This window comes from Solanum dulcamara, chromosome 2 (assembly GCF_947179165.1).
Source record: "Solanum dulcamara chromosome 2, daSolDulc1.2, whole genome shotgun sequence".
NCBI classification, from domain to species: Eukaryota; Viridiplantae; Streptophyta; class Magnoliopsida; order Solanales; family Solanaceae; genus Solanum; species Solanum dulcamara.
In genome coordinates, this window is record NC_077238.1 from 13,594,991 (window position 1) to 13,667,024 (window position 72,034).

Genomic DNA, 72,034 nt, shown 5'->3' on the forward strand with positions numbered 1-72,034 from the left:
CCCTACTTCTTCATTGAGTTACTGAGCCAACACAAAACAAGTGAAAGAAGTGATTGTAAACAAACATTTTTACAGTATTTTTGTCAGAAATTGCTAATCATAAACGTGACATCTCTTTTAGTAATTGTAGTGTAATGCAATGTACAAGTGTAAGGCTGCTTATTGACTGCGATGTCCAACCACACCCATTGAACAGCCAACACAAAGAGAAAATTACTACCAATTGGGGGGGTGTTTTGTACGAATTTCTCATGTTTGGTTGAAAATGATAAGAGACTTGCCTTTTCTCCGTGGGGATGATTCAGTAGAAGAAAACCACTGATTGAATTTCAGAAATTCCATTGTAAATGAATAAAAAAGAAAATTACCTTCATTGGCTTGATTATTGCACTTGTTGCATATCTCAGACGTATCTTCTTCTTCTAATTGTGGGAGTAGCACTTGAATATAGTCAAATTTTTGGCTCCTCCCTAAACGTTGGTCCCTAATAAGCCTTTTTCCTGCTGTGTTTGTAAATTCATAAATATAACTTTGTCAACTAATGTGATTTATCTCCTAGAAAATATAAATGAAATGGAAAAAGTTTCAAACATCTATTTTGAATTTTGAAAAATGAAAAATTTCTTATAAATTCAGTTAATATGAATTAATATAATGATTGTTTAAATAAAAGGATGCTTTCCATCGTTTAATTGATAAAATCTTTTCTAATACTAATAATTAATAAAAAGTTATTTGGTAAAACCACAATTTTAATTGATAAAATCATAATTTTGCACCGTTATTATTATATTATTTAGAATTATCGATTAGGTGTAATTAGAATCTCTTCAATCATTGATAATTTGAATTTTCTTCAAGTAGTCATATGCATATATACCTCATTCACTTGTCTCCTGTATGGGGCAAAATTCGGGAGCGATATTTGGACGTATCAAAAGGTGACACATGTCAGTTAAAATTTAATCAGATTCAATTCAATATAAGAGTAAAAATTTAACCAGGATGATAAATATTGGAATCGGGATAAACTCCATCAATAACCGTTTTCAAAGAATCGGATTCAAATGTTCAATAAAAATTATTATGAAGGGCGTGAATCATATCAGAGGTTACAACAATTATTCTCTAGGATAATCAAACAAAATGGATTTTTGATAATGTAAGGTTTTTTTTCCTCATATGTTCACCTTTTCAGGAGTTAAGTTGCATTTACATTTAAGTAACTGAGTGAAAACAGAAAATAGAGACTGATAAAATAAAATTACAAAAAGAGGAAGAAGAAAAAAATGTTATAAATTCATTGAACTAAGTGGATTGTCTATTTAGTTTATTTATGAACTATTACATTATATTCATGTATGTATATTCTCTAGGTGATATGAACCTTTTTGGGATAACAATGTATCTACTAATTTGGCATTCACATGGTGATCTTTGGAGTGATTTCTCGAACCTATAAATAGAGAAATCATTCATCATTGTAAGAGACACTTGAATAGAAGAAAAGTTCTCTCCTTCATCTACATTTCTTGCCTTCTTCTCTTTATCCTAACATTGTTCTGAGCTTAATTTTACAACACGTTATCAGCACGAGATTCTAGCCAATTGAGATTGAGCTTTAGTTTTTTCTTTAACTCATGTTCTGGTTGATCTCGTTATGAGATTCGAGATAAAAAAATGATAATTACTGAAATCAAGAATATTCTATGCATAAAATCAGGTATGTATTTTTCAAGAATCTTTTTGTGATTTAGAAATAAGTTTCAATCGATACTCGACAATATAATAGTGTTCGATCACTAACGCTAACCAGGAACCAAAGACATATACTCCTACTGGTTGAATATTCTCTGCTCCACAAAATTTCTTAAATGGAAGAATGTATAAAATTTTGGTAGCATAAGTTTTAAGTATTATTTTCATTACGCTAATTTTGAGGGTAAGTTTTATATTTATCTTATTACAATTACTTATATTGTCGAAGGCATTAGTTCACAAAATTGATTATATTTTATGAATTTTGTTTAAATATTTTTAAACACTTAAAGGGTGAGTCATGTTGTACTTTGGTCTATTATACCATTGGTTGAGGGTAAGACGGTGGATTCAAGTCCCATCACACCAAAATGGTAAGACATGAAATTAAAATTCGGATGCACCATAATAAAAATTATTTGAGGGTAAGATGGTAGATTCAAGTTCTATCGCACCAAGAGGGTAAGACATCAATTTAAATTTTGATGCACCATGATGATAAGATGTTGGGTATGAATTCAATAGAATTATGGCCTAACACGCCTTATATGGATAAGATATTGAGTTTGAGTATCAATGCACCATAATGATGATAAAATGATGACTAAGGCAAAAATAATATATTTATGATGAAAAGTCATGAAATTCATCTCATGGAATGTAATGACCCTCAAAGTCATTTTTGGAATTTTTGTAAAATAATCATTTCACCCCTGCCTCTAGTTGTCCCGAGTCGTTTATGATTGGTATTAGGTGTTGATTTTTAGAAAATCTTATGAAAAGTTAACTCTTTGGAAATTTTGAGTTTTCATAAGTTTTAAGTATTAAAATGTGGTACTTAGGTCAATCAGAGCTATAGAACTCAGAACGGAATTTCGTCAATTCTAGCAGCTCCAAAATATCGAAATTGGCTTAGCAGACTTTACGGAATCAGTTTTGGACTTGTAACAAAGTTTTGAGGCCTTGAGTTGAGAATTTGAGGAATTTTAAGTCAAAGTTTGACTTTGGTCAATTTTTGGAGTTTTGATACTCGGAATGGAATTACGACGACTCCGTTGAATTCAAGAGATGGTTTTTGGTCTAGAAGAAGTGTTGGTTGAATTTTTAGAGGTCCCGAGTCCGTTTTAGTATTTTTGAAGGCCTAAGTTGATTTAGTTGTGACTTTTTGAGTTTTGGATCAACGAGATATCGAATTCAAATTATGATGGTTCCATCAGCTCCAAAATGACCAAATTAGGCTATAAGCATGGTCGACTCAAGTATCGAGGCAATCGATATGAGTTTGGGGTCATTTGTCTCTTTTAACTTTGAAAGTTAGCTTATGGTTGACTTTGATCAACATTCTTGAAAAATGCACTTGGATGAAAATTCTGACAACGCGGTTAGTTTTGGATTATCAATTTTGGTCTAGAACGATCCTTCGTTTGCTTTCCGAGGCTTCTGGTCTAATCTCGAGACTCGTTGTGGAACGTGGCTTAAAATGACTCATGGGTGTGGAACCCACTTTTTATTAAAATAATCTCGTATGAGAATTCTGAATCCGCCAATGAGTCCAGAACGTCGAATTTAGTAGGATAACATATCTGGTTTATTTTTATCGGATTTTAAATGAATTTCGAGTACCCCGTCGGAGATTTTGGAAAAGTCCAAAATCTGTTTCAGCAATGCTGCAGCAGCAACCCTTTTTTAGGTTTTGTCTCAACTTTAAAACCCTCTATCTTGAGTTATATAGCTCCAAATTGGGTGATTCAAAAGGAAAACTTGTGAAATTTTTCATGGAGAACACATTGGGAAGCTTGAAAACTAATTTGGATCATTCAATTTAGGTAATAATCGTGATCTTATTTGTAGCAGTTTCCATTTTCGGAATAATTTTTTGAAGAACTTTGAGAAGTTATTTCTTGACCTATATAAATCCAATTTTGGTGATTCAAGGGTCTACATTTAAGAGAATTTCGTGAGAAATCTCGTGGTGATCTCAGAAACGCAAAGGGAAGCTTCTTTTGAGGTAAAAAAAATGTATTTTTAGTTACTGATTTAATCTTTTACGGAATGAAATTTTATTGAATTTTAGAAGAGTATATCTTGGTCAATATAACTCTATTTTGAGTGATTCTTGAGGAGAGATTGTGGTTTTTTTTTGCAAGGATCGTCATAGTGTCATTTTTGGTTGAAAGGGTCATTTCTTCAGAATTAACTGATTTTGATGCTGCCATTTTTGGTCTTTTAGTTTGAAAATGTGAGAATTGATTGTTTGATTGTCTTGCATTATTTTTCCACCCCAAATTATATTATAAATCTGATTTGTGAGCTCGGGGTGACGTTTGAAACCTATTTTGGGGGGTCAAAGCCAGAATTCTATATGCGGATCCCACAATTCCCTTTTTAGACCCCAGAATTAGTCCATCTCCAAAAATTATAAAATTAGTATCTAAATAACCGCATCGACGTCGTGGTTCTATTTTTGACAGCATGGCGGTATTCCAAGGCAGTTCGAAAGGGAAAATCTCTAACATAGTGATTTGGAGCTCGCGTGTTTAGCCTACAGGTATGTTATGGTTTAGCTTTATTTAGATTGAGATGGAATGTGTGAAAGCATATTAAAATAGTTGAAATTTCGGTTGGGTAGTTTAATTGTATATCTCAGGTGTTAGAAATCATGTTTTAGGCTTGTTATCGATTTTTTTCCAGATATTTAGAAGCATGTGTATCTTATCGTTATTTAATAGTATTATAAGGAGAGTTGAATGAGCATGTTGTTGATTTTGTGGAGTATGTTGGCCTTAGTATAAGATGTAAACTTGCTTTAGATGCCTTGACGTCGCTCTAGTGGACTTAGATCCCTGTAGAATGGTGTAGCGGGCTAGTGCCTAGTAATTTGACCTTAGTTAGACGTTACCCTTGCTCTTAAAAATATCCTCATGCATAAATCGGTATAATCATGACTATCGTGATGCATCGGCAATACTAAATTTCGTGATCGTTGACTTTGGCTCCGGTTCCAGTTTTGACAGCATATCGGTTGACTCATTTGAGAAAATATTTTTGGTATTGTTGTATTCTAGTTGGGAAGTAGAATGTTTGTCATCATAGGATAAATTATCCGTGAGCATCCGAGTACCAAGTCCCGGCCTCCATTCTGAATTATCGGGGAGCATCTGGGTACTCAGCTCCAGCCTCTACCGGCTTGCTAGTATGATGAGACTTGGGTACCCAGTCTCAGCCTCGATCATACCGATGTATTACGACGAGTATTCGGGTATCCAGTCCCGACCTCGACCGCACTTATGTATTATGGCAAGCATTCGGGTACCCAGTCCCGGCCTCGACCCCTAAGTCACTCCTAGATCGATCGACTCTTGGAGATTCTAGGTTTGGAAATGGTAAAGTACTTCGGTTCCTGACATCGCAGACTCTTTGTTCCTAGCCTTGGTAGTTATAGCTATTCTATGTACTCGGCGGGCTTATGGGGGTTTGTCCAGGTTTTTATTTAATTTATGCACGAGTTTTTCGGCTGGGCTTATGGGCCCCCAATTGGGTAGAGTTATCTATAGTTCTCATAGGTAGTACTCTTTTCCCTTTTGATGCTTATGTTGACTCCTAATTAGACTATTCCTCTTTTTCATATTGTTTTTACCTTTTCTGCTTATTCAGCCTATGATGCCTACTGGGTACCTGTTGTCTTGATACCTATACTACACTCTACTTCTACTTTCGTGATGCAGGACCGAGCACCAACTAGTGCCATGGATAGATCGAGCCTGTTGCAGTCAACTTCGGAGACTAGGGTGAGCACTTGGCATTTTTGGATCATTCCTGTCTCCTTCAATATGGATGACCCGTCATTTGCCTTTTGAGACTAGCCAGTTATTATATATATTTTTGATCCACTTTCGGGACTTGTACTCGTCTTTTATTTTGTAGCTCTGTACTTGTGACTTTCAGGTTTTGAGAGGGATCTTTAGTTATTTATATTATGTTTTGGTTTACTTCCGCTTATTCTTTTTGCCTATCTTTATAATTCGCCACTCCTGTTTAGTTTCTGCCCTCAAATCCATTACTTGAAGTTCTGGGTTGATGGGTTGGCTTACCTACTAGTGGGTTATAGTAGCTGTCATCATGACCTAAGGAATTAGGTCGTGACATGGAATTTGCTCCATTCCCTGAAGTGAATGTGGTAGCAGTACATGATATGTTTGAAATCCTCCCAATTGATTTGCTTCATTCTATCATATGAATATGGTAGAAGTGAATGATAAGTCTGAAAGAAGACAAGTGATTGAATGTATGAATAAGAGTTTGGAGGAACAAAATTTTAATAGTCATCATTGTGATAATTATAAAAGAAAGAACACTATGCGTTCTCCAAATAGTCTTTCAAAATGTGAAGGTAATTTTTATCATCATAATGGTATGAAAAGTGATTGGACCCTTGGTTGTTGTGCGTCCTAATAATTTGATAAATTTATAAATCATCCATCAAAAGAAAGAAAGAAAAAGTAGTGGTACACTTTACCTTTCAAAATGATGTTGAGTTGTGTCATGCAAAAATAATAAATTTTAAAGACATGACAATGAGATTATAATGCAAATTTATGAAGCATATACACATGATTAGCCCATTCCCTGAAGAGAATGTGACTTGTGATAAGCATCATGAATGCCCGATCATTCTAAAAATGAATGAGTCAAGATGTGATAAAAATATTATGGGTTGGATATATGCCACAACTCACCTCTACGGAAGGTTTGAGATAAAGAAATAAAATTTATTTTGACATAAATGATCATTGGTTGTGTACTTATGATACGACAAAAGTAAAGCTAGAAACATGTCTTGTCTGCAATAATTTTGACCATGATGATAATAATATAACTTTTTTCTTTAAAGAAGATGCTCATCATACAGATAGTGTCATGAAATAGTACACAAAATTAATTGTGAGTTTCAAAAGAGCTATTGTACTATATGAGGAATATATTGGGGTTGTAGTAAGTCTCAAAAGAAACTTTTTAAGTTTCGGAGGAATTGAAAATGAAAAATTATTTTAATTGACTATAAATTAAGGAAAGATTTAATATCTTCAAATTTCTACAATCGAAGCGGGTTATAAATATTTATGTAAGGTTAATCTCCTTTTCTTCTTATTTGTTGTATACAAACATGGGCATGATGGTCAACCATTGCAAAAATAAACTATAATTTTACTGGAATAATGATCAGTTAGCATGACCGGTTGACCATTTCGGTTTAAATGTTACAAAAACATAATTGATAATTCACATGGCTACATGATGAAGAAATAAAAGATTCTTCAAAAATTCTCTTGTGTTACTTGTTCTCATGATAAAATGATCATTGTATCATTGTACCAGCTAAGGTTGGATTGTATTTCCTGAGATTTTGAAACTTACAAAAAAGTGAATATGGGCCCGTTCATCTGTCATGTGGACCATTAGCAACATCTATGGGATGGTCACATATGTTTTGTTGTCAACTTATAAATTATTTTTTTGTAAGGTTATTTGCTCCAATTGTTAAATTAAGAGCATGATTTTAAACTATGAAACATATGTTGATAAAGCTGGTTATTTTAGCAGAAAATGTATGCCTCCAATTATAGTTAAATCATGGGTATGAAAAAAAACCTCCCAAATAAAATTTGGTATAAGATGATTTTATTTAACATGTAGCAACACATGTACGCATCAAGCCAACAAGGTTTTCCATCATAATTAGTTTAGGGTTAGGAACCAAATAATTTCCATCTAAACCTTGAATGTGGGATAACTGATTTAATTGCTCCACCACGTGCAATGATAGATTTCCAAATGAGGTTAGAGTGAATGTTAGATTTTTTAACAATAGGAGGAGAGATGAATGACAACTGAAAATTTTGAGTGGAATGAATTATCTAGATCCTCATTAAAAAATATGAACTTAAAGTTCAAGAGATAATTCATTTGCATAATGTTGCAAATTGATTTCTAGATGAATTTGCTGACCCTATATTATAATTCAGCTGCAAATGCTCCAATGAGAAGTCCTTGAGGGACAGAGTCTATGGTACGGCTAAAGCGTGATAGACCAATCGATTCCAAATATAAAACTCCTTAAGAAAGGAGGGGAACAAATGATCAAGATGATTAGGATAATGAGACAAGTGCTTTAAAAGAGCACGACAACATAACACTTCATAAAATCTTAGCAAAGATTCAGGTATCTTAAATGAAGGAAAATGAAGAGATCTCGATAAATTATGTCATATTGGAACTGAGTCAAATGACTGTCGACAGTATTTTTGATATCAAATAGCACCTCCTATTTCTATCTATTGATGAGATAATTATCTATTTCTCGGTCGGTTAGTCTAACCATAGAGATCCCCTCCTACTTATCCACAAGATACGTCTAGTTCTCCATCCGCTTGCCTATCTCAGTATGAAATTGGAATAGTCTCCAATTTCAAAGAAAAAGCTGCCTCACCAAAAGTTAACTAACATTTTTTCCAACTGATCAAGAAGAAAGAGTTTTGAAGAAAGCTACGAGAAAGTCAAATCCTTTCTAGCATACCCGTTCGAAGAGTTAAAGGTTTAATGATATAGATGTTGACAAGGATCTTGAATTCAAATCTGTCATATAGTCTAAACAGATAAATGATTGGCCAAATAAAAAGCATTATTCAAGTATATTTTATTTCACTTAGAAAAGTGATGTTTTTGAACTTATCGTTCATAGATCAAGTTATAATGTCAGTGAGGTACAAATGAATCATTACGTGAAAGTATAATCGTAAGATATAAAGTATTATTTGTGCCATGGTGGATGCAATGGGACTTCTTTTAGTCTACTTGAATATGTGTAATGAATGATTGTCATGTCTGACTAGACGATGAAGGTTGTATGAAAATACTTGAAGCATTCAAGGTATTTGAAACATATAAAAGTTGGAAAGAAACTTGATTAAAGCTTCAAAAATACTTATATGGATTGAAATAATTAGGGGAGAAAAAGTAACCCTATGTGTCCTTGCATTTTTATAAGAAGGTCGAATCTAAATTTGTTAAGATAGTTGTGTATGTTGATGATTTGAACATCATTGACACTTTTAAAGAGATTTCAAAAGCTATTGAGTGTTTGAAAAGGGAATTTGAAATGCAAGATTTTGGCAAGACAAAATTTTGTCTTGGTCTATAGATTTGACAAATGGAATATTTGTCCATCAATCAACATACACTGAAAAATTTTGAAGCAATTTTACGTGGATAAATCACATTTATTAATTACCCCAATAATTGTGAGATCACTTGACATAAATAAAGATTTATTTCAAAATAAGGATGAAGAGTTTTTTGGTGATGAAACTCCATATATTAGTCAATTGTGTCACGACCCAAGCCTAGGGCCTAGATGTGATATGGCGAATGAGGCACCCGAAGGTACTTCTCCCAAGCCTCTTAGCATTCATTAAGCATTTCATTGATAATGATAAATAAATCAAGCGGAAAACAAAAGGGATGTAGGGACTAAGGAGCTTCACATTTAATAAGAGTCAAAGACAATATAACATCTTTTTCTATATCCAACCATACCTTCTACATTAAAGACTTGGTGGGGGCTAAGACATGTCCCTAGCTCATCTTCAAAATAAGTGTCAAGAAATACCTTAATAAAAGTCTTAATGTTCTACATAATGTAAGCTTAAAATAAAAAGGATGTTGTTCCCGAGCCATGAGAACTCACCACAAGCAATCTTCAAACCAATACGAACTAGCCACGTGGAGAAGGTCGATGAGTAACGTCGATTCCTACATGGTGATAACATATAGGCAAAAGTATGCGTTAGTACTTTAAATGTACTAAGTATGTGAGTAGGCTACGAAATAAAGAACATAAGAGAAACATGAATAAGCAATGTGTATAATGAATGCATGCATTAAACATCATCATAAGAAACTTTAAAACATTTATTTTGTGGGAAAATGACCTTAATCGACATTTAAGATCATGGGAGCTATTACATGGAATCCAACATAACCCCCTACGTTGGCACGGGGAGTCTACTTTCTGGGTAGAACTCCGTTAATTTTAACATTCTTTAACTTTAACTTTATTGGGTAATTGTGGATCCACTAGCCTAAATAGCCTACAAGGACTCTTATGTTGGCGCATAGTTAATGCAATATGAGACTTTACTTAAGGACCTCTTAAGTCGAGTCCCCATCTACATGCTATATTCGGTGCTAGGTCAATCCCACGGAATAACATTTAAATATCATAATAACATAAGCATTGTATAACTTTTGACATCAAATCATCATTGATGGAATAGCTCATTAAAACATTTCATTTGATGCAAATATGTGAGAATTGTCCTTTCACATTGAATCCTTTCTTTGGCTAAAAGCCCTTTCATCATCATTCAATTATTTCACAAGACTCCCTTAAACATAGGCATTTGTTTCATAAACTTTCAATTCAACTTTATTCAACATAGGAAGACTAGGTGGGTTCAATTCATAAAGACCTTCAAATACATTTAAAGAATACTTGTATGCATGAGAGTGATATAAATGCATCAAATCAAATATATTAAAATAACCCACCATATACACTTTAAAGCTACCTTTCAAGCCTTCGTGAGACTTCACAAAGCTCTTGTGACGGTGATCAATTTCTTAGTGCTGTTGAATCCCGTGGTACAAGGCCAATTAGGTTTATAGATTTGAGCTAGACCTGTTAAATGTTTTGATTACAAGAAATGCTTCTTTGCTCGCTTGCAGCACCTCGACTCGAGTTTCTGCTGTATAGGATCACTAACAAAAAAATTTATTTCATGAATGAGAGTCAATATATCAATTTAAACACAAAAAACTTCAAATATACCATAATATATGCATTTTGAATCATCATGTAAAATCCCATAAGAATTCACCATTTAAAATTTGAAACATCAAGTTGAGAAAATATTTGAGCTCCATGGGTGGAAGAACCCATGGATGAAAATCCACATACCTTAGATTGAAGCTTTTAAGAAAGTTTGATTTTTGGTCTTCTATGAGGAGCCTTGAATCCTTGAGTTTGAGAAAAAAATTAGAGGGGATAATTTGAGAGAGAGGAGGATGAAGTTTAGGATTTTGGGGAGGTAAAATACTGAAAAGAAATGACCTAAAATGCGTCCAAGTTCGTATATATAGATATTAAGTAATTTTTCCAAAATGTCCTTTTAAAATTTCGAAAACAGGATAAGTCCGCGACGTGGACATGTCGCGCACCTTTCTGGTCGACAAAAAAATAAAATCTAGAAAAATTGTCCAAGTTCGCTGCAGGTCCGTGACACAGACTTGTCGTAGACCACTGGTCAACCAAGCATAACTTTTGACTCCGAACTCAGAAAAATACAATCTTAGTGGCATTGGAAAGAAGACTCAAAGACCTTTAATTTGATAGGTTATGGACTACTAATTCATTATACTCTAGGATATATGGTTGTTTGAAGTTGGCCCTTATACGAACTCATTCGGAAACTTAGCCGATAAAAATTCTTTGAAATCGGCTTCGTGTTAGAGATCCCTTATGTCCCTAAAATACATATAATACTCTTAAAATACTTAAGAATTAATCCTAACTCATATATAAAACTAAAAGTCATCGAGTTTGATCCTATACGCCTAAAAAGAATGATTCGAGTCTTGGCATAGAAATTTTTGAGATGTTACAAATTGGGGAACTGATGAACTTTGCTATACATGATCAAATATTTTACAGTAAGTTTATTGGAAAGATTAAGCTTTTCCCTAATAAAAAGATGTTGTAATGGCGTCAAAGACATATCTTCGGAGAATCATTGACATGAATTTATTTTATTCTAATGAATTCAAGACAGAAATGATTGGTTAAGCAGATGTAGGATATTCATCCGATCTGTATGAAGCTCAGTCTTAAATGAGCTATTTGTTTACATGTGGAGACACAATAATATCTTAACGTTCAATGAAACAAACACTACTAGCCACTTCTTCAAATCATGCAGAACTAATAGTCATCTATGAAGTAAGTCGGGAGTGCATTTGGTTGAGATCATTGACCCACCATATTCAAAAAATATGTGTCTTTCCTTTGAAAAAGAATATACCGGCTACAATGTACTAAAATAATGTTGCATGTATAGTTCAATTGGCTTAATTATTATTATATTGTTGGAGTTTCTGCTTTTGGGATCTTTTTTATTCTTCTTCTTTAGCTGCATATAGGAATATAAGAATAGTGAAATCAATGTTTTGATAAGGAAGAAAGGCGATTTATAGCATATGCATCGGCCGCTTCCTCTGACACTTCTGTTACTAACTCTGCTGCTACCGTAGTTTCAATCTGAAACGGAGTCTTCGTTTTCATATTTTCACATATTGGAACCTACTGTTGCTTTTAACGGAAGGAATTACTTTTATTCTTTTAGCAAAAGAGCTCCAACATCAAGAAGGCTTGAGATTTATTTTTGTTTCTCTTATACATTTTATCTGGCTGTTCACGATCAACATAACAAAGCTTCTTCATCTTCATCTTCATCTTCTGAATGCATACCAAGTGTTTGATTAATTATTTGTCTGAAGAGAAAATACGGTTTTTGGTATAGGATTTGAACCCAAAACTCAAGATCATTATAGATCTAGATCTAAATATCAAATTCCGGCAAAGCCTTTTTTTCCAAGTGTACAGATCTATATTCTCGGTGATGAACAACCACTGCAACTCAACTCCATACGCCGACGTGAATAGTATTCCGATGTGAGCAGTATTTTTTAGTGGCAACTAGGTTCATTTCTACCAGAGTTGGTACCTTCGATTTTTATATTTTTATATATCTATCCTTTGTTCATATACTTGTAGTTACATTTTGCCGACTTTAGACTCCCGACTAATTTATTAGTTCATACGCATTTTTGTGGCTTTGGATAGTGATGGTAGACTAGGGTCATGCTCTCGCTCATGGAAGGGGATGAGGGTAAGGAGGGGTAAGTGAATTAAAGGAGAATCTAGACTGAGAATAGGTTCTTGGAACATTGGGACGTTAACGGGTAAATCCATAAAACTGATTAAGATTCTAAAAAAGAGAAAGATTAATATAGCTTGTGTCTAGGAGACAAAATGGGTAGGCTCTAAATCTAAGGAGGTAGACGGGTATAAGCTTTGGTTTTCAGATAAATCGAAGTATAAGAATGGGGTAGGCATTTTAATAGACAGTGATTTAAGGGATCAGGTGGTGAAGGTTAGGATAGTCAATGATAGGATGATGTCGATTAAAATGGTTGTTAAAGGGATCACGTTGAACGTTATTAGTGCTTATACACCACAAGCGGGCTTACGCGAGGAGGATAAGAGGCGCTTTTGGGAGGATTTGGATGAGTTAGTGGGAGGCATATGACCTACTGAGAAGCTTTTCGTGGGAGGAGATTTCAATGGGCACATCAGATCTATTTCGAGAGGGTATGATGATGTACATGGGGGCTTTGACTTCGGGGACAGAAATGGAGAAGGAATCTCACTTTTTGATTTCGCAAGAGCTTTCGGGTTGGTGATAGCCAACTTGAGTTTCCCAAAGAAGGAGGACCACTTGGTAACCTTCTGTAGTTCAGTAGCTAAAAATCAGATAGATTATTTTACTCCTTAGGAAGGATGATAAAGGTTTGTGCAAAGACTGTAAGGTCATCCCGATCGACAACCTTACAACCCAATATAAGCTCTTAGTAATGGATTTAGGGATCAAGATGACGAGGACAATGAGTGTCGGGGAAGAACGACCTAGGATCAGATGGGGGAGTTTGACAACGGTTAATGCCCTAGAGATGGGAGAGAAATTAAAGGATATGGAGGCTTGGGATAGTAGTGGGGATGCGAATGATATGTGGGCTAGGACAACTAGTTGTATTAGGGCTATAGCAAGGGAAGTGTTAGGAGTCTCGACAGGTAGTCGTAGTCGGCATCAAGGGGACTGGTGATGTAATAGAGAAGTGCAAGGAAAAATAGAAGCAAAGAAAGTGGTGTATGCTAAGTTGATGGAGAGAAAGGATGAGATGGAGAAGTGGACGAATGGGGAACTGTATAAAATAGCGAGGAAGGAGGCAAAGTCGGCAGTTGTAATGGCAAAAACGACAACTTTTGAACGCTTTTATGCTGAACTAGAAGAGAAAGCCAGGGACAGAAAATTATTTAGGCTATCCAGGGCCCGAGAGAGAAGGGCACACGATGTGGATCAAGTGAAGTGCATTAAAGACGAGCACGGAAAAGTATTGGTAGAGGAGACCCTAATCAAATAAAGATGTCAGTCATAATTTCATAAACTTTTGAATGACAAAGGGGACAGAGAAATTGTGTTGGGAGATTTGGAACATATAGGAAGGAGTCACAATATTGAGGGTTGTAGGAGTATTACGGTCGATGAGGTTAAAGGTACTGCTCGTAGGATGCGCTGGGGAAGAGCGACCGGACCTGATGAGATCCCTAGAGAATTTTGGAAGAGTGCGGGCTCGGTAGGTTTAAAATGGCTGACTAGGTTATTTAATGTCATCTTTACGACGGCAACGATGCCCATAGAATGGAGGTTGAGCATCATGATCCCTCTATATAAAAACAAAGGGAATAGCCAGAGTTGCGACAACTATAGAGGTATCAAGCTTCTAAGCCATACTATGAAAGTATGGGAAATAGTGGTGGAGATGAGGGTGAGGAGAGGCGTGTCTATTTTAGAGAACCAGTTTGAATTTATGCTGGGATGCTCAACTACGGAAGCCATCCATCTTATGAGGAGACTAATGGAGAAATATAGGGAGAGGAAGAGAGACTTGCATATGATATTCATCGACTTAGAAAAGGCTTACGATAAAATTTCACAAGAGATACTATGGAGCTGTTTGGAGGCTAAAGGTGTACCTGTAGCGTACATAAGGGTGATCAAGGACATGTACGAGGGTGCCAAAACCAGGGTAAGGACAGTAGGAGGAGACTCAAAACACTTCCCAGTTGTGATGGGGTTGCATCAAGGATCAGCACTTAGTTTATTTCTATTTGCCTTGGTGATGGATGTATTGACGCGATAAATTCAAGGTGATGCCATGGTGTATGCTTTTTGAGGACAACATAGTCATCATCGATGAGACTCATAGCGGAGTTAACGCTAAGCTGGAAGATTGAAGACGCACCTTGGAGTCTAAAGGGTGTAAGCTGAGTAGGACCAAGACAGATTAACTAGAGTGCCAATTTAGTGAGATACCTCAGGAGGTTGGCGTGGAAGTTAGGCTCATGGACCAAGTCATCCAAAATAAAAGTAGTTTTAAGTACCTTAGTTCTATTATGTAATGCAGCGGGGAGATCGACGAGGATGTCACACATCATATTGGGGCAGGATGGATGAAATAAAGGCTCGCCTCCGGTGTGTTATGTGACAAGAAGGTGCCATCACAACTTAAGGGCAAGTTCTACAAAGTGATGGTTAGACTAGCTATGTTAAATGGGGTGAAGTGTTGGCCAGTTAAGGTCTCCCACGTACAAAATATGAGAGTTGTCGAGATGAGAATGTTGAGATGGATGTGTAGGCATACCAAGAATGATAGGATTAGAAATGAGGCTATTCGAGACAAGGTAGGAGTGGTCTCGGTGGAATATAAGATGTGGAAAACGCCACTGAGATAATTTGGGCATGTGAAGAGGAGAGTCCCAGATGCACCAGTGCGCAGATGTTAGAGGTTGGCCATGGATGGTTTCAGAAGAGGTAGGGGTAGGCCAAAGAAATATTGGAGAGAGGTGATCAGACAGGGCATGCCATATTTACGACTTACCAAGGACATGACCTTAGATAGAAGGGTGTGGAGAACACACATTAGGGTAGAAGGCTAGTACATAGTGACATTATTCCCCCTTATTCGTAGGCGTATTAACGCACTATGATTTCTTGTACTCTGATTTATGTTATTTATGGTATTTATGTATTTATGTTATTATCTAATAATATCTACTATTTTTTGTGCTTTGATTATACTATTGTTTGGACCGCTTTCGTTATCTACTTATCTACTTTTAATATTCTTGTCTAACCTTTTTCTATGCTTCTATTGAGCCGAGAGTCTTTCGGAAACAACCGTCCTACATTGGTAGGAGTCAGGTTTGCATACACTTTACTCTCCCCAGACCCCACGATGTGGCATTTCACTAGATTGTTGTTGTTGTTGTTGTTATTGTATGTATAGTTCAATTGAAGGGACGATATATAAAAGGAGACCGGATAAAATATATTTCACCCAAAAAAAAATTCCACTCATGATCTTCAACAAAATGGTAAGATAGAAGTTCAACAGATCAGTTCAAATGATAATCTTGCTGATTTATTCATAAGGTATGTCAACATCAACATTTAAGAAGTTGAGATAAAAGATTGAAATGTGTCATCTCCGAGATATCAAGTGAAGCTTTCATCAGGGGGAGTGAAATACGTGTTGTACTCTTTTCATTAACCATGGTTTTGCCCCAGTTGGATTTTTCTGGTAAGGTTTTTAATAAGGAAACACTTAAAGCGTATTATGAATTGTGTGTACTCTCCTTTTTTCACTTGGCTTTTTTCCACTGAATTTTTCCTAATAAAGTTTTAACGAGATATATTATCTATGGACATCCAAGGGAGAATGTTATAAATTCATTGAACTAAGTGGATTGTCCATTTAGTTTAATAGTTTTTTTAGGAATCACATAGTGTAGAGGGCTACTTACCATTTTTTCCTACCCTCTTTTAATTTATAGAAATCCCTTAAAAACATGATAATTCTGATATATTAATTCAGTAATCTGAATACATTAATTAGGGTTTTATGTATCAGCAAGTAACATTTAAAGCATGATACATTGAAAATAGAGATAATTTATGAATTAAAATTAATGTATTCGGACTACTGAATTAATGTATCCAGATGAAAAGAAGAGATTTTTGAAACTTTTTGAAATGAATGGGAGTAATGAAAAATATGATAAATAAAAGAATGTAATTAGGTAATTACATGTATGCGTATTCCCTAGGTGATATGAACCTATTTGAGATAACAATGTATCTACTAATTTGGCATTCACATGGTGACCTTTGGAGTGATTTCCCAACCTATAAATAGAGAGACCATTCACCATTGTAAGAGACAATGTAATAGAAGAAAAATTCTCTCCTTCATCCAAATTTCTTGCCTTCTTCTCTTTATAATTATATTGTTTTGAACTTAATTTTACAACAAGAAAAATATAATAGCAGTCTTTATTTATTGATAGGCAACAAACATAGTGGACAATTTGACATTACGTCCCGTCAGACCATCTCCAACACAACATTAAATTTTACATCAAATCCTGTTTTGATGTAAATTTGGTATTTCGAAACTCCAATCCAACACCAAATTTTGTACTATTTTAGTGTGTGAATAGTGTCACACCAAATTTGGTTTGACACTATTCATCACACCAAATTATTTTTTAAATATTTTAATATTATTTTATTATACAAAATGTTTAATTTAACATTATATAAATTGTATATTTTTAATTAAATCTCTTGTATACTTAATTATTTTTTATGTAATAGTCTTAATAATATTAATTTTTGATCTAAAAATTAGCTTTTTATAAATTAATTTTCTTATATATGACTTTTTTGAAAGGCATAATACATAAAATGTCATTTAACTTGTCCTTATTTTTTTGGATGTGCACAATTAGACACTTAAACTTGTATAAAATCGAACAAGTAGACACACGTGTCCTACGTAGTACAATATACGTAGGATGTTGTAACAACCCCTAAAATGTTGTATGTCGAGATTTCAATTCTCGACGAAAATAATACAGCCTCTGTATTTTGGGCATAACTTTTCATAGGTTGGTCCAAATTAGGTGATTCAAATTTCTGGGTAATCACAACATCCTTACCTACAACTTTCATGAAGAACATAACTTCAAATTCGGAGTATACGTAGGTCAAATAAATTAATCTTTGCAAGATATAGTGCTGTGACGGAATTGAGTGTTGATAGAAGAAAATTCATATCTCACTGTAGGTTGCTCCAAATTGGTTGATTTTTGAACGATATGAAACTACACTTCCATATCTACAATTCTTATGAAGACACCAAATCCTAATAAAGAATTTATCTTATTCAAACGCAGCTTCGAAAACAAGTATTCTGTTAAAAAGAACTCATCTTACCTACCATGGAAACATCTAGATGCATTTGACATCATGCATGACATAAATTGTCCTCCATTTAACATCATCCATGACATCAATATATTCCATTAAATTTTCAGATTTTTCTTTATAATTATTTTATTTATTGTTAGGTCCCTCTTTCCCACCTATAAATACCCACCTTATTTCCTCATTTTATTCATCAAGCTTTCTTAAGCATTTCTTCTCTCTATTGTTACATTCCGTATTTTTGCATTTTGGATTATTCGTAAGCTAACGATTATAAATTCAAGGACTTTTAATTTTGAATTTTAAAATGACATGATTCGTTGTAGATGCCAAGTTATATGAATAATTTATGTGTAGTAAAATACATCTCAAGAAGGACCCTTAAGCCAAATCAAAATAGAAGCCATCAAATATGTTTTTCTTAAAGTCACGTTTCGGGTAAGCTGACTTCGGGAGGTCATAACCTCTTTATAATTTGAGAATTTGGGAAAACTCTCAACATGAAAGTTGTAGATAATTGAAATATCTTTCCAACCATAGGTCGTGGGACGAAATGTGATATCGGAGTAATAAGATATAGACGTTTTAAGTCTGACAGGCCAAACTAAATAGTGAATTCGGCCCAACCCAATTCTAATTCGGGTCAGGCCCAATACCTACGAAATTAGATCTGATTTTTTGTAACTATTCCTTCAAACTTTAGACCAACATAATTCTGGAAATTTCCAGAGAGAGAGAGAAAGGGAATTCTTGAGAGAAATCCCAAATCCGACCAAAATTCAAGTCCCGAAATCCGAAGCTCATGAAGAGAAAATTGTTGTACGTCGCGTTGGCTTCAATTTGAGCTAGAAATCAGCCAATAAGGAGAAGATTTTATGTGGTGCTGCAAATTTAAGGTAATATTAAAGTCTCCTTTTCATTGTTAACAAGTTTAGTTAGAGTTTTAACGGATTAGAACGGAGAAAATAGTGTTATAAACTAGTTTGGTGATTTGTTGAGAGTTATGGGTTAAAGGGTTGTTTTAGGTAAATTAAATAGATGGAATTATCTTAGTGATGATGTATAATAATGGTTGATATTGTTTTGATGTTGTTGATGAGTTGTTGTTCTTGAATTTGGAGGAAAAAGGTGTATGAAGATTGTGAATGTTCAAACCCGTTTTTGGAATTGAGTAGCTGGTAGTAATTCTGGAATATCTCATTGTGTAGACCTTCAATTTTAGATATTAAACATGTTTTGGAAATCTAATACACGTACCTACAACTCTTATGTTTATGTCTTAGTCTATATCTGCTGTTATTATGTCAAAAATTGAGCATGAATCATAAGACAAATTCTGTCCAGATTCTGGATTGAAAATTCCTTCATGTATAGCTGTTCGTATTTTGATGATATCTCTTTGTAGAAAATGAATTTTGAGTTGATTTCTTTTGCATTGGAAACTTAAGACAGAGATATAAATGTTTCATGAAGGTTATAAAGTCCAGTTTTGCCGTTTTCATTTTCAAAATTTAGATACAACGTGAGGTACTTGACTTTCCGAATTTACTGCTTTGGTAACATGAATAATAAATCTTATTTTGTGTCAATATTTTGGATTGTTAATGTTGGTTGATGATTATATGGCTGGTTTGAAAGTGGGAAAAGTGAGCGGTATAGGGGTGGTGCTGTCCAATTTTTTTTAGAAATAACCTACTAACGATAGACTACGTTTTATTCTTGTCCATAGCTTAATCATAGTGCTTAACGTTTTAATATAGGTTGAGACAATATTGGACAACATATACGTATAAACGCTAAAGGTATGTAAAGTTAACATCTTCTTCTTTTGGCATGATCCATATGAAACGAACGAATGACGTATGCTTAAATTCCAAAGAAATTCGTATTCGTAGATATACTCGGATGGCTACCGTTCTTGATTTTCAAAATTTATATTGTTATGTCTTGACTCATGTGTATGATTCCAGCCATCCTAGTTGGTATAACTCATGTTGTGGTATAATCCATAATTGATGTGATTCATAATGACTATTGTCTTGGTTTTCAAATGATGGACTATTTTGCTTATTCTATTAAGTCTCCGATAATGATCAAATTTCGCAAGGTTGCTAATGATACCTTATTCGTGCATATTGTTATGGTATTATTCACCGAGTCCTACGATAGGCCGGGTATGTTATCATGTATGGATTCCACTACATTATTCACCGAGTCCCTTACTAGAGGGCCGGGTACGTGATATGATAATATGATATTATGATGATATGACGATATGATTATGGCACCGAGTCCCATAATGGGCCGGGTACGGTATCAGTGTACACTACTCTATTCACCGAGTCCCTTGCTAGAGGGCCGGGTATGGTATATATATACATATGACGATATATTGATATAATTGTGACACCGAGTCCCATAACGGGCTAGGTACGATATATGATGATATGCATGTCTTCATTTTATAAGACACAGGTACAGTGATTTATTGATTATGATACTTGACTCCTGAATCTTTATTTCAGATGTGATCTCCTTTACGGTATTTTATGCTTTATATACTCAGTACATAGTTCGTACTGACCCCCTTTTGTTCGGGGGGCTGCATTTCATGCCTGCAGGTACAAATACTCATTTTGGAGAGCCGCCAACTTAGGATTCTACTCAACGAGTTTGAAGTGCTCCATTGTCTCGGAGCCCAAACTTTGGGTACTAATCCTTATAATGTATATATTTGTGTATTTAGGGGTACGACGGGGCCCTGTCCCGTCATATGCTATTGTTAATTCTCTTAGAGGTCTGTAGACATATGAGTGGGTTGTATATAGATGTTGTCCGGTGTACTAGTATGACTTATGTTTTTGGACGTTTACATTCAGAATGGAAGCCTTGTCGGCTTACATATTATGTTATCTTATTTTTGACAATTAAGACTCCCCAAGAAATAGGTGATTTTAGTATATATATAAGTAACAGTTTGAGACAACGTGCTACCCATATAAATCCTTTATCATGCTTAATTGCCGATTGACTATAGATAATATGTGTGTATACGAGGGTCCAATTTGGACACTAGTCACGGGGCTAGGTCGTGACATCTATATACTTCTTCTCAAATATAGTTTTAGTTTTAGTAGTATAAAAATACTACTCCGGTGATTCTTATACTCCGGGTAGTACACAAAACGCTCCGGCGAGAAGAAAAGGCTAGGGGTCCAAGAGTGTTCAAATTCAGAGTAAACCTTCGGATTTAAGGTATGTAAGGCTTTCATAGCATTGGATTGAGTTCGTCCATGCGCCCAATATTTAAATTTATTATAATTGAGTTATTATTGAGTTTTATCCAAATCTTGAATTCTAGATGAATTAATTCTTCTTCTATTAAGTTTGATATATTTATGCATTAATATTATTATTATCGTTATCTCTCATATTATTGGAATTATTGTTCATGGCTACTTTCCCATGAATTCTAATTGATTTGATGTTCATGAATATTTTTACATATGTTTTGAGTAAAGATGTTGACTTTTTATTATTTTCATTGATAAAAAGAAAGTTATATGAATTAATACTATATATGTATTTTATTGAGTTTTAAAAGAGCAAAAGAGTTGAGTTTGAATGAATTTGAGCAAATGATATTTTGAGCAAGATGTTTTGATGAGATGTAAATGATGTTTTTGAAGTATAATGATTTATGAACATGAAATGAAATGAGTTTGATGATTTAAATTAAAGTCCAATGAGACTAAATGATGAGTTTAATATGAGCACATATTTTGGGAGTAGTATTGAGCACCGAGTTGGGTAAGAGTTTAATTGACTCAAACCCCAGAACTACGTAGCCAGCGTAGGATGGAGGCTATGCCTCTTAAGTCCCAAAAAGAGGACTTTGATGAGTGGATCCAAGATGGTGATGTCCTTTACCCTGGCAAGGTATTGGATGGATGTGGCAACGACATCGCTTCATTGTATCATCGCTAGCTCATAAGTGATGGTTGTCGGTTAGAGAAACTCACCACTGAGTAAGCATTGCTTATTACTATTATTTTTATTATTATATTTTAAACTTGCATTACATATTCATGTTGAGATGATGTTGAGTTATGAGCTGAGTTTTCTTGAGAGGAGTTTTTTTTGATATCTAACCTTACCTTCCTGCCATTTTACATACTCGTACATTCCACGTACTGACGTCATTCGACCTGCATCGTTTTATGATGCAGATACAGGTGTTAGAGATCCTCAACAGGCGCATCGTTGAAGATCATTTCTTTTCAGCTATTTGGTGAGTCCTTCTTGTATTCGAAGGAACTCCTTATCCTTTTATTATTGTTGAGTGTGATGTTTCTTTTGAGGTAGCCATGGATATGTCATTGGCACCATCTAAGAGTATTAGAGGCTTCATAGCCAGAGTTTGATGATGTAATCGGAGTAGTTCTCCTTAGAAACTACTTCTTATAAGAATTATCTATTTTTTCTTTGATTATGACAAGCCCACATTAGTATTCTTAAGTCTTCCGCTGATGAATAAATAAGAAATGAGACCAAGTGGTTCTCTCAGAAGCCAGAAATGGTTTCTGAGTGCCGGCCACGCCTAGGGTACCCTCTCGGGGCGTGACAGATACCACGTAGGATACAAAATTACCATGTAGGATGAATGTGTCTATTTGTTCAAGTTTTGGATAGTTAAAGTGTCTACTTGTGCACTAGTAAAGTTATATGTCATAGCTGCAAGCTGAAACCAAGTTAAGCATCATATTTATGTATTATGTTTTTTTGAAAATAAAATTTATGTTAATTCTACTATAAATTATATTAAACAACTATAAAGAAAAGAATATGAATGGTATATGGTGAATGTTTTAGAAAGAATTTATTTTATGAAATAAGAAAATATAAATGAAATAAAACTAACAAAAATATAATAATATTCAAAAGAGAGAAGAATATAAAGAGAATATTTCTTTTTAGTATAAAATTTAGTGTAGTGGATTGGAATTGATTTACACTAAAATAGTGGTGACACCATTTTAGTGTAAAATTGAGTGTTATGGGTTGGAGATGTCCTCAATAAGTAATATGTAGTCTCATCATTTCAATATGTTTCGTTTGATTTTGATTTGATATCGAATTTAAAAATATACATATTTGAATCTTATGATACTAAAATAAAAAATATATAAATTATATTAGTATGTCTTTTAATCTTTAGATTTGAAATATATTGTATGAAAAATTAAAATTAAAAAAAAATAAGAAAAAGACAAAAATATTATTTTTAAAATGAACTAAAGGAATGAGATAAACAAATTAAAATAGAAAGAAGTCACTCTTAATTTCACACATAAGTCTATTTTCCTCGGAGCTTAATAATATAGTTTTCTCAAATTTGTTGAATGACCATAGGTTATTAATTGCAGTTAGGGGTGATAATTGAGCTGATTTGATTGAATTTGAACGTTAAAGTATATAATTATGAAAATACTTCACTTTTTGTTTTGGGAGTTGTACAAAAAAAAAAACACGTTTGACTATAGTATTCTGAATTTAATTTCAAGTTGGATTCCAAATTTTCAAGAATTTGAAAAAAACAAAAATATGTTTTTATTTTTTTGCTCCAAATTATTTATAAAAAGTCAAAAAACAACTCTAATTTATATTCATAGACATAAAACAACTTCTAATTTTCAAATATCATTTTTCACTTTTAAAATAATTTTTTTTCTTCAAAATTTTAAAATAAAACACGACCAAACGCCCAACAGCAGTTGAACAAAAATAGATCATAACTGATCACCCCATCCAAATATCAGTTTATCACCCCCTAACTATAACCAACCCATTTTCCTACATATTAAAAGGAAAATACAAATAAAAAGTTAAACAGAAAAAACAAATTCAAAATTTCAAATGACAGTATTGCATATGTTTTTTTTTGGCAATTTATAATGTCAAATTGTTGTAAGAATGAATCACTGATCATTTGATAAAAAGAAGTTGATACTTTTATTAGGAATGTATTTAGGTGTAGTTTTTATTCATAATGTATAATTTTTTATTTTATTTTTACTTGGCTAAAAAAATAATACATTGTTAATACTTAGTTAAATTGTACCTAAATTTTGAAACTTATCATTAATTATGTTGTTAATTATTTGATGAGTAGGTTGTTTTTTTTGAAGTCCATATTTTACATGCCATAGAAAAAAAAAACATGTTGTCATGTTGAAAATTTTTATAATAAATTTAATTGAGTAATTTATAAGAGAAATATCCTAAATTTTGATTTTATTAACACAAAACAAAATTTAATAACTTTCATAAATAGATCACCCTCTCATACCCTACATCTACCATGATACCAATGCCGTATTAAACACATCAGCTAGCTAAGGAAGTACTTGAGTCTCACATATGGAAATGACAATTTGGCTTTCAAGTTCCATTTATGTTTTCCTTTTCAACTCCGAGTTCAATCAAATTTTGCCATATAAATTACTAAAACAAAAAGAGTATGACATATATACATATAGCTCGATCCTTCATCAACATGGATTGTGGTGCATTGGTGAATCTACTTCACTCTTAACTAGAGGTTTCGGGTTCGAGCCTGGATATGGAAAAAATCTTGTTGTAAGCGCGACCCCCAAATAGGCCTGCAGACTGCAATGCTCAATTTGAATTTAGTCGGAGCTCCACGGAATCCGAACACCGGAGGAAAAGCCAAAAAAAATAGCTCGATCCTTCTATTTTATTGAATACTTTGTAACAAACAAAGTCAAATAACAACAGTTTAGACTACCAACAATGTCAAAAGGCTTCTTATAATATACTTTAAAATTTTAATCAATTATTTTATCTGAATTATAGTTCTAGATAAACAAGAATTCAACTACCAAAATGCATCCAAAATTTAAATTTTTTTTGGCGGTTATAGTCGAAATTAATTTGGAGAGATAAAAGTACATATATTTTTTTTAACTATTGTTAACTTTAAAAGCTGTCCATATCTGTGTCTGAGAGTTTCTGGCCTTAAGTTTGGCCTATTCTGAGTATGTTTGTATTTTTCTGGTTAATATAAAAAGAGTGACTCGACATAATAATGGAGGGACATGGTGATAATGATATTGAAAAGGATATGATGGAAAGGAAAAAAAGAACTTTTAGTCACTTTTAAGTTTTAAGTTAAAACTCACCAAGAAGAATTTTTGGGGGTCAGTTACTAACATATTCCTAGATATCACGGTTTCCAGAATTCCAGGGTTTTTTAGTCATTGGGTTGCTTTTTTCTTTCTCGAGAAAAATTCTATCTTTTCTTTTTATAAGCTCAGAATGTTGCCAACGTTAGCATAATTGAGTAAAAGAAAGAAACTTGGAATCTGGGTGTTTGAGGTTTTTCCAGTTCTTGAAAAAGCTAGTTGTGTAAAGACTGAAACTTTGTCATCTAGGTGTTTGAGCTTTTTTCAGTTCTTGAAATAGCTAGTTGTGTAAAGACTGAAACTTTATCATCTCGGTGTTTGAGCTTTTTTCAGTTCCTGAAATAGCTAGTTGTGTAAAGACTGAAACTTTGTCATCTGGGTGTTTGATATTTTTCCAGTTCTTGAAAGAGCTAGTTGTGTAAAGAGTGAAGCTTTGTCATCTGGGTGTTTTGAGATTTTCAATCTTGAAATGAGCAAGTTTATCAGGTTCTTGTGGAGGGGTTGAAAATGGACAAAAGGGCATTCTTTTTTATTGGTAAATGATGGGGTTTTGTTAAAAAAATTACTTTGTTGAGAAGGTGAGATTGTAGAAATCTGTACTGGAAAGAATGTTGCATCTGTTTTGGAATGTGGGGCTGCTACTGTTTTGTACATTGATGGAGAGTTCTTCTGCTACACTTTCTCCTGCTGGTGTAAACTATGAAGGTCAGCTTCTTTCTTGAAATTTCTCACTTGTCCTGAAATTTCCCTTTTATCAAATTATGCCAAGAGTAGAAGAACTAGTTAATTCCTCTGCATCAGGGGTAGAGCCACATGGGTGCAAGGGGTTTCATCCGAATCCCCTTCGATGAAATATTTAACTGTATATCTAAGGTTAATATAATATTTAACTGTTTTTATCTATATATAATAGATGTTGAATCCCTTGAATTCTTTGTGTGTTTATTTCTTTCTATTTTGAACCCCTTTATGAAAATTCTGGCTCTCAAACTATGATTTAGTCCTTTGCAATGTGTATGCGTATGTGTTCTATCTTTTTCTATACGATTTCCTCTTCTTATATTGAATCTTTGATGTAATGACAACCTGAAAAGTAAAAACAGTGGAAGTAATCTAATAGAGTGTGTTTTTCCATATAATAATGTGCAGTTGTTGCTTTGACGGAAATTAAGAAGGCCTTACACGACCCCTATAATGTTCTGGACAATTGGGATGTGAATTCTGTAGACCCTTGCAGTTGGAGACTGGTCACTTGTTCCTTGGATGGCTATGTGTCTGCTCTGTAAGTTGTTTAGCTGAAGAGTACTTTACTAGAAACTTATTTTGGATCATGAAAAGGCCTGCTTTAATCCAGTAATTTTATTGTTGAATATTTTCTCCTGCATCAGAGCACTACCTAGTCAAAGTCTATCTGGCACCTTATCGCCTGGAATTGGCAATCTTACTAACTTGCAATATGTGTAAGTTTTGACTGTATACATCTCTTGGTTGCTGCTACTTGGTTCCATTATAACCTAAGTTTACTTCTTATACAATTTTCTTGGTGTTATTAAGACATTTTCTCGCAAACTGTGCTTGTCCTGTTCATGTAGATTGTTGCAGAACAATGCCATTTCTGGTCATATCCCTGATGTGATTGGGAAGTTACAAAAGCTTCAGACGATTGATCTTTCCAACAATAAATTTGAAGGCGAAATACCCACTTCCTTTGAAGACCTGAAGAATTTGAATTATCTGTGAGTTCATGAATTTTTCACTTATTATTATTCACTTTCAAGAGACCTCTTATGACAGACTAAATTTGACTCCAACCATATATTTCACTCTCTCAAAGATTGAATACATCATGTGACCTATTGACTCAAAATCTTCTGTTTCTTCCTCATCCTTGTGTTGACTTAGCTGATCATTGCTTACAGGGATGTCTCTTATAATAATCTAAGTGGTAACCTTCCTAAAATATCAGCGCGAGCTTTCAAGTAAGTCGCCTTTTTCTATTGCTGTAATACTCAGTTATTTCATTTTCAAGTAGTTATTCTAAATATTATTGAAGTTAAACTATTGCTGTACCTGTAGATCTCGATACGTAGTTGACAAAAATCCATTAGTTTAGATACAATGACGAATGCTTTTGGGTAAACTGTTACTTGAAAAGTATTTCACTAGTATCTTGCACTCTAGTGAGATTGACTTCCTCTTCATGGATTTCAGAGTGCTCGGGAATCCTTTAATTTGTGGTCAAGGTTCTGAGAATAATTGTTCAGCAGTCTATCCAGAACCACTGTCCTTCCCACCTGATAGTCTGGCAGGTACGTATAACATTTTCGTGCTCAAGTCCCTCCCCTTTCAACTGAAAATTGGAAACTGTTAAAACATATTATACATACTTTCTGCTATTTGTGTCGTTGAAAATTTGTTGCATCTATTAATTTTGATATCACAGATCAATCAGGTGCTGCACGCAAGAGCCGCCGCGTGATTATTGCATTTGTTGCAAGTTTTAGTGCTGCTTTCTTGGTCCTAGTAGCCGTGGCTTTGCTTCTTTGGTGGCGCTACAGACATAATCAGCAGATCTTCTTTGATGTCAATGGTTAGTTGATTTACTTTTTCCCCTCTTCTCTATGATAACTCCAGCTTTTATTAGTTCTGCATTTCTGATTCTATTCCTGCCAATGATTTTATCTTTATTCTCCATGGATATATAAGTTGAGCCAAGTGAGCTTTTCATTATTTCCTGAGTGATTGGTGTCAAGTATCATGTGAATATTTTTTAAGTTAGGATGTTACAGAGTCACCTACTTGTGGTTTGAATCTTTATCTCTAAATAGATTTTTGTGATTGTTGATTTTAATTTCATTTGTTTAGTTTTAGAGAGGACATGAGTGGTCAAGTAATAGGTATTGGGGATCAATTTTGTGTTTGCCCATATTCAATAAGCCCTTGCCTATTGAATGCGAAGAACCTTCGAGCCCTGTCAATTAGAAAATTTTGGCCCTTTGGCATAATCATTTTCCTATTAAGGACTCAGAAAAGTTGTTTGAATTTTGTTGTTATTGGGGGAAGTCCTGATCCACTACGGACTACCTTTAACTGTTAGTTCCAAACATTGACAGAACGATTTATTAATCACAAATCTGAATAATTACACTGGCATTTTCTTGTGAAGGTTGAAGTAAATATTTCTGTAAAAATGAAGATGGCGTTATGTTCACTCTCTCGGGCCACCACGCCTGGTGAATTACCTTGCCACTTTAATTGCAATGAAAGTTTATCTTGATAATCTTGTACTTTGGTTGTCTAATTCATATATGTGGATCAGTTTTGGGACCTTTCCTTTACTCTTTCCAATCATTTGCCATCATTTGTTACTGTTTAAACCGCTATTATTTTCTCGTCTCACTTGTCACAAGATTTTCTCCATCTATCTCTAGCTATTCCTCATAGCTGTATCTGAGTAATGACTTCTCAAATGACAGAGCCTTGTTATCCAGAGGTATGCTTGGGTCACCTAAAAAGGTACACCTTTAAGGAACTGCGGACTGCCACTGACCATTTCAGCTCAAAACGTATTTTGGGAAAGGGAGGATTTGGGATTGTGTATAAGGCCTGCTTAAACAGTGGTACTGTTGTGGCTGTCAAAAGATTGAACGACTACAATGCTGTTGGTGGTGAAAATCAATTTCAGACAGAAGTAGAGCTGATTAGTTTGGCTGTCCATCGGAATCTTCTCCATCTTTTGGGGTTTTGTTCAACTGAAAGTGAAAGGCTTCTTGTTTACCCCTATATGCCAAATGGAAGTGTAGCATCACGATTAAAAGGTCAGCTCCTGCCTCCATGTGGTGTTGTTATTACGTAGTAATCATTAATAAGCTACTAATGTAACTTAATTAGTCCAACATTACCATTTATAAAAGTCAAATATTCTCTCAAAGGTGTTTGTTTGTTACCACTCCCTCCCTCCATTCATTTTATTGGACAAATAATTGATAGGATATGGAGAACATCATATCAATTTTTAGACTATGGATAGTTAAATGAATTTGAATTCTTGAAGTTGTACATTGGTGAATTGAGGCCATAAGATTCTGGTTAAGTACAAGCTTAGATGTTACGACCCACCCTTACCTCAGTTCCATCCTAGAGACCACCTTCACATACCCTGTACTTCTGTAGTTATATGATAAGCCATCATCAGTTTGCTGCAGGCTGAAACTATTGTTGTACGTTTCTGCATGTTTGAAAGCCAAGCAAAAACACATTTGCTTTTTTGTAGCTTTATCAGATACTTTTTATTAATAGTTCCCAACTCACTGAATTTTGTATCAGTTGAAGACTGATACATATATTGGCTTGATTGAAAATGCATTGTGGTTTCTAAATATGCAGATAGCATAAATGGTAAACCAGTTTTAGACTGGTCAAGGCGGAAAAAGATAGCTCAAGGTACTGCGCGAGGACTAGTTTACTTGCATGAGCAGTGCGATCCCAAAATTATCCATCGTGATGTCAAAGCAGCAAACATTCTGTTGGATGAGGAATTTGAGGCAGTAGTTGGTGATTTTGGGTTGGCAAAGCTCTTGGATCACCGAGATTCTCATGTGACAACTGCTGTTAGGGGCACCATTGGCCACATTGCTCCAGAATATTTGTCTACTGGCCAATCATCTGAAAAAACTGACGTTTTTGGTTTTGGAATCTTGCTACTCGAGCTGATTACAGGCCAGAAAGTTATGGACTTCGGTCGAGGGGCCAACAAGAAAGGTGTTGTTATGCTTGATTGGGTGCGTATCTCCTCTTTCTCTTTCTCTGGATGTACTGAGTAATTATTCAAACATGTACTGTGGGTTGTGAGAGGTATAAGATATACACAGGCAGATGGAGCTATCGAACAATGGGTTCAATTGAACCTATTATTTTCTACATGGAACATAGATATATACATATGTGAAAAAACCACTAAAAGTAAGCCAATATTAAATTCTGAACCATAATTTCAAAAGTACAATGAGCATTGTGCTTAGAACATTAAAGGTTGAACCTCTCAAGTTTGAATTTTGGATCTGCCTGGAAAGATTAGTTAGACTGTTGTACTAGCTGTTTTGAAACCTCAAATATATCTAGCTAACATCTAGTTTACAAGACTCTTTTCCAATAGCATACTTCAACAAACTCTCTCGTTTAATTACTGCTAATGATATGCAGGTGAGAAAGCTACATCTAGAGGAGAAATTGAACCTTATGGTAGATATAGATTTGAAAAATAACTTTGACCGGATTGAGCTAGAAGAGATGGTTAAAGTTGCCCTTCTATGTACTCATTTCAACCCTTCTCATCGCCCAAAAATGTCTGAGGCATTAAGGATGTTAGAGGGTGATGGATTGGCTGAAAAATGGGAAGCATCACAAAAGCTTGAGACTCCAAGAAACCGAGCTTTTGAACATACACCACAAAGATATTCCAACTACGTTGAAGACTCTTCACTAGTTGAACCAATGGAACTTTCTGGACCTAGATGACATCCATTTTTCGTTCTCGAATCTTATCATCCTTGAGTTGCTAAAGTTGAAGTGAGAAATATTTCATTGCTGTTGAATGTATGTATTTATCTGTATAAGAAAAGGGAAAATATCATGTGTAAGCTGAGTTCATATTTCCTCTCTTGTTCTTTCAATTTTGAAATCATATACCATGTAATTATGATTACATTAGTTCTTTTTGGATGAAAGACTTCTATTTTCATGTACAGTGGAGATTTGATTGAAGATTTCTTAGTTCATAGTATGTTATTCATTGATCTTTTATACTTCCAAGCCATTCTGAAAAATTCAAAGATGAGTGATAAACACGCTCAAGAGTTGAGGGAGTGTGTATTTTTTTACCCCAATCAACTCATTTTTTCCCCATAATTTCATGCACTTTTTGGATTGATGTGAAACTTTCAAGTAAAGTTAGTTGCATTGTAACATGTGCCACAATGTGTGTAAATATTTTTTTTTTATTTTTTTCTTATTTTCTTTATTTTATATTTAAATTAAGTTAATACACGTAAAAAAAATTTAAAACTTTTTTGACTTGTATTTAAACTTCTTTTTTTTTATACTCGCCGTTTATGTTGATGACATAAATCTCATTGGAACCCTTGAAGAGGTTCAAAAGGCGATTGAGTATCTAAAGAAAGAATTTGAGATGAAAGACCTTGGAAAGACAAAACTTTGTCTAGGTCTGCAAATTGAATATTTAGCAGAAGGAGTTTTTGTCCACCAATCTGCCTACACTGAGAAAATATTAAAAAGATTTTAAATGGACAAACACATTCATTAAGTACTCCAATGGTTGTTCGATCACTTGAAGTGGAAAAAGATCAATTTCGACCTCCAGAAAAGGGTGAAGAAATTTTTGGTCCTGAAGTACCATATCTCAGTGCTATTGGTGCACTTATGTACCTTGCTAACGCAACCAGGCCTGATATAACATTCTCTGTTAATTTGTTGGCAATGTATAGTTCATCCCTAACGCGAAGGCATTGGAACGGTATCAAACATATTTTGCGATACATCAAGGGTACTATTGATATGAGTTTATTTTATACTAACAAAGGTTGTTCATACCTTAGTGGTTATGCAGATGCAGGTTATTTATCAGACCCACATAAAGATCGATCTAAGACAGGCTATCTGTTTACACACGGAAGAACTGCTATATCATGGCGATCTACAAAGCAGTCCATTGTTGCTACTTCTTCAAAATCATGCTGAAATTATAGCAATTCATGAAGCAAGTAGAGAATGTGTGTGGTTGAGATCGATGATACAATTCATCAAAGAAAGATGTGGTCTAGAAAATGATGTTAAAGTACCCACAATTATATTCGAAGACAATGCCGCGTGCATAGCTCAATTGAAGGGTGACTTCATAAAAAAAACAGAACGAAACATATTTCACCAAAATTATTCTTCACACATGATCTACAGAAGAATAGTAATATTGATGTACAACAAATTCGTTCAAGTGATAATCTTGCAGATTTATTCACAAAGACATTATCAATATCAACTTTTGAGAAATTAAGATATAAGGTTGGAATGCATCGTCTCCAAAATATCAAATGAAGCTTTCATTAGGGGGAGTAAAATACGCACTGCACTCTTTTTTCCTTAACCAAGATTTTGTCCCACTGAATTTTCTTGGTAAGGTTTTTAATGAGGCATAACCAGATATGTGTACTCTTTTTCTTTCATTAGGCTTTTTTCCACTGGATTTTTCTTAGGAAGATTTTAATGAGGCACAACATCTATAGATATTCAGAATAACTATGTATATTTATTCTTTAACTAGAATATTCTTGACATCCAAGGGGGAGTGTTAGATATTGGATGTTTTCAAAGTGAAAAATGTTAGGTATTAGATGTTTTCCTAAGTGGGCCCCACTTATAAGTGGGCAACTTACCCACATGGTATTTAATCACCTTTTATGCCTATATATATGGGCACTTGAAAGAGCATAATTTGACACACACGAAGATAAACTCATTTGTACTCCCTCTATATTCTCTTAATCACTTTCCTTTATTAATTCCCAAGTCATTTAATTTATAACACATTTGATTTAAAATGCTATTTTTTATGAAGAATTCAAAGTTTAGCATGCCTTAAAATGATCTTCTCAGGCTTTGCCCATTTTAATTTCAAAATATCCTTTTGAGAGTCCAAGTCTTTAAATTTAAATTTTATTTTATTTTATTCAATTGTATGCAATTTTATAATACAAGTCTTCGACAAAAACACATTCGCTTTCGGTTTTCGATGATTTTTCAATGCTTAATTAATTAACCTAAGTTTGATTGGTTAATTATTTTTCAATGGATCTTAAAGGATGTCTAACCCCTTTTCTTTAGGATAACTAGAACCCTTACCTAAATTCATATAAGTCAAGTAGATTATTATTTGGAGTTAACTTTAGCATTAAATTAGTTAATTATTTAGGTATCCTAATTTACTTTTAAAATAATTAGGTAGCGACTCTTTAAGTTAATTAATTAAAAATCACCAATATGTTTTATACCATTTGACCTAGAGTTAAAATGGGGTATAACGTTCATTTCGTTTAAATTAGAGGTTTGTGCATGTGAAAACTAGTCTTTTGGGGTATTATAGTTGACTAAGACTTCTGCTATTATATATTTATCTATCTATTTAAATTATTTCCGCATTATTTTCTATAAAAGTTGGGTTTTAGGCTGACTTGTTCGATGAGAATGAATAAGTTTCATCACACCGGATTCAGATCATAACAGATACATTGTACATAAGCAGAGTTGTGAATTGGCATCAAATGGTTGAAAAGGCAATACATAAAAAATGTCATTTTAACTTAGTCTCAACTGATATCTATGCTCTCCAATATTTGGTGTGTTGAGAAAAATGCGGACTAACACAAAAATATATGGTCAAAATAACGAAAATCAAATGGAAAAACAATGATACCAAGAATTTTACGTGGAAACTCTTAATAAATAAGGGAAAAACCACGAGTCAAGTGGAGCAACTGATATAACTATAGTAAGGAATTTTAACATTGTGTAGTCACAAGCACAATACTCAAAATGACTACTACACACTCAAAAGAAATAACACTCATTTGATTTTTCACCTTGCTAAATTATCACTCACATTATATTTTCTTCACATACTACTTTTTTGTATAGTTTATGGTATACCTCACTTTGCTCTTCTATATTTTATTCTCTATCTTAGTGTGTTCTTGCAAATGAGCAAGATGCTCCATTTATAGAGAAATTTTTGTCCCTATCTTTCTCAAGTCTATTACACTTTGACTATTGTACGATATACTCCTTCTGATGCAAGCCAAGTTGTTGAAAAAATTGCTTGAGCCATATCATCTCCTTGCAGCTTAAGTCTCCACAATATACTCAGCTTCAGTTGTAGGCAGTGCAACACACTTCTGCAACTTTCACTACCTTGATATAACTCCCCCTAAAAAAATACACAAATATCCAGTAGTGAATTTTCTGTTATCAAGGTCACCTGTCATATCATCATTTATATAGCCCTTCAATATTGGATTTGATCTTCCAAAACACAAGCATTCATCTGAGCTTTCTCTCAGATACCTGAGTATCCACTTCACAGTCTTTCGATGCTCTTTTTGGATTATCAAGAAACCTGCTGACAACACTAACTTCGTGAGCAATATCAGATCTAGTGCATACCACTACATACATTAAACTTCCGACGAAGGAGGACTATGGAACCTTGGCCATGCCTCTTTTTCCTCCCTAGTTGTAGGATACATCTTCTTGCTCAACTTCATATGAGAAACAAGAGGTATGCTAACAGTCTTAGCATTCTTCATATTGAAGTACTCCAGTACATGTTCAATGTACTTCTTTTGTGACAAATCTTTCTTTCATCTTTGAGACGAGTAATTCTCATGCCCAAAATTTGTTTAGCATGACCCAAGTCTTTCATAGCAAAAGACTTACACAACTCCTTCTTCAGCTCGTCAATCTTGAAAGTATTCTATCCCACAATCAACATATCATTCATATATAGCAAGAGGATGGTAAAATCATTGTCAAGAAATTTTTGTACTACACAATGATCTGAAGAAGTCTTCTTGTAGCTTTGCTCCTCCATAACAAATTCAACTTCTAGTAACACTGTCTAGGATCTTGCTTTAGGCTATAAAAACTATTTGAGTTTGCACACAAAATTTTCTTTACTTCTTACTTTGAAGTCCTTAGGTTGTTCCATATAAATCTCTTTTTCTAGGCCTCCATGAAAAAAGTCATCTTCATATCCATCTATTCAATCTCTAAACTAAGACTAGTAGCCAAACCAAGAACTGTACAAATGGAAGACACTTTCACGATAGGAGAAAATATTTTTTCAACGTCTATACCCTTCCTTGACCAAATTCCTTAACAACCAATCTAGCTTTGCACTTGGGCTTCAAGTTGTGTTCTTCAACTTTAACTTTGAACACCCACTTGTTCTTCAAATTTCTCATGTCCTTGGGTTATTTCACCAACTCATAAGTGTAGTTCCCATGTAGAGAATTCATCTCATCTTGCATGGTTTCAATCAATTTATCCTTGTATTCATCTTCCATGACCTTCTCATAACATTCAAGTTCACCCCCGTCAGTGAGTAGAACATATTCATTAGGTGAATAACAAGAGAAAGGAATACACTGTCTTGTGAAGAGTATTTGTTTTGTCCACAACTTCATGAGCAGGAGCATCATTAATAATAACATTGTTGTTATCATCAACATCAACATGTTGATCTGGGACATGATTTTGGAAGTCACTATATCATCAATCTCACTAACATTATGCACACTTGTATGAGGAACTTGATCAATATGAACTACGCCATCTAAATTTAAAGATTCTAGCTTATCCGCTTTGTCAATATCTTCAATGATTCGATTCTCCATGAAGACAATATCGCGGCTTCTCACAAGCTTTTTCTCAATTGTATCATATAGCCTGTAACCAAATTCATCAAGGCCATATCTAATAAAGATGTACTGCATTGTCTTGGTATCTAACTTCGATCTCTTATCTTTTGGCACATATGCAAAAGCTTTGTAACCAAATACTCTCAACTGGTTATAGAAAACATCCTTTTCATACCAAACTCTATTTCAAACATCACTTTGAAAAGAAACAACAGAAGATAGATTAATTACATGTGCAACGGTCAATAAGGCCTTACCCAAAAATGAGTTCGGCAACTTTGCTTCAAAAAGCAAACATCTGACTCTTTCCATCAAGGTACTGTTCATACTCTCTGCCAATCTATTAAGCAGAGGAGTTCTAGGAGGAGTCTTCTTGTGTCTAATACTGTGATGTTTGCACTATTCATCAAATGGTCCACAATATTCACCACCATTATTAGTACGAATACATGTCAGTTTATTTCTAATTTCTCTTTCAATAGAAGCCTAAAATTGCTTAAAGACACCTAAAACTTGGTCTTTAGTCTTCAAATTATATACCCAAAGTTTTGTCGAACAGTTATCAATAAAGGTGACAAAGTAGAGTGCACCACCTAATGTCCTTGTCTTTGTTGGATCGCATAAATCAGAGTTTACCAACTCAAGAAACCCTGTCTTTCTTGAAAGAGGGTTAGATTAAAAGAAAACTGTATTTTGTTTTCCATCAAAGTAGTGCTCACACTTTTCTAATTTAGCACTTAGGAAATCTGACAATAATTTCTTCTTGGCTAGAACATTAAGTATTTTCTCACTGATTTGGCTATGCCTCTTGTTCCATAACATGGAAGAGTTACCACTTTCATCTGCAGTCACCATATTAGCACAAGTAGAAGTTGTAGTCTAATATAGACCATGACGTTTCTTATCACGAGCCAACACTAAAGAACCTTAATGTGTTTCCATTTTTCACCACCATTGGTACTAACATAACCTTCGTCATCCAGAACACTAACAGAAATCAAGTGTAAACGAACATTAGCTGTATGTTTCACATTATTCAAAACTAATTTAGTTCCAACACTAGTTTCCAAGCAAATTGTACCAATACCAACCACTCTAGATACAGACTCATTACTCATACTCGAAGTTTCAAAATCAGCAGGAGTATAGGAAAGGAAAAGATCATTCCTTGATGTCACATGAGAGGCGACACCAGTTTCCACAATCCATGTTGACTCATCATAAGAAATAGTTATCATATCTGCATCAAGGAAAATAAAAACATCTTCTATGGTGACGGTGTCTAGGCAATTTTCATTGTCATCTTCTTTATTTTCCTCTCTACCTTTATTCTTCCTCTTCAATTTCTGACAAAACTTCTTTGTGTTCCCTTTCATGCCATAATGATAGCATTCAATATCCTTAATTCTGTCTCTGGATTTGCTAGTGTTATATTCTCTATTTTGAGAACTATAATTTTTGTTTCTCCCCTAGTGCCAGTTACTAGGACATCTGATGAAGAAGAACCTTGAGATTTTCTTCTCATCTCTTTGTTCAAGATACTACTCTTAGCGAAATCAATAAAGATCACACCATCCGGAGCAGAATTTGATAATGAAGTTTAAAATATTCCCAAAAGTCTGGTAGAGAATCAAGTAGAAGCAAACCCTTGAATTTCTTCATCAAATTTAATGCCCATAGCAAATAACTGATTCAAGATTTCTTGAAAATTATTCAGATGATCTGTCATCGGAGAACCATCATGATACTTTAAACTTATCATTTTTTTTTATTAATAACGTTTTGTTGTTCACAGTCTTACGAGCATACAAACTTTCAAGATGTTCTCATAGGGTGCGAGCACGTGTCTCACCAAAAATATCCCCAAAATATAATTCAACACACTATCGTCAACTCATTGCCTAATAAATCTACAAATGGCTCTGTGCAATAGATTCTACTCTTCATCTATTTTATTATCAGGATTTAAAGTGGTAAAGACTGGTTGATAAAAATTCTTGACATAAAATAAATCTTCCATTTTTTCCTTCCAAATGACATAATTAACATCATTCAAAGTAACTATTCTATATGTGTTGGCTTCCATCGTTTTACCCAAAAATATATAGCTATTGCAAACCAAAGTAAATCTTTTATGATGTGGAAGTTCATACTATGATGCAACCACAGAGCATACTCAGATAAAATATTTCTTTGGTACAAGTTTATTGAGAAAAATGTGGACTAACACAAAAATATATATGGTCAAAATAATGGAAATAAAATATAAAAACAATAACACAAAATTTTTTATGTGGGAACCCTTCATAAATAAGAAAAAAATGACGGGCTAAGAGGAGCAACTGATATCACTATATAAAAAAAAAATTACACTGAGCACTCACGATGTCACGACCCAAAAATCAAGATCATGATGACATATATCCCAACACCCAACTTAATGTGTAAGCATAAAAGTAAAACTTATACAAGACTCTCAAAGGAAAAGTCATGCCACAAAATAAATAAAAGCTGGACACATGAAATATCCAATAACCAGGTATCATAAGTATAAGAGCATCTAATATAAGGTCTGAATCTGGAGTACAACATAAGCCTATGAATATAAATAAAGACTACAAAATGAAAAATAGAATTAGTGGCAATTCGAATTCTGGGATCTCACAACTAATCTGGAAATATGAAGTCCGCTAGAAATCAACTATTGCACTGGATACCCTGGCTAGAATTTGCATAAAAAAGGGACACAAAAGTAGGGGTGAGTACAATCTACATGTACTCAGTAGGTTGGACCGACTGAGTATAGGGAATTAATCAAACCTACGCAATAAACTAATACTTCACCACTTGCACGCAGAAAAGTCCCACTCCAGCATCGATGTTTTCATTTATATAGAACGACGCGAGTAAAGTAAACACATAAGGACAATTCAATATCACATAATATCAAATAAGACAAATGATTCAGGATACAATGCGATGCAATGCAATGAGATGATGCCATGATGTAGTGGTTTGGTGGAATCAAGACTGCTGCACAGCCTGTCGTATACACCTGCTAAGTTGTGCTACCAAGCAGGACCCATGGGGTCTCGCTACCCATATACCTCATCACAATCACAATGTATCGACTACCTCACCACCCAACTTGTGGCCAGGGACCCATGATACTAGTGTCTCGTCCGCTTACGACCTAACTTATGGTCAAGGGTACAAAAAGGTGTCACATTTTTTTTCTCAAAAAGAATTTTCACAGTTTTGAACTTCCCATTGATCAATGATGTAATGAATTAGGATGAATCTATTCACAACATATAAGTCATGGAGGTAATATTCAACTCATCATGTAATACAAGATTCAAAGTTCTCAAAATTAACCTAAACATGATATTCACTCTCAATAGACAGTAATGAGAAGGAAATACCTCAAATTAAGTATTCACCTATTTTCAAAAATATTTTAGTACTTAGGTATGCTTAAAAATCCCCAATTCAACCCCTCAGGCTGGCATTACAAGTCAAATAGTCTCCTTACACCTCTCTCACAAGAAAATCATGAATCACAGATTTTCAAAGTAGATAAGATAGCAAATACGGCCCCCACACGGGCTACACGACATAAATAAGCCCCCATATGGACATCGCCATATAAATAAGCCCCCACAAAGGAATCTCAAAGTAAATTAACAGTCCTAATTTATACCACAACCCCATCCCAAAGTCAATAGCATAAGAATGACTAATCCCCAATACTAGTCTCAAATAAGGATAACAAACCTACCTCGAAGGCCGATAATTCGCACGAACGCTCTAACCAAAGTTCAAATCACAAATACCTACTCTAAAACGATTACCCACTATCAAGAATGACAAAAAATCATCAAAAAGAGTTGAATGATACCATATTGCAAGGTTTTAATTTCGAGGTCAAAATAGTCTAAAAACTGCTAAAAATTGAGAGGGCAAATCTGAAATTTTATTTTACAAACATGTTTTACACATCAAGAGGAGTCCGTGGTGGAAAAACCCATAACATTTGAGTAAGAATGGAGTTCAAAATCACCATTTTGATTTTATAAAAAATCAAGGAATTTGGGGTTAAAAATCGAGAAATTGGAAGTTAAAAATCTCAAGATATTAAATGGAAATGAAGGAATTTAGGTAGAAAATCACTTACCCAATGTTTTTCCACAAAAATCCTCAATCCAATCTCCTTCTCCAAACTCCCACAAGTTAAAAATGGAGGAAAAGACTCAAAATCCCGTCTATAGACCCTTAGGTGTCGCTAAAGTGGCTGTTCGCTTTCGTGGACAATGTTCATTTTTTTGGACGTTCGCTTTCACGAACAATGTTCGCTAAAAGCCGGCATTGTTCACTAAAGTCGACCCAGCACTAGAAAACCAGAAACTGAAAGAGGGCAACGTTCAGGTCTTTGATTTAACCCTCAGAATTCGTTTGTAGTCCGATAAAAATAAATCGAATATGCAACCCCACTAAATTTGACATTCCAAACTCAATGAAATTGTTGGATTTCTAAAAAAATGCCATTATGATGAAATTACTCTCACGGATCCCTTTTTGGCCTAAAATTCAACCTTTAGCCTATTTTTCCCCAAATGAAAATTAAGGTCTCGGAGCTCTAAGTCAATACTCAACTAGACCAAATTTGACATTTTGGACCCAATGAAAAAATCAGAATTCGAATTCGAGGTCTCCTTGATCCAAAACTTGATAAGTCACAATTAAACTTACTTGAACTTCAAAAAGACCAAAATACTTTGGAAATTTTTGAAAAAAATAAAGAAACCTTTCTTCAGCCTAAAATCACCCATTGAAACAAACGGAATTATCAAAAATTTAATTCAAGTCTCCGAACCTGAATCGTTGACCAAAGTCAAACTTGACTCATTTCAAAATCAAACTTTCCAACTCAAGACCTCAAATCCACATATCAACCCCAAATATGATTCCGACAACTCTCTTAGACCAATTTTCACATTCCAGAGCTGAGAACCGACTAAATTCCATTTCGAGACCCGTAGCTTCGATTGGTATTAAAACCTACTTTTGGAATAAATTAAACCTTAAAACTCAAAAACTTACACAATTCACAATCTATTAAGATTTTAAGAAAATCAACTACACAAACTGATCCAATAACACTCGGGGACACTAATGAATGAGGAAAATGGATTTTTTTTTTACAGAAAAGTAATTTCTCAAGAATTCGAACATTACATCATTTACCACTAAAATACACGTTCGCCCTCGAATTAAAAATAAAGTAAAGTACTTGTAGGGGAGAAAAGCTGAGGATATCTACGACACATGTCAGACTCCACTTCCCATGTAGCCTCCTCAACAGGTCGATGCCTCAACTACACTTTCATTGAATCAATATATTTTGATCTCAACTGTATAGTTTGTCAATCCAAAATAGCAACAGGATCCTCCTCAAATGACAAATCCCGATCCAAAGCGATAGAGTCCCACTGAATCACATGAGAATCATCATGTCGGTACTACTTAAGCATTGATACATAGAACAGAGGGTAAACAACTAAATGATTTGGAGACAAAGACAATTTATAGGCTACCTCACCATACTCTTCCAAAACCTAAAAAGGATCTATAACCTTGGACTGAGCTTTCCTTTCTTCCCAAACCTCATCACACCCTTAGTAGGTGACACTTTAAGCAACACTCGCTCTCAAATAGTAAATGACGCATCATAAACACACCTATCCGCATAACTCTCCTGCCTACTCTGGGTAGTCACAAGGCGCTGCTGAATCAACTTCACCCTATCCATGACATCTCTCAACAAATCGGTACCACAAGGCCAAGTCCTAAAAGAATCAACCCAGTTGATGGGAGATCCACACCTCCTCCCACACCAGTTTCAAATGGCGTTATTTGAATGATGGAATGGTAACTATTATTATATACAAACTCTGCAAGACATACTCCTCAATCCAATCGCCTTCTCTGAGCTCCCACAAGTTAAAAATGGAGGAAAAGACTCAAAATCTCATCTATAGACCTTCAAGTGTCACTAAAGCGACACAGGTGTCGCTAAAGCGGACGTTCGCTTTTGTAGACAATGTTTGTTTTTGTGAACATTCTCTTTCGCGGACATTTGCTAAAGCCAACATTGTTTGCTAAAGCCTACCTTATACTAGAAAACTTGAAATTGAAAGAGGGAAAAGTTCAAGTCTTTGATTGGACCCTCGAAATTAGTTCAGAGTTTGATAAAAATAAACTGAATATGCAAACAAACTAAATTTGACATTCTGGACTCAATGAAATCATTATATTTCGAAAAAATGTCATTATGATGAAATTACCCCCACAAATCCCCTTTTAACCTAAAATTCAACTTTTAACCTAATTTTTTCAAAAATGAAAACTAAGGTTTCATAGCTTTAAAGAAATACTCAACAAGCTTGGAGTATGTCCTTAAGCACCTAAATAGTCTGCTCCGACTGACCATCGATGTAAGGATGAAAAGTTGTGCTCAACTCAAGCTTGGTACCCATCTGATCATGCATAGAACTTCACAAATAAAAGGTAATCTACGTACCTCTCTTAGGCACAATAGAAATAGGTACTCCGTGCAACCAAACCATCCCACATATGTAGATCTTAGACAACTGCTCCGCATTATAGCTAGTTTTTACCATAATGACATGAGTTGATTTGGTCAAACGATCCACGATCACCCAAACTGGATCATGCTTACCCAAAGTCAAGGTTAACCCCATTATGAAATCCATGGTAATGTACTTCCACTCCCACTCAAGAATGGGCATCCTTTGCCTAGGACCACCTGGTTTCTGATACTCATACTTCACATATTGGCAATTCAAACACTTATCCATAAACCCCACCATATCCCTCTTCATATCATATCACTAATAGTATTGTTTCAAGTTATGAAACATCTTTACTTCTCTCGGGTGAATAGAATACTTGAAACAATGAGCCTCTTCCAATATCATACCTACCCAATCACCAACCTTGGGCACACAAATGTAACATTAATCCTCAAAACTCCCTTCGTATCAATAGAAGTTGATTTAGCTTCATTTCTCAACACCTTGTATTGAATTGTCCTCAACTTGTCATCCTCAAATTGGTGTGTATGAATCCGGCCCATCAAAGTAGACCAGCCTCCACAAAGGTCAAAATGCTATGATATGTAGAAATATCAAGTCGGACCAATTGCCTGGTCAATAACTTAACCTCCAAAGCCAAAGGCCTCTCATCTACCTTAAGGAAGGCCAAACTACCCATACTAGATGCTTTGTGACTCAGGGCATCCACTACCATATTAGCTTTGCTCGGATCGTAAAGAATGGTGATGTCATAGCCTTTTAATAACTCCAACCACCTATGCTACCTCATGTTCAAATTCGGCTGAGAAAAGATATACTTAAGGATAAGATGGTCGGTAAAGACCTCAAAATGCACACCATAGAGATAGTTCCTCCACAACTTCAAAACAAACACCACCGTCGCCAAATCCAAATTATGGGTTGGATAGCTCTTCTCATGTACCTTCAATTGTCGAGAAGCATAAGCTATAACTCTACCTTTTGCATCAATACTCTGTCCAAGACAACAAGAAGCCTCACAAAATATAATAAAGGCCACACCCTCCTCGATAAGGCTAGAATAGGTGCTGAAGTCAATAACTCCTTGATCTTTTGAAAGCTCGCCTCACACTCATCAGTCCATTAAAATACCACGGTCTTTTGAGTTAGCCTAGTTAATAGGGATGCAATAGAAGAGAAGCCCTGAACAAACCGATGATAATAGTTTGCCAACCCAATAAAGCTCTGAATCTCAGTAACCGAAGTAGGCCTAACCTAATCACAAACTATGCAACCTTAGCCGGATCAACCATAATACCATCCTTGGTCACCACATGACCCATGAAAGCCACAGAATCAAGCCAAAACTCACACCTGGAGTACTTTGCATATAACTTCTACTCTCTCAATCTCTGAAAAATGGCCCTTAAGTCAATCTTAGAAAACACCAACGCATTCTGGAGTTGGTCAAATAGATTATCCTTGCGAGAAAGAAGATACTTGCTCTTGATTGTAACTTTGTTCAATTGCCGATAGTCAATACATATCCTCATAGTACTACCCTTCTTTTTAACAACAATACTGCTGCACCCCAGATAAAATACTAGGCCGAATAAACCCTTTGTTTGATAAATCTTTCAATTGTTCCTTCAATTCCTTCAACTCGTTCAGAGACATCCGATAAGGAGAAATAGAAATGGGCTTGGTGCCCAGCTCCAATTCAATATCACAGTCCGAAGGAACACCTGGCAAGTCTGTAGGAATTACACTCATGAACTTTCTCACCACTCTCGTGGTCACCAAAGGAGATGACTCCTTAGTAATATCACAAACATGGGCCAAATAAGACAAGCAACCTTTCTAAAACATACAGCGAGCACGAATATAATATATCACTCCAATTGGAAAAGAACTCGGATCACCCATCCATTTTAACCGAGACAAACCAGGATGAGCTAAGGTCATAGTCTTGGCATAGCAATCTAGAATCGCATGATAGGGAGACAACCAATTCATAACCAATATCACATCAAAATCAAGTATATCTAATAAGATCAAGTCTTCTTGAGTCTCTCTACTCGTAAATGTCATTACTCATCCCCGATACACTCAATCCACCACTAAAGACTCATCTATCGGGGTAGAGACACAATAGGTATTGCAAGGGGCTCTCACACATAATCGATATCCAAAGTAAAATAAATTGACATATAAGAATAGGTAGACTCGGGATCCAATAACACTGAAACAAAGGAATGGAAAACTGGGACGATACATGTGATCACCGCATCGAAGGCCTCTACCCAGATCCACCCGATATAGCATAACATAGTCTCCAATCACCACTACTACTTTAAGAACCACTACGACCCTATCACGAACTCTATAAGCTCCACATTTGGTACCCAATGAATCATCACAACAGTTGAAATTGGTGTATCATGGACAAGATGTGACCTTGGTTGAATAGAAGAGAAATCACACTTGGGACAATTCTCTGCCTTATGCTCAAACTTATCACAAAAAAAACATCCCCGAGGAACGAAACCTCACTGAGAATAACAAGAAGATCCACAAACATTATTTGTACCCTAAATTACTATATGCACTAGCCTACCTTGATATCCCTAGTGCCCGGACCCTAATAATCTCTACCTCTAGATGAGTGACCACTGAACTGACCTTGGCGACGAAACCTCTTGGGGCTATCTTGTTTAGCATGTCTGATACTCTCGATCATCCTGGCATAATCAATAATACTCTAAAAGGAACCACTCAATAACACAAGAGAGGTTGTAGCCTCTTGAAGATAACTATCAAATCCCTTTATCGACTTCCGAATTAGCTCGAACTCAGTAGTATACTCGACAAAGCATAACGAGGTAACTCATGGAAGTAAGCCTCGTACTCTGATACTAATAGATAGCCATGCTCTAATCTTTCGAACTCATCTCTACACTAATCATGAAGACTATATGGCACAAACCTTTCGAGAAAACTTCAGTAAGAGGTGCAACACACTCCATGTGCCTCCAAAATACACAAATTAAACAATATGTCTCTATACTAGATCAAAAAGTCAAAAGCCTCCTTACCAGTTATACCATCAAACTTGGGAGACAAAGATCTAATGAATCTCTCAAAACTCTGTCACTCCGATGCAAACATTGCAACACTAGCAAAAAAATAGGTAAAGCCACAGATCTTGGAGGAATGAAAAGTGGGGCTGAATGGATACCTTAAATCTAAAATACAAACACTCAAGGTCAAAATGATCACTTCCCCACTTCTTCAGCCCAATGCTCCACATTCACATACTCATAAATGAGCTCGAGTGGGGCCTCACTAGATTATCTTTGAGTAGGAGCTGCCCTTTAGAACCCGACCACCACCTCTAATGCGGAAAGAATAGATAGAGGTTTACAACACTTGATATGAACAGCTCGCACGATAGAAATCAAAGAAAGGAATTTATCTTATTAAGTATCTTGTAGCCTTTTGAAGATAAGTACGATCGTCTATGTATCGATCCGCAAGACTCTACTAGACACCCTGCTCTTTAACTTATGAGACTGGTGAATTGATACCAATTTGTCACAACCCAAAAATCGAGGTCATGATGAAACACATCCCAACACCCAACCTGATGTCTAAGCCTAAAAGTAAAGCTCACACGAGCCTCCCAAAAGAGAAGTCAGGCCACAAAATAAATAAATACTAGAAACAAATGAAATATCCCAAAACCTATGTCATAAGTATAAGAGCATCTAATACAAGGTCTGAATATGGAGTGCATCATAAGTCTCAGAATATAAATAAAGACTATAAAATAAAAGATAGAACTAGTGGTGATCTGGATCACGAGATCTCACCACTAATCTAGAGATATGAAGTTCGCTAGAAATCAACTGCTGCGCTGGATAACCTGGTTAGAATCTGCATCAAAGAAGGATATAAATATAAGGGTGAGTAAATCCACATGTACTCAGTAGATTGGACCAACTAAGTATAAAGAATTAATCAAACCTACACAATTAACTAAGGAATGCTCTACCACCTGCATGCAGAAAAGTCCCACTCCGAATCGTTGTCGCCAGTTTATGTAAATCAGCGCGAGTAAAGTAAACACTTAAGGACAATTCAATATCACATAACATCAGATAAGGCAAATAATCGAGGATATAATGTAATGCAATGAGATGATGCCATGATGTGGTGGTATGGTGGAATCAAGACTGTCGCACAGCCTGTCATATACACTTGCTGAGCTTTGCTACTAAGCAGGATCTATGGGGGTCTCGCTAACCATATACCTCCTCACAATCTCAATGTATCAACTACTTCACCACTCAGCTTGTGATCAAGGACTCATGATACTAGTGTCTTGTCCGCTTGCCACTTAACTCGTGGTTAAAGGTACAAAAAGGTGTCCCATTTTCTTTCTCAAAAAGAATTCCCACACTTTTCAACTTCTCAATGATCAATGATATAATGAATGAACATAAATTCATTCACAACACCTAAGGCATGGAGGCAATATTCAACTCAATATGTAATATAAGGTTCAAATTTCTCAAAACTTAACCTAAATATAATATTCACCCTCAACAGATAGTAATTGGAAGGAAATACCTCAAATTAAGTGTTCACCTTTTTTTGAAAATATTTCAGTACTCAGGTATGCTCAAAAACCCACAATTCAATCCCTTAGACGGGCATTACAAGTCAAATAGTTTCCTCACGCTTCTCTCACAGGCAAATCATGAATCACATATTCTCAAAGAAGATAAGATAGCAAATAAGGCCCCCACATGGGCTACACAACACAAATAATCTCCCACATGGGCATCGCAACATAAATAAGCCCCCACACGGGCATTTCAAAGTAAATTAACAGTCCTAATTTATACTACAACCTCATCCCAAAGTCTTTAACATAAGAATGATAGCCAAACCTACCTCAAAGGCCGAAACTTCACATGAACCCTCTAATCAGAGCTCAAATCACAAATACCGACTCTAAAATGATTACCCGCTATCAAGATTGACAAAAGTTCATCAAAATAATTCTAATGATACCCATATTGCAAAGTTTTGATTTCGGGGTCAAAATCTTTCAAAAACCTCTTAAAATTGAAAAGGGAAAATCTGAAATTTTATTTTAAAAACATAGTCTACATATCAATAGGAGTTCGTGGTGGAAAAACCCATAAAATTTCAGTAAGAATCAAGTTCGAAATCACCATTTCAAGTTTATGTAAATCAAGGAATTTAGTGTTAAAAATATAGAAATTGGAAGTTAAAAATCTCAAGATATTAAATGGAAATGAAGGGTTTTAGGTAGAAAATCACTTACCTAACATTTCCCCACAAAAATCCTCAATCCAATCGCCTTCTCCGAGCTCCCACAAGTTAAAAATGGAGGAAAAGACTCAAAATCTCATCTATAGACCCTCAAGTGTCACTAAAGCGACACAGGTGTCGTTAAATCGGACGTTCGTTTTTGCAGACAATGTTTGTTTTCGCGAACATTCTCTTTCGCGGACATTCGCTAAAGCTGAGATTGTTCGCTAAAGCCTAACCTGCACCAAAAGGCTTCAAACTGAAAGAGAGCAAAGTTCAAGTCTTTGATTGGACCTTCGAAATTAGTTCGGAGTCCGATAAAAATAAACCGAATATGCAAACAAATTAAATTTGACATTCTGGACTCAATGAAATCATCATATTTCCAAAAAAAGTTGTTATGATGAAATTACCTTCACAAATCCCTTTTTAGCCTAAAATTCAACTTTTAGCCTAATTTTTTCCAAAATGAAAAGTAAGGTCCTGGAGCTCTAAGGCAATACTCAACTAGACCAAATTCAACGTTTCAGATGAAATGGAACCATCAAAATTCGAATTCGAGGTCTCCTTGACTCGAAACTTGATAAGTCGCAATTAAACTTACTTGAACCTCAAAAAGACAAAAATGCCCCCAGAATTTTTGAAAAATATAATGAAGCCTCTCTTAGGCCTAAAATCACTCGCTGAAACCAACAAAATTGTCATAAATCCAATCCAAGACTCTGAACCCTAATTGTTGACCAAAGTCAAACTTGACTCATTTAAAATCAAACTTTCAAACTCAAGACCTCAAATCCATGTATCAACCCTAAATTTGATTTGACAACTCCTCTAGATCAAATTCCACAATCCAGAACTGATAAAACTGATGAAATTCCATTTCGAGATCCTTAGCTCTGGTTGATATTAAAACTCATTTTTAGAACAACTTAAACCTTAAAAATAGCTACTATTTTTTCTCCGACTAACAGTAACAAAAGAGTCCAACAATGGTAACAAAAGAGTTTGACAACAGTCGATTCTCGACAGATCTACGAGGATCTGCTCACCATCCCCACTGGATTTTCCACCACTAAATAACCTCACAATTCCCACAAACTTGAGAGAGAAAATCTCCTCAACAGATCCTCAATTTAGCTTTGAGCAGCTATGGGCACAACTAATGACAAAGGCCCAAAGAAGGCAGTGAAGTTACAACATCGACCATATGATATAATTGAAGGTAAACATGTTGTATCTTTATCTAAAGAAGAAAATGAACTACTGGCCAAAACCTGCAAACTTACCATCATAGGTAAATATGTGAGAATTCGACCCTCTCTTGAAAAAATCAGAGATGATTTTTCGAAAAGTATACCTATTAAAAGGTCTGTAAAGATAGGAGCATACAATATCATCATTTTTTTTTATAGATTTTGATCTTGAAGAAGACCACAAAAATGTTTATGGTCGAAATTTCTTGAATATCTGTAATACTCAAATGAAGCTTCTCAAATGGACAACCGACTTTAAACTAGAAGCAAAAACAACTTTGGCCCCTGTTTGGATTAACCTATCGGACATAAGATGGAACTTTTTCGAATGGGAGGCTCTCTGTAGATAGTGGCCCCAATTGGTGTTCCAATTATCATTGATAAAGACACTCTATATAAAACCAGGCGACCACAACAAAAATCAAAGTGGAAGTCGATATCACAAGAACCATGGTGACTGAGATCCAAATAGAATTAAAAGATGAGGAAGGAAAAATTGAGTCTATCACATAAAAGGTCGAGTATGAAACTCGTTGATACTTAATTTTGACCTTTCACAATGAAAATTAGGTATTAAATATTTTTAAATTTTGAACATTTTTGAAATAATTAGCTTTTATAAAAAAAATAAAAATATTTTTATGTTATTCTTAATTATTTTTATCTTATTATAAATTTGAGTATAATATATATATTTCTATATAACTATATCTTTGATTACTATTTATGTGGTTATTCGAAAATCATCTCAAAATATTTTATTTTTTACTAAATACAATGTTATTTATGTAAGTTTAATTATAGTTTGTAGTTTTAAAATTTTTAGTTTTTTTTAAATTAAAAAAAAATAATCATTCTCCCACATCGAAAATGTATGAAAGTTTGGAGTTTTTGGAGCCTATATAAAGACTCATATTCTCATTAAGAAAGGAGAAGAAGTGAGAGGTTTTTTAGCTACTCCAAAATTAGAAATTTGTTTAACTTGGCTAGGATTTTGGACTCTTATCCCCAGCCTAACAACAACAACAACAACAACAACCCAGTGAAATCCCACATCGTAGGGTCTGGGGAGGGTAAAGTGTACGCAGACCTAACTCCTACCAATGTAGGACGGCTGTTTCCGAAAGACCCTCGGCTCAATAGAAACATAAAAAAGGTCAGACAAGAATATTAAAAGTAGATAAATATATAATGAAATAATCAAAGCACAAAAAGCAGTAAGTATTATCAGATAGTAACATAAATACCATAAATCAAAGTACAAGGGATCATAGTGCATCAATACGCCTACGGATAAGGGGGAGAAATGCCACTATGTGCTAGCCTTCAACCCTAATGTGTGTCCTCCACACCCTCCTATCTAAGGTCATGTCCTCGGTAAGTCGTAAATGCGTCATGTCCTGTCTGATCACCTCTCCCCAGTATTTCTTCGGCCTACCCCTACCTCTTCTGAAACCATCTATGGCCAACCTCTCACATCTCCGCACTGGTGCATCTAGGACTCTCCTCTTCACATGCCCAAACCATCTCAGTCGTGTCTCCCGCATCTTGTCTTCCACCGAGGCCACTCCTACCTTGTCTCGAATAGCCTCATTTCTAATCCTGTCGCTCCTAGTATGCCCACACATCCATCTCAACATTCTCATCTCGGCAACTTTCATCTTTTGCACGTGGGAGACCTTAACTGGCCAACACTCCCCAGCCTAAAAATTATAAAAATTTCTAGCTTTCAATTTATACTTTTCTTTAAGGAAAATAGGATATTGAAATCGAAATTTAGGCTAAGAACAATGTTCTTATAACATCGAACCCACGAAGGTTCGAGTCTAAATTTTTAATTTTTCTTTTTATGGATTAGAGTTCCATCAAGCTCTTGGGTAGTGGTGAAGTTGTCTTCCGGTCGTCGTCTTAAGTCTCGCTGCTCGAAAAGAGGTAAAATCTTTTCTCAGCTTTATTTTATTTAATTATTTCATATTTTATATTTAGTTGATTCGTAGTCTTATTTTTTTTAGTTAGCATATATTAAGAATAATTAGATTAATGATAGAAATTTTTTATAGTTAACATGTGTTAGGATTAATTAGCTATCATGTGTTAGGATTATTTCATGAAAGTTCTTAGTTTTGTTCATTATTTTTCCAAGTAGTTTTCTTTGACAATATAAATTTTCACGTTTTCAATTTCTTCTTTTAACATGATTTAGATAACAAAAATATGCTTAAAGTTGTTATTTAATTAGAACTTTCATGGCCTAATTGATTTAATTCTTTCTTTAAAATTTGAGCTAGTATAGTGTATATATTAAATTCATGTTCTTTAGTTACTTAAATATATTTCTTCTTTCTTTTCATTTGTCTACATATATGCATGTTGTTAGTCACTTCTAGGATGCCCATCAATTTGATAACTTAAAATATCATGATATATTATTGGTTTAGCTTAAAATGAGTAAATGGTTATGTAATTTTATTTTGGTACATGTGATATCAATTTGAGTCCATATTTGGACTCCATCCTTGTATATCATTGAGTTTTGAGTCTTTCATCATCTTGTTCGAATTGCTGAAAATTTGATACATGGAAATAAAGCTAATATACATGGTTTGAATATTGATATTGGGTTGTATACATGGAATAGAGGTGGAAAATAATATCGTATACACTGATATACAGTATCTATACAGTCCGATATGTAAGGAAATAATATTGTATACACTAATATATAGTGATATATAGTAGATGCATAGAAAAAACAGGTGGTATACTGTGTGTATACAATTTATATACAGTTTGATATACATAAATAATATTGTATACACTGTATACAGTGTATATACAGTATGATATATAGTGTATATACAGTCGCGATATACAGTGGAATTGTGCTTAAGGCCCAAACCGCAGATAGCCCAACAATTTAATCCAGACGTACAGAAACTAAGTGTCGGACCATATTTTAATGTGTTATTTATTATTTATTTATATTGATTCGGAATGTAATAATTTATTTACTTATGTTTGCTTAGATATTAATTTTAATTTATTTTAAGTTAAATCAATTCATGTTAATTTACTCTTTAAATGATTTTCTACCTTTACTTAGTCATTTGATAAACTTTTACTTTTTTTATACACATGTATATTATTTTCAATGTTTAAGTTTGATCATTTTTTCTAAAAAAATAATAATTTTAAAGTCTTCGTTTTCTTTTAAATTAATATTTTCAAAAGTTAGTCAAATAATTTTTCAAATCGTCTGATAACCGCGCATTAGCGGCCACTTTGAATGCTTAATACCTTCTGAGAGTGGAAATAAGAACCTTGTACTTTTTTCTCTGAATTTTTAAGACTTAAATCTGTTAGGATCTTTTAAATTTAGTTTTCTTAATTTTTTTAAAAAATTAAGTGGCGACTCTTCTTTTCTAAAATTGATTTTTTATCTAAAAAGTTAAAATTAATTTTAAACCGTCTTTTTCTGACATAAGAGAACTATCCTAGAATATCGTCTTCATTGTAAAGTGCAGGGACATAGTGATGCTAAATTCAAAATTTTGCACCTGGAATTGAAGATCACAAATCAAGACAGCAATAGGAACAAGGAGGTGGCTCAGAGTACAGAAAATGGAAATCAGAGAGACGTGGTAGAGGCTCCAACCAGAATGCAGGTGGAAGCTCCCAAAAATAGCTTGAAAGGAGTTAAACAAACTAGTCAACAAGGGGACAATGAAGCAAACAAAGAGGGTGAAGGATGGAAAATAGTGACAAAAGGAAAAGGAAAAAAATAAATACAAGGACTCCACAAATCCATTTCGAAAACTTAGAGTAGAATCAACGTATGAGAAAGCTGCATTTTTAAAAGATGACAAGGAAAAGAATAGCCCAGGTGAGAGTGAAAAAACTAGTGTTTTTGGGATCACCTTCGCTACACAAGATAAACACAAAGAGGAAACACAAAATGGTAAGAAAGGTAAAAGAAAGGTAACATACACTTAGAAGCTAAATCAGGAGGATCATAATCAAACATCAAATAAAGCTAAGAGAGTCCAGAAGAAATGTATGGAAGGAATGAGCCCTCCTTATGAAAGGAGAACAAGAAGCAAAAGAGGATATGTTGAAGAAACCAAAAACAATGACAAGAATCAGGGAAACAAAAATGGTACCATCTATACAACACAAAAATCAGAGGAGAAATCAGAAAACACAAATGAGATAAATCATAATGTTGAAAAACATGACAACATGGATTCTGGAAAAGCAATGTCCAGTTGATAGAGGAAAAGATACCAACCAGGAATAAAAGAGTGTAAGGATCAATCAACCACCTGATGACCTTGGGGAAGGCAAAGATCAAAAGCATCAGAATGAGCATACAAACATATTGATTGATAAAAATGAGGAAGATGTATACAAGCATTATGAATCAGCATCAAGGAGGAGATGGAAGAAGATCAATTTCATGATGTCCCTGAGCCCCACCTAGACAAGGGCCCCAACAAGACACTGGAAATCCAACAAAAGGGAGAAAGCAATTTAAATATTGTGTTTATGCAGGATTAAATTTTAACTACTTCTCCTATTATGCTAACTACTAATGGATTATCCTCACCTAACGTGGATAAGACTAAGGTGGTCAGTCATAAGAAAGAACAAATGGACGTGCAGAATTCTAATCCTCCTAATTCCAAATGATAAATACAATTTCATGGAATATTAGGAGTGTACCAACTCTAAGTTCTTTTGAAAAACTCAAAAATTTAAAAAAACAATACAGAATCTCTTTTATAAGCTTGCAAGAACCTTTTGTCCAAGCAGATCAAGTAGGTTACTACCTGAGACTCTTAGATGTGCAAGGATCGTATGCAAATATTAACAATAAAATTTGGCTATTTTGGACAAATGATTTTACTGTTAAGATCATCAAAGACTCTGAACAACATATTACTTGTCACATTAATCACTTGATTACAAGAGCTACCTATCATACCTCATTTGTTTATGCTAAGTACAGGACAATACTAAGGAAGATTCTATGGGAGGAGTTAGTCTTTGGCTAACTCAATTCAAGGTCCTTGGAGCATAATGGGAGATTTTTAATGTTATAGCTGAAGTAGAAGAAAAAACAGGAGGCAGTCCATACAGACTTGAAAAAAGTTTTGACTTCCTAAACTTTATGATGGAAAGTGGGATGCAAGATGCAGGATTTGCAGGAAATATCAATACTTGGTGCAACAACGGAGATATACCAAATACCATCTGGAAAAGACTAGATAAAGTTTTATATAATTCTAAGTGGTTGGATTAGTTTAATAGCACTTATGTTACTAATTTAGCTATATCTTGTTCTGATCACTCTCCTTTACTTGTGCAGTTCAGTAGTAAAGAAGAGGTCTTCATCAAATATTTTAAATTCTTAAATATTTGGGCAGATCACCCTCAGTTCTAGGAGATGGTTAAAAATGTTTGGGTTGAAGAGTGCCAAGGAAACCCCATGTGGGTGCTACATCAAATTTCAAAAAAACTGCTACTCACCTAAGCAGTTGGTCTAAAAATACCTATGGGGATATTTATAGTGAGCCTAAGAGACTAGAAGGGGAAATCACAATGTTGGAACAAGCTCTCCAAGATGATAATACTTCTAGTAACAGGGCCATCCTTGACAAAACTAAGGCAGAATCAATACCTAAAAATTCAAGAAGCAATTCTAAGGCAAAGGGTGAGAGTGAAATGGATTGTGATAGGGGACACCAACACATCTTACTTCCATAAAGTCATTAAGTACAAGAGAAGAAAGCTTAGCATCAACAAAATCCTAGATGAAAATCAACAATGGGTAGAAGACAATGATGAGGTGGCAGAGGCAGGAATGAGATACTTCAAAGAAACCTTCAGTCAGAAACCTGAGTTTAATGATTTTCAAAGAAACCTTCAGTCCGAGTTAAATGCCATCAACATCATAATCAATGATGATACTAATTCTTCTCTGATTGAAATCCCCAGTGAAGAAGAGATTAAAAGCAACCTAATGACAATGGATCCTGAAAGTTCCCCTGGGCCTGGTGGATTCACAGCTAAGTTCTTCCAATCTTGTTGGGAATTTATTGCTTCTGATATTACTAGAGCTCTTCATGCTTTTTTATGTGGGGCTAGCTTACCTAAATGGTTAACTCACTTGTATAACTATGATCGCTAAAATAAATTCTCCTCAAAAGTTTTCTGATATAAGGCCTATTAGTCTATGTAATGTAATTAGCAAAACAATTTCAAAAGTTCTAAATTCCAGGTTAAGCAATATACTGCCTTCTCTAATTAGTAGCAATCAAAGTGGTTTTATAAAAGGTAGATCAATCACTGAAAATGTTCTTTTAGCTCAAGAAATTATTTAAGACATTGATAAACTTCATGGTAATGTTGTTCTGAAACTTGATATGACCAAGGCTTATGATAGGGTATCCTGGCCCTACCTTTGCATTCTTATGAGAAGGTTGAGCTTTTGTGAAACTTGGATTGATATGATATATAGACATATTTCTAGTAATTGGTACTCTCTTCTTGTGAATGGAAACAAGCATGCTTTTTTTAAATCCGAAAGAGGCCTAAGACAAGAAGATCCCATTTCTCCTTTTCTTTTTGTCACAAGTGCTGAATTTCTATCTCAAAAACTCAACTCTTTATATAATAACACTGATTTCTTTGATTTCAGTATGAACAAAAGAGGTCCTCTTATCAACCATTTGGCCTTTGTTGATGACATCATTTTTTTTTCAAGTGGTTGTAGGAGGTCTTTAACTTTGATGATGGAAGCTCTAAATACATATGAGAGAGTATTAGGGCAGATGGTGAACAAGAAATAATCAAGTGTGTCCATATCTCCCAAAGAACAACATCAAGCTATTGCAAGAATAGAGGAAATCACTGGAATGGACCATAAGAGTTTTCCAGTCAAGTACTTAGGGTGTCCACTCTATGTTGGAAGGAAGATCACTTCAATCTTTTCAGACATAATGAGCAAAATTTTGAACAAACTTGGGGGTTGGCAATCTAAATTTCTTTCAGTAGGAGGGATAGCAGTACTTATTAAACATGTCTTGCTATCTATGCCAGTACACCTACTGCCTGCAATATAACCTCCAATGGGAGTTATGAACCAGATCGAGAAAATGCTAAACAAATTCTTCTGGGGAGGGACAGATGAAGCTAAGAAACACCACTGAACATCTTGGGAAAAGTTGTGCTATCCATGTGAAGAAGGAGGACCTGCCTTTAGGAGATTACAAGACACATGTGCTACATTTACTGTGAAACAGTGGTGGAACCTGAGAACTAATAAATCTCTCTGGGGAAATTTCAGTTTTGCTAAATATTGTCAAAAGATTCATCCTGTTAAAAAAAGATGGTACTCAGGAAACTCACATTCCTGGAATGTTATGTGTAAGGTTAAAGTGAATAAGACAACTATATTCAGTGGAAGATAGAAAGAGGAGACGTATCCTTATGGTATGATAATTTGGCTGTATTGGAGCTCTGTGGAACTTCCTGGAAGAAGGCAGAGTCCCACGGAATGAAAATCTATGTAAAATTTTCATCAATGGCCAATGGCAATGGGGTGAATGTGATCTATATCTTCCTAACCATGCAATGGATCATATAAACTCCATGCAGATCATCCTCAATCCTGCCGTGAAAGACAAAGCTATCTGGTCACCTGAACAAAAAGGCAACTTCACCATCTCCTCGACTGGAACATTATGAGAGAGAAAAAATATAGTAGCTGGATTAATGTCATGAATTGGAATAATAAAGTCCCCTTCAAAATGAACTTTATCCTTTGGAGTGCCTTGAGGGATAAAACTCCAACTGATTCCATACTTGGTAAAACGGGAATTCGGGCGCCATCTAGGTGTTGCTACTGCAAGAATCTCCAGAAAGAAGATATTGATCACCTATTATGCTCCGGAAATCTGGACAATTTTGTGTGGTCTAGTTGGTATCCCCTACTCAATCTCCCTGAGAATTCTTCTCAAGAACTGGTGAATCTGGAAAACAAAAGACCCTGTACTGGCATTGATCATTAAATATTTACCCGCAGTAACTATTTGGGAACTATGGAAAATAAGATGTGGGGAAAAGTATGGAAAAAAGAAGCATTGCATCAGAAAGTGCATGACTCAGATCTCTGTCACACTAACACATTTAGTAATGAGTCAATATGTGAACGTGGAGTTGAAACCTAATTGGGAGTCAATCATCTAACTGATGAGGAGTAACCTTTACAGCAAGAGAAGAATAATAGTTAGATGGCTTTAACCCTCAACTAGTTTTGTATAGCTCAATTCTGATGGAAGATGCAAGAATAATTTAGGTGGAGGAGGAGGGGTTATCAGAGATAGTTGTAACACCCCTAAAACGTTGTATGTGGTGTTTCAATTCTCGATAAAAATGATACTGCTTCTGTATTTTAGGTATAACATTTCATAAGATGGTCCAAATTAGGTTATTCAAATTTCTAAATATCTCCGACATCATTACCTACAACTTTCTTAAGGACCATATCTTAATATTCGGAGGCTAAGTAGGCCAAATAAATTAATGTTTGCAAGACATGGTGTTCTGATGAAATAGAGTATTTGTAGAACAAAATTCAGGAGATCGCTTCAGTAATGGTGCAATGGCGGCATCGGCCTGTTGAGGAGGCGACTTGGGAGTTAAAGTCTAATATGCGGGTCTGTTACCCTCAGCTTTTTAAGACTCCAAGTACTTCTCTTGTCTTATGTTCAAGGACAAATATCATTTTTAGTGGTGGATGTTGTAATGACCATGAGAGTCATTTTCAGAAATTAGTGCAAAATTACCATTTTACCCCTGTTATTAGAGTCCAAGAGTATTATTTGTTCAGTTTGTATGATTGAATGTGTTAAAGCCTTAATAGATAGTGAAATGGGTAAAATGTTTGAGTTCTATAGAGTTAAGTTGTGAAAAGTGGTTTTTGGTACCAAACAGAGCTACGGGTCTCAGAATCAAATTTTATCAGTTCCATCAGCTCCGGAACGTGGAAATTGGTCTAAGAGAGTTGTTTGAAAATGATTTGGGGTTGATATGTGAATTTGAGGTCTTAAGTTGGAAAGTTTGTTTTAAAAGAGTTAAGTTTGACTTTGGTCAACAAATTGAGTTCGGAGACTCGAATCAGATTTCTGACGATTCCAATGGTTTCGAGGGGTGATTCTAACACTAGAAATAGCCTTGTTGTAATTTTTAGAGGTTCCGGGGGTATTTTGAATATTTCAAGTGCCGAAATTAGTTTAGTTGCGACTTATCGGATTTTGGGTCAAGAAGACCTCAAATTTGAATTCCTGTAGTTCCATTGAGTTCAGAACGTCGAATTTAGTACAAGTGCATAAATGGTTTGTGTGAGAGGAATTCCGAACAAATCTCGAGGGTCCGTTCGGAGAATTTTCTTAAGTGTTGGACTACTATCTAGTGTAGTCATACTTTCTTCTCCGCATTCGCGGAGCACGATCCTTCCCTTCTCCGCATTCGCGGTGTATAACCTTTTCCTTCTCCGCATTCGCAGAGGGTCTTTCTAGTGAGCTCCGCGTTCGCGGAGTTAAATGGGCGCGTTCGCGGAGAGCATTTTAGACCTGAAACAGTAAAGGTCGGGAAAAACCACCATTTTCACCATTTTTGAATTCTTGGAGCTTGGGGAGGCAATTTGAGGAGAGATTTTCGAGAAAAAGTATTGGGTAAGTGATTTTTGACCTAAAATCTTCTATTCTCGTTAATTATTTGGTGATTTCAACTCTTAATCTTTAGTTTGAAACCCAAATTTCTTCTTTTCTTCTCTAACCCGAATTTAGGGAAAATAATGATTTCTAACTTGATTTGTACTCTATTTTAATGGATTTTTCAACCATGAGTTCCTTACTACTAGTAGAACATGATATTTTCAATAAAATTCCAGATTTGACCATTTTTGAGATTAATCAATTTTTGGACTATTTTACCTCCATTTTTGAAACCTATCAATATGGGTGTCATTGGACTCCTTATAACACATATATTTCATTCTTGATATTGGGTTGTCATTTCAGGCATTGAATTCTAGATGATCATCCGATGGAGGCGTTCGAGTGCGGTTTCAGCTATCGAGGTAGGTTTAGCTATTCTTCTTGGGGATGAGTTGGGGTAATCAATCAAATTCTATGTTGTAGACTTGGGACGGGGTCATAATGTAGTTTGGAACTGATAACTAATTTTGTGATGCCCGTGTAGGGGGTTATATGTGTTGTGTAGCTCGTGTAGGGGCCTAATGTGATATTTTATCTATGATTGTGGTTGTGTAATCTATGACTTAACTGAGTGGAATTGTGGAGAGGTTATTTGAATTGTAACACCCATCTGAGGGGTAGAGTTAGGGGTTCTGAGTATTGAGATATTGTCGAAAAAGGGGTAAATACTTAATTTTATGTATTTTCTTCTCATTATTATCTATTGAGGGTGAATATCATCCTTAGGTTAAGTTTTGAGAACTTTGAACCTTGTACTACATGTTGAGTTGAATATTACCTCCATGCCTTATACATTGTGATTGCACTCATCCTCATTCATACTATTGTTAATCATTGGCAAGTTGAGAACTGTGGAAACCCTTTTGAGAAAGAAAATATGACATCTTTTGTATCCTTGACCACAAGATAGGTGGCAATCGAATGAGACATTAGTATCATGAGTCGTTTGCCATGTATTGGGTAGAGAGGTAGTTGATACATTGAGATTGTAGTGAGGTATATGGTCTGTGAGACCCCCCATGAGTCCTGTTTGGTAGCACAGCTCAGCAGGTATATACGACAAGTTGTGTGACCGCTTTGATTCCACCGTACTATCATATCATTGCATAATCATAATGCATTGCATTGCATTGATACTTGTGATATTTGTTCTATTTGTTAATTGTGCTATTGAATTGTAATTATGTATTTACTTTATTCGTGTCGTTCTATATAAATTAGCGGCAGCGTAGCCAGAGTGGGACTTTTCTTCGTGCAGGTGGAACCGTTCCTAAGTTTATTTTATAGTTTTTGATTAATTCCTTATACTCAGTCGGTTAAACCTACTGAGAACATGTGGATTGTACTCACCCCTAATTTTGTGTCCCTTTTTGATGCAGATACTAGTCAGGATACCCAGCGCAGTAGTTGATTCTTGCAGATTCATCATTATTGGATCAGTGGTGATATCTTGGGATCCAGATCGCCGCTAGTCCATCTTTCATTTACAGTCTTTTCTATATTAAGAGACTTAAACTGTGTATTTAGATTCAGATTTGTATTTAGATGCTCTTAAAACTTATGACACCAGGTTTTGGGGTATTTTAGTTGTTGTCTTCTATTTTACGTTTATTTGTGGTCTGACTTCCCTTTGGGAGTCTCTTATGGTTTTACTTTTTGTCTTATGCATCGGGATGGGGTTTGGGATGCGTGCCATCATGACATCGGTTTTGGGTTCATGACACGTTGATATCATTCCATTATTGTGATTTACATGAACATTGTTTGTTTGTATTGGTTCTGATATACTAAGATGGAATTGATTTGAGGACTATGCCGAAGGGAAATATTTCTGGTGGATACATGGTCTATATGTGTCCCCCATGGGTTACGGCCTGCTAGTCGGTGGATATGTATCATTCGGACAGACATGCATCACTATACGTGACATTGCATTGCACTACATTGCATAATACATTTTTTGCCATCTGTGGACTGTTTTTACCCCTAATATCCCCATGATTAATACTATGGATTGATGTGATTTGACTGAGACTTGAGATGTACTATTGATGATATATATATACTTGTGATGTTAGAATTATTACACTAGGTTGATTTCTATGCTGGTTGTAGTCTGAGGGGTTCGATTGGTATAAAAGGAGTACTAACAATCTATTAGATTTGCTTAGTCTTAGTTTTTTGCTTGTTGGGTATCGTGTCAGTGATACTCACTCCTTGCTATTTATATTTGTGTAGGTTCTGAGCCCGGACAGTGAGTTGGAGTCTTTCCTATTCATTTGAGGCTTTTGAGGAGACTAGAGAGGTAGCTGATTGATGTTGGCGATCTCCATTGTTCCTTTTATTATGCTTTGTTCTATTTGAGAAACATAGACATCGAGACTTGTACTTATCTTTCATTTTCGTTTTAAATAGAAGCTTGTATACATGACAACCAAATTTTAGGGGTTATTTGAGATTATTTAAGTCTTCCGCATTATTTCTGCTTTTGTTAGGTTTAGGTTGACTTATTTTGGTGGGATAGGACAAGTACCATTACATCCAATTTTGGATCATGACAATACATTAACTGAATTCACTATTAAATCAACGAAAGAAAGAACAGAAAACTTACCAGAAACAAATTTGATAATTCAAAATGAAGAAACTCCACAAGCAATGGCGGAATCAGAATTTTTAATAAGGGGGTTCAACATCTAAAAAGGTAGACACACGAACTAGTCGAAGGGGGTTCGACATCTACTATTTATACATAAAAAATATTTTAACCATATATAAATAGTATAATTTTTTGCCAAAAGGGGTTCGTATGAACCCCTGGATACATGCTGGATCCGCCCTGTCCACAAGAACTCTACAAATGCATACAAGGAATTTTGAAAAACAAAGGAATGAAGGCCCCTAAAGAGAAGCAACTTAGTGTCAAAGATTACAATAACAACATCACAATAGTATCAATAAGAAAAAATTGTATCAGGAAAGAAAATCAACTGCTAAAATTTTCAAATTTTCAAATTTTCAAGAAAACAAAACAACTAATATTGAGCAAAAAATTAATCAACTCTCAACAAAATCAAGTGATCAAGGCCAAAAATTAGTTTTAAAAAACACATTAGAGGTGAGGAATGCAAGAAATTTATTAAACTGATTAAAAGGGAAAATGTATCACCTAAATTTAGCCAAAAAATAGACATCATCATATCAAATATGTATTGTCAAATTAAATATGTAGAATGATTTTAAAAACCCTATATTACCAACCAAAACAGAAAGAAAGAAAAAAATATATAAGAGCAGTATAAGCTGCGGCAAAACTGATGAAAATGGCTCTGCAAATAAGTGAAGCTTTTGATAGAAACAATAAGCAAAGCTCAAATGGGATATGAAGCTTCTCATCAACAATGTCCAAAGCGTACTCAAATTCCATCCACTTCAACCAAAGATTCAATCCTAGACTCAAAAGTTGTATTAGATGATTTTTATATTTATGACACGTGGTTTTGAATATTTTCTTCTTCTTTTTTTCTTTTCTTTTGTGGTCTGACTTTCCCTTTGAGAGTTTCGTATGTGATTCACCGTTCGGCGTATACATCAGGTTGGGATTTGAGATATGTTTCATCATGACCTTGATTTTTGGATCATGACAGTTAGATACAAGAAATTTGAAAGCATTTCAATACAAATGACTCATAATAAATACAACGATGACTTATAATGAATACTAGAAATTTGACAGCATTTGAATACAAAGGACTCATAATTAACACAAGAAATTTGGCAAATTTTGTATTTGATTTTGAATTCTCCAAAATAATGATGAATCAGACACACTTGAGAGTTCAATTTGAAACATGAGTATTTTTAGGGAGTGATTTATTCTAATTTACTATATCAGAAACGATGAATCACACACATTTGAGAGTCCAATTTGAAGCGGGAGTATTTTTCGGGAGTGATTTATTCTAATTTACCATATCAGAAAAGATATATTCCACATTTTACTCAATTTAATTAAGTTGTATTTGTATTTTTGTAAGAAAATCATGAAAAAAATACAATGAATACAACAGATAGCAAATCAAAAATGTAATTGCGGATTGTAAATATTGAAATTGTAACTAAGGGGTCTTAATTAAGGCCTAATGTTAGCTGTTTGTGAAAATTTTCGTTTCATATATCACTAAAATGACAACAACATGAATGAATAATGACCAACAAACTTATAACTAGGAGATGCTATTAAAATAAAAGATGACAAATCAGGTGATGGAAGATATAAATAACTATTGCAAGCTGAATTGACATTCTAAGGATGCCCATCATTCTCTTCTCTAGCATTGCTGTCATTAGCACCGATTTCGTTTGCAATATTTTCCCTAAGTTGTATCTTCCTTTGGTCAAGTTCAGCCCTCTTTACAACAAATAACTTTAGCAAACATTTAATGTCTCTTACATTAAAGTCATCGAACCTTTTCCTTCCCTCAACAAGTTGGTTGAAGAGGTTCTCCATTTTCTTCTCCTCAACCATTTGCTCTAATTTTCTGATATCTTCTTCCCGATCATTCACTATAGCTTGCAGATAGGCTTCATGTTCAACTAACTTGTATTTTCTTTGCTTCTCTGGGCAAGCTAAATAACTATTTACTATGTCATTAGCCTCATCTAATGATGGCCAAGCAAAAATATCAGTTTCTCCGGGAGTAAAAGAAATTATACTAACTTTTACATCACATAGAATAGTCAATTCATGTGCTTTCTTACACAATGATGCTAATCTTTCCGCTAGAATTTTTTTTCTCTTTCCCTCATCAAGATTTCTTGTGGTCCAACATACCTCCTTTCCATTCATATTTTAGTACACAATAAGTAAAAAGCACAATATATAAGTGAGAACCTATCTCTGGATATAAAATAAGAGTTTTTGACTTATATTTATAGATGTCTGATAGGACCACATAATTAAATAGTTGAAAGTTGATTGAGAAAATCTGACCAAATTTAGAAATAAACTAATTGCACAATCTCGTCTTTTAGATATTTATTAATTATTATCTATATAGATGTAGTTAAAATCCTAAAAGTCAATACTGAAGTTGGAGTTTAAATAATTATACTTCCATATTTAAATGAGTTTATGGAAAGTTAATATTGTTAAAATTTACTTTCCTTCTACTCTATGATCTATATTAATGGTGGAATATTTTCACTTTCTACTTTTTAATATTCTATATTATTTAGTTTCCATTCAAGTCTAGGAATTACATTAGTTGTAAAATATTTAGTTTCCGTTTTTTAGTTTTGTGTCAATAAGGAAAATAACATATTATTTTTATTTCCTCTCTTTAATTGCTTATAACTATTTATGTACTCTTCTATTTGAATCAATGCAGTAGGGGTATACAAGCTAAACTGAACTGGCGAACCAAGTCAACTCGATAAATAAATTTGACTTGTGGTTTGATTTGGTTGGTTAGTATCTATAAGAAAAATAACATATTATTTTTATTTCCTCTTATGTACTCTTCTATTTGAATCAATGCAAGTAGGGGTATACAGGTCAAACTGAACTGGCGAATCAAGTCAAATCTATCCTTTTGAGTTTGACTTGGTATTAATAGAAAAAACTTCAAACTAAATTCAAACCAAACCGACATGATACATTTATAATTTTAAATTTTTTATACACAAAAATATTTATAATAATCTACTTTGTAAGTAATTTTTTATAGCTTTCAATGTTTAAGTATATTATTTCATATTTAGGCTTATAATATGACTTAAAAAATTAATATGTATTGTATTTTTTCGTGAGTTTTTGATATATTTTTCTAACACAATGTCTTGAAAATGCCATTGTGTACTTTCTTTTTTTTTCATTCAGTCTTGGAGATGTCATTAACAATACAATTACTCATTCATTTGACAATGTGTAATGACCCTCCAGGTCATTTCTATGTAAAGTCTTTTACTCATCGTTTAGACTATTTCTATAGCGTCCCAAGTCATTTATGACTTGATGAAACTAATTGGTTGGTCCTCTGGTCATTCGTTTGGGCTTACGCCCGTTTACCTATTTTGGAGCTTTTGAAATTTAAATTATTGACTTTGGTCAAAATGTCAGGTAAACAACCTCAGAATGGAATTCTGATGGCTCCATCAATTCCGAAATGGTCATTTTAGGCTAGAAGCATAGACAACTCAAGTCCCGAGGCTTTCGGTGCGAGTTTGAACCATTAGGTGTTTTAGCCTTTAAGCTTTGACCTAAGTTTGCCTTGATCAATATACTTGGTAAACGTACTCGAATGAGAATTTCGTCAGTGTAGTTAGCTTCGGAACATTGAGTTTGATCTAGAAAGACCTTTAGTTCAGGTTCCAAGGCTTTCTGTGTTAGTTTGAGCACTTAGACGAGAGGTTGGAAAGCTTAAAGGCCTAGAGTTGACTTTGGTTAACACTCGAAGAATTAATTATCGTATGAGAATCCCCCCAGCTCCATTAGCTCCGGAATATTAAGTTTAGTCTAGTAGAATGGTTGGATAGAGTCGCGAGACCTTGGGTTGTGATTTGGGTGTTTAGGCAAAAAGTTGAGTTTCAGGCCTAAAGAGGTCCCGAGGGGGTATTTATCATAATATCTTTTTTTTAAAAAATTCAACGATTTCATTGAATTCAAAATGTCAAATTTAGTGGGGTAGCATCTCTGATTTATTTTTATCGATTTTCGAATGAATTTCGAAGGTCCATTTGGAGATTTGGAAAATTAGCAAAATCTGGAGTTGCTGGTGCAGACTTTTGGCGACGAAAAAATAGGCTTTTGTGATGGAAATGACTTTTAACGACAAGATGGCTGAGTTATAAATCTTGAATTTTCAGCATTCTTCTTCATTTTCAAAATGCAATCATGAGAGTGTCGTTAGTTCGGGCAACTCCTCACTTCTATCGTGAAAGAGGACTTTTTATTTAGATGGATCCATAAGTTGAGTTGTTGTCCTATACTCTGGCAAGGTATAGGATGGTTTTGGCAATATGGGCAAGACGTTGTATCATCACGAGCCTCATAGTGATGGTTGTCGGCTAGATAAACTCCCCAAGAAGTAAAGTTATTATTTTCAATATATAAATATATATACACATATATTACATAGCTCAGTTGTGAAGTTTCACAGATTTTCATTACATTCATGTTTTACTTACAATCAATTTATATTCAATATTTATTTTAGTATAAGTATTTCGTTCAGTTCAGCATTTTTTGTCCAACTTTATTATATACTGTACATTTTATGTACTGACGTCATTCGATGCTATATCATTTATGATGCAGATCTAAGTTGTCACGCCCCGGGAGGGTACCCTAGGCGTGGCCGGCACTCGAAATCCATTTCTGCCTTCAAACGAACCACTTGGTCCAGTCACACTTTCATTCATTCACATTCTCTCAGTGGAAGACTTAAACATAGGCATATTGTTCCTATTATAGGGCCGAAGGCCAAACACTATCAAATCGACAAACAAGTATAATAAAACTATTCAAAATAATAGTCCAACATTCCCACACTCTAGTCTATGAAGCCTCTATCAATAATCTAGGAGATTCCAATGACAAGCCCATGGCTACCAACAAGCAAAAATAAAGGAAACAAAACAAAACTATAAAGAAAGTCTTGGCATCCTCCGGAAGCTAGGAGGGCTCACCAAGTAGATGGGAGTGTGTAGATCTTCAACGGTGCGCCGGTTGATAATCTCTGGTACCTGTCTCTGCAACATGAAACGATGCATGCCAAATAGCGTCAGTACATGAAATGTACAAGTATGTAAAATGGCCGAATAATACAACATCAAAAAAGGATCAAACCATCTCGGAAATCTCAACTCAGAAGGAAGAAAACAACTCAATCAAGTGTCCTAAGTCTAACAAGAAATAGTGTAGACGGAACCAAATCACATGCCTCTCAACTCAAACCGACTCAGAGTACTATCAAGACCTAAATGGAAGTTTCTCTTATCTGACAACCATCACTTATGAGCTAGTGATAATACAACAAGCCGACGTTATTGCCACGTCCGTCCATACCTTGCCAGGGTATGAATGCGTCACCAATCATGGATTCCATCGATCAGTCAAGTCCTATTATTTCAGGACAATAAGATGGGAAACATCTGACTTTAACGGTTCGATCCCAATGGGAAGCATCCAACTTTAACGGTTCTATCCCTACCTACGTTGGCGGCATAGTTTATGGGGTTCGAGTATGGACTATACTCTTACCCGCTTCGGTGCTCGATACTCCTCCCATGACTCCATGCTCATAAGACTCCATTCAATCATCTCAAACAAGTCATCACGGCTGGTCTCATTTAGGACTTTGCCTACTCATCGACTCTATCCTCAATTCAACTCAATCAAGTCTATCTTAGGTGTGCATTTATAGAAACCTACAAACATAACCAGCCATTTCTCTTCTCATTTATCACATCCTTAGGACTCATCACAACTCCAAGGTTTTTAAATCAACAATTCAAGAGGAATAACCCATTCAAGGAAATTGACATATCTAACATAATCACATGGTTAAGGAAATCAACAAAGTATGTTAACAACTCATCTTCATCGACTCATGCTAATAAGAAGATTTTAGGAATTTCTTAGCTCAAATACATCAACATAATAGGAATCAATTAAATATGTGACAAGACTCATTTGAACATAAACCTACCAAGAAACTCCATTCTTATGGACATTTAACCTCAAAGAAAGTATAGGGCACATGGGTGGACTCAACCCATGCTTTGGGTAGCCTTACATACCTTAGTGAAGACTTGAAGAAAACCTTGTTGTTGGGTCTTCAATGGGAAACTTGAATTTCTTGAAGCTCTTGAATAAAATCTTTGTTGGAGAAAGATTGAAGAAGAAGAGAGGGATTTCTAGGCCTTTTAGAGAGAGAGGGGAGCTGAAAATAATGGTCCAAAACATTCTAAGGCTGATACATATATAATTTGAGAAAATTCCCAAATTGCCCTTTCTCCAAAATTCTGAAAAATAGGCCAAAAATACTCTTGGTGCGATAGTGGCGCATTGCGCCATTGTACTGCCAAGTCGATTAGGCTTAAAACCTGCACATCTGCTAGTGGCGCGTCGCGCCAAGGACCAAACTACTGAGGCTGTTTTATGGCGCGATAGTGGCGCATCACGCCCTTACAGCGCCAAGCCCATGTTTTCTGGGTTCTGAAAAATAGGCTTGAAAACCCTGCACATCTTCTAGTGGCGCGCCGCGCCAGGGACCAAACTATTGAGGCATGTTCCTAGCGCGATAGTGGCGCGTCGCGCTACTGTGGCGCCAAGCCCAGATTTCCAGCCATTGCAGCCCAGGCTTGAAATTCCTGCCGTGCTAGTTCGCCTTAGGATAGTCATAATTTTTGACTATGAACTCCAAAAATTACGATCTTGGTGGCGTTGGAAAGAAGACTCCAAGACCTTTAATTTAATAGGTCATGGGCCACCCAGATCGTCGTCTTTCAAAAGATAGGGTCGTTAGAAGTCGACCCCTTACACGAACTCATTCTAAAACTTAGCCACGCCAAATTCTTTGACTTAGATTGGTCCTAGGGGTCCTTTGTGACCCCACATCACCTCTAACACTCTTCAATTACTCAGGGAATCATCCTAACTTATGCATATACTTCACAATAATCGAGTTCAATCTTACACGTATATAAGAAGGATCTGAATCCTAGCAAAGAATTTTGGGGGGTGTTACATTATCTCCCCCTTGGGATCATTCGTCCTCGAATGACGAGTAACCAAAGATGGACTCAGGGTACAAATCACAATCAGAAATTAGTTATTCAGCCAATCAAATTCTCAAATAAATTACTATCCAAACTCAAAATGTGCAAACGAATTCAAGTCAAGAAATGGACATTACCTTCAACATTCTCATCGGTAGGCACGAATAGATGTGGATATCTAGATTTCATGTCTTCCTCCACTTCCCATGTGGCTTCCTCAACAAATTGATTTCTCCATAGGACTTTAACTGAGGCGATCTCTTTGTTCCTCAATTTGCGAATTTGGCGATCAAGAATCTGGATCGGAACCTCTTCATAGGACAAGCTATCCTTAACTCCTATGCTATCAATGGGGACTAACAATGAGGGATCGCCCAAGCACTTCTTCAATATCGAAATGTGGAATACCGGATGAATAGAGGCTAGATCCGAGGGTAACTCCAACTCATAGGCAACACTCCCAATCTGCCTCGAAATCTGGTAAGGACCAATATATCGAAGACTAAGCTTCCCCTTCCTTCCAAACCTCATGACGCCCTTCATGGGTGACACTTTCAAGTATACCCAATCATCCACCTCGAACTCTAAGTCTCTCCTCCTCACATCGGTGTAATATTTTTGGCAGCTTTGGGTTGTCTTTACCCTATCTTGAATAACTCTCACCTTCTCCATAGCTTGGTGAACAAAATCGGGCCCAATCAACTCAACTTCACCAACTTCAAACCATCCAATTGGTGATCTACACCTCCTCCCATACAAAGCTTCATAAGGAGCCATTTGAATACTTGCATGATAGCTATTATTATATGCAAACTCTATGAGAGGTAAGTGATCATCCCAATTTCCTTTGAAGTCAAGAACATATGCCCTCAACATATCCTCCAATGTCTGGATGGTGCGCTCTGCTTGGCCGTCTGTCTGGGGATGAAAGGTCGTACTAAAGTTCACCTTCAAACCCAATCCCTTCTAAAAGGATTTTCAAAATTGGGAAGTAAATTGAGCTCCTCTGTCTGAGATGATAGACAAGGGAACTCCATGCAATCTTACTATCTCCTGAATGTATAATTGTGCATAATCTTTTGCGGTGTCAGTAGTCTTAACTGCCAAGAAGTGAGCTAATTTTGTCATTCTATCCACAATCACCCAAATAGAATTATGTTGCTTTCGGGACCTCGGTAAACCTGTGATAAAGTCCATGTTGATCATCTCCCACTTCCATTCCGGAATTTTTATATTTTGAGCTAAACCACATGGCCTTTGATGCTCAACCTTCACCTATTGGCAATTCGGGCACTTGGAAGCAAATTCCGCAATGTCTCTCTTCATCCCACTCCACCAATAAATTTCCCTCAAGTCATGATATATTTTTGTAGAGCCAGGATGAATAGAGTATCTGGAACTATGCGCTTCGGCCATAATTCTCTCTCGAACATCATCGACATCGGGTACACACAACCTATTTTAGTACCTTAACACGCTATCTCCCCCTTTGGTAAAAACCATCACCTCTTGTTTGTGAACAACTTCCTTCAACTGGAGAAGGATGGGATCTTGGTCTTGCTTCTCTTTCACCTCCTGAACATTAACTCTACCTTCATTGTTCTCTTCAAGATGAACTCCCAATCGAGCTAATCTATGTACCTCCTTCGCCAATTCTTTCCTTCCCTCCTCTATATGGGCAGTGCTACCCTTAGACAACCTACTAAGAGCATCATCAACAACGTTAGCTTTACCTGGATGGTAGAGGATGCTCATATCATAGTCTTTGAGTAGATCGAGTCATCTCCTTTGTCTCAGGTTGAGTTCCTTCTGGCTGAAGACGTAATGCAAACTCTTATGATCGGTGAACACGTCAACATGCATTCCATACAAATAGTGGCGCCAAATTTTAAGGGCAAATACCACAGCTGCCAGCTCAAGGTCATGAGTTGGGTAATTTCTCTTATGAACCTTAAGCTGTCTTGAAACATAGGATATCACCTTCCCCCTCTACATCAGCACACAACCCAAACCAACTCTAGATGCATCACAATAGATCACAAAACCCTCTGTTCCATCAGGCAAAGTTAGAACAGGAGTAGTGGTTAGCTTGGTCTTCAAATTCTAGAAACTCTCCTCACAAGCATCGGACCATTGGAACTTAGCCTTCTTTTGGATCAGCTTGGTCAATAGTCTTCAAATTCTAGAAACTCTCCTCACAAGCATCGGACCATTGGAACTTAGCCTTCTTTTGGATCAGCTTGGTCAATAGTGATGATATGGATAAGAATACCTCTACAAACCTTCGGTAGTAGCCAGCCAAACCCAAGAAGCTCCTTATCTCTGTCGGGGATGTGGGTTTGGGCCAATTTTTCACTGCCTCAATCTTCTGAGCATCAACCTGAATACCATCTCCGGATACAATGTGGCCTAGAAAAGCCACTGATGCAAGCCAAAATTCACATTTGGAGAACTTTGCATACAATACCTGGTCCTTCAGAGTTTGCAAGACGACTCTAAGATGATGGGCGTGCTCCTCCTCATTCTTGGAGTAGACCAAAATATCATCTATGAATACAATCACAAACATATCAAGATATGGTTTAAATACTCAGTTCATGAGATCCATAAAAGTTGCGGGGCCATTAGTCAACCCAAAGGACATCACCAAGAACTCAAAATGGCCATAGCGGGTTTGAAAAGCTGTCTTTGGAATATCACACTCCCTCACCTTCAACTGATGGTAGCCCAATCTTAGGTCTATCTTTGAGAAACAGGTGGCACCCTGAAGTTGATTAAATAAATCATCTATTTTGGGGAGAGGGTATTTTTTCTTTATGGTGACCTTGTTCAGCTGCCTGTAATCAATGCACATCCTAAGGGACCCATCTTTCTTTCGCACAAATAGGACAGGAGCACCCCATGGTGAGATACTGGCCTAATGAATCCCTTATCTAACAAGTCTTTCAAATGTTCCTTCAATTCTTTCAACTCAGCCAGAGCCATTCTATATGGGGGGATAGAGATAGGCTGAGCATCAGAAAGGACATCAATCCCAAAGTCGATCTTCTTATCAAGAGGGACTCCCAGCAGATCTTCAGGAAAGACATCAGGAAACTCGTTGACAATCAGAACCGACTCAAGGGATGGAGACTCAATATTATCATCTTTCACTCGGACAAGGTGATAAATACACCCTTTTGAGATTAGCTTCCTGGCCCTAAGGTAGGAAATAAACTTACCCTTAGGCATGACAGGACTACCCTTCCACTCTATGACAGCCTTATTCGGGAATTTGAACTTGACAATCTGAGTTCTATAATCAATAGAGGCATAACAGACATAAAGCCAGTCTATGCCAATGATCACATCAAAATCGACCATGTCTAACTCAACTAAGTTAGCCAAGGTATCCTTGTGATGAATTAACACAGTGCAATCTCTATAGACTTTTTCAGCTACGATAAAATCACCGACAGGAGTAGTTATGCAAAAAGGCTCATGGAGACATTCAGGAATTCTATCAAATTACTTGCCATGTAAGGAGTCACAAAAGATAGAGTGGCACCCGGATCCATCAAAATATAATAGTCAAGAGAAAGGACTCGAATCATACCCGTCACGA

The 72,034-nt window shown here is 35.3% G+C and overlaps 2 protein-coding genes and 2 long non-coding RNA genes across 4 annotated transcripts in view; 2 read left to right on the forward strand and 2 right to left on the reverse strand.

Annotated features, from left to right (window-relative positions):
• The window catches only part of LOC129875629 (uncharacterized), a 2,019-nt gene extending 1,541 nt beyond the window's left edge, over positions 1–478 (reverse strand). The window contains exon 1 of the long non-coding RNA XR_008763213.1: positions 369–478. This is a non-coding gene — a long non-coding RNA (uncharacterized LOC129875629). The remainder of the gene's footprint in view (positions 1–368) is intronic.
• Positions 479–25,182: 24,704 nt separating this feature from the next.
• On the forward strand, positions 25,183–30,965 carry LOC129880354 (protein NSP-INTERACTING KINASE 3-like). The gene is made up of 10 exons (XM_055954345.1): positions 25,183–25,891; positions 26,336–26,468; positions 26,575–26,646; positions 26,779–26,922; positions 27,106–27,165; positions 27,398–27,495; positions 27,630–27,776; positions 28,663–29,004; positions 29,573–29,967; positions 30,389–30,965. The coding sequence occupies exons 1-10, from the start codon at positions 25,795–25,797 to the stop codon at positions 30,701–30,703; spliced, it is 1,803 nt and encodes a 600-aa protein (XP_055810320.1). The 5' UTR covers positions 25,183–25,794; the 3' UTR covers positions 30,704–30,965.
• A 17,606-nt stretch (positions 30,966–48,571) lies between these two features.
• LOC129880355 (uncharacterized) lies at positions 48,572–57,539 on the forward strand. Its single transcript, XR_008765369.1, has 3 exons — positions 48,572–48,834; positions 50,724–50,797; positions 52,390–57,539. It is a non-coding gene; the product is annotated as an uncharacterized LOC129880355 (long non-coding RNA).
• A 5,414-nt stretch (positions 57,540–62,953) lies between these two features.
• On the reverse strand, positions 62,954–63,496 carry LOC129870216 (agamous-like MADS-box protein AGL92). The gene has a single exon (XM_055944892.1). The coding sequence runs from the start codon at positions 63,494–63,496 to the stop codon at positions 62,954–62,956; it is 543 nt and encodes a 180-aa protein (XP_055800867.1).
• Between the last annotated feature and the right edge of the window lie 8,538 nt (positions 63,497–72,034).

Coding starts and splice junctions, on each gene's coding strand:
- LOC129870216 (XM_055944892.1), bottom strand. CDS start 63,496: ATGAATGGAAAGGAGGTATGTTGGACCACAAGAAATCTTGATGAGGGA.
- LOC129880354 (XM_055954345.1), top strand. CDS start 25,795: ATGTTGCATCTGTTTTGGAATGTGGGGCTGCTACTGTTTTGTACATTG. Junction 26,923..27,105: donor CTGAAGAATTTGAATTATCT/GTGAGTTCATGA, acceptor CATTGCTTACAG/GGATGTCTCTTATAATAATC. Junction 29,968..30,388: donor GTGTTGTTATGCTTGATTGG/GTGCGTATCTCC, acceptor AATGATATGCAG/GTGAGAAAGCTACATCTAGA.